The 72089-nt window shown below is 40.6% G+C and overlaps 3 protein-coding genes across 6 annotated transcripts in view; 1 reads left to right on the top strand and 2 right to left on the bottom strand.

Annotated features, from left to right (window-relative positions):
• The window catches only part of LOC308702318 (beta-1,3-galactosyltransferase 2-like), a 3099-nt gene extending 1904 nt beyond the window's left edge, over window positions 1–1195 (top strand). For 3 of the 4 annotated variants that reach the window (XM_081385080.1, XM_081385079.1, XM_081385078.1), the window contains one exon: window positions 1–1134. This exon is cut by the window's left edge and continues 184 nt beyond it. In XM_081385080.1, coding sequence (XP_081241206.1) covers window positions 1–816 — 816 coding nt within the window. In that variant the 3' untranslated portion in view covers window positions 817–1134. The other variant, XM_081385077.1, reaches the window with a different exon arrangement.
• A 14478-nt stretch (window positions 1196–15673) lies between these two features.
• Window positions 15674–16569, bottom strand: LOC308702319 (uncharacterized protein). Its single transcript, XM_081385081.1, has 2 exons — window positions 16369–16569; window positions 15674–16275 (listed from the first exon to the last, which is right to left on the bottom strand). Exons 1-2 carry the CDS (start codon window positions 16487–16489, stop codon window positions 15707–15709), a joined length of 690 nt encoding a protein of 229 aa, XP_081241207.1. The 5' UTR covers window positions 16490–16569; the 3' UTR covers window positions 15674–15706.
• Window positions 16570–40483: 23914 nt separating this feature from the next.
• Window positions 40484–69378, bottom strand: LOC308702205 (uncharacterized protein). The gene is made up of 39 exons (XM_081384870.1): window positions 69111–69378; window positions 67523–67592; window positions 66091–66209; window positions 65771–65904; window positions 65406–65574; window positions 64896–64979; window positions 64733–64818; window positions 64580–64654; window positions 64342–64502; window positions 64079–64248; window positions 63491–63502; window positions 61558–61769; window positions 61322–61358; window positions 61171–61236; window positions 61013–61070; window positions 60083–60205; window positions 59839–59955; window positions 59670–59739; window positions 52321–52600; window positions 50787–50856; window positions 49992–50110; window positions 49726–49859; window positions 48172–48340; window positions 47955–48038; window positions 47787–47872; window positions 46669–46743; window positions 46405–46565; window positions 45280–45449; window positions 44159–44230; window positions 43861–44072; window positions 43735–43771; window positions 43585–43650; window positions 43437–43494; window positions 43048–43112; window positions 42840–42908; window positions 41743–41821; window positions 41540–41656; window positions 41401–41459; window positions 40484–40652 (listed from the first exon to the last, which is right to left on the bottom strand). Exons 1-39 carry the CDS (start codon window positions 69345–69347, stop codon window positions 40629–40631), a joined length of 4206 nt encoding a protein of 1401 aa, XP_081240996.1. The 5' UTR covers window positions 69348–69378; the 3' UTR covers window positions 40484–40628.
• Window positions 69379–72089: the final 2711 nt, after the last annotated feature.

Raw genomic sequence — 72089 nt, 5'->3', positions numbered from 1 at the left:
AGAAAATACGAATTCATCATTGACCAGCCAGATATATGTGAACAACAAAAGCCCTACTTGGTGGCAATTGTCCCCGTGCCCCCTGGGGATGTTGATGCACGCAATGGCATCAGGAAGACGTGGGGTAAACAAAAGGTTTTTGGGGACAAAGTGGTGCTGGTTCTGTTTCTTATAGGCGTACACAGTGGAAACGATGAAGAGATGTTGCAGGAGAAACTCCAGAATGAGAGCCAACAATACACAGACCTTCTGCAGAGCAACTTCCAGGATTCCTACAGGAATCTGACCATTAAAACCATGGTGATGCTTGAATGGCTCAGCGAAAAATGTCAACAGGCGTCCTACGCGGTGAAAGTGGACGCCGACGTGCTCCTCAACGTGAACAACCTAATAACTATGCTTGTGGGTCTGAACGCAGTACAACACAACTACATGACCGGGTTAGTGTGGGATGACAGCATTGTAATACGAGACCCATCCAACAGGTTTTTTCTCCCCTACGACGTGTACTCCAGGGACACATTTCCTCCCTATCCTCTGGGCATGTGTTACATCTTTTCTATGGACCTCCCACAAAAGATTCTACTAGGAGCAAGGGAAGTTAAGCCCATATATATCGAGGATGCATATCTTGGAATGTGTTTGGAGCATTTAGGTATCGTCCCTACCAAACCGCCAAACATCGAACTGTTTGTGGTGAAACTACTGCAGTACAATCGCTGTTACTATTCTAGATTAATAGCAATACTTACAGAAAACACAAATCAGATGACTTCGTATTGGACAGATATTAATTCATCCAGCCAACCATGCTGAGTATCCCGAATATTCCTTATATTATGTTTCTGACCACAAGAAAAAAACTTGTTACATTGGCGTACTGGTTCACTTTACATCAGTTTACAAAATGTGTATAAAAAGTGTGTGTGTGTGTGTGTGTGAGAGAGCATTTTATTTGTTTCTTTCAAGTGAAACCATTTGTATCATGAACATATCCTCAGGAACAATTAAACAAGTGTTACATGTTAAAACATATTTTTTAAAATTATTTATAACTTGCTTATTTACTCTGATGATTTACAGTTTTGTTTGAGAACTGACATGAAAACAATATAAAGATTTTACTCTTAATACATCCATTTTGTCACGGTTTGGGTTTTCTTATCATTGTCATGTTTCTGTGTCTTGTCATGTGATTCCCTGTTTGTCATGTGATCCTGCCATGTGTATTGTCATTGGTTAATTGTCTGATCATTGTTCACATTGGATTGTTGTGGTTTGCTATTGGTGGATCTCATGTGAGTGACAGGTTGTCCCGTCCTTCTGCCAGTAAACACATCATCAGAGAATAGATGACGCTGCAAGAGGGAGGGGAAGCTCTTTTATATCAAGAATATGAAAAATTGCACAGATAAATAATTTATTATAAACTGCAATATTCCATAAAAAAAAATAAAAAAATGTGTCATGGTGACTTTAAATATGAAGTGTTTACTATAATATAATAATTTTCTTTCTGAATAGCCTGCCAATTTAAATATCATTCAAGTCATTGGTCATATAAACCTACATGGACACTCCCACAGCATTTATATAACCATACTTTCATCCACCTCAAACTTGCTGACTCTGAAGGACAACTTTACAGTTCACACATACTAAACATTTTCACAAAATAATTAAACCTTTCAAAATATGATCTTCATGATGTTTTAAACTACCTAAATTACGTTATGGTCGTCATTTAACTGAAGAAGAAAGTAAATATTTGCTTACATGAATTAAACTATCTGGACTATTTGATTCTGGTTTGTATTCTAGTTTATAGTTAGTTCAGTTATTAATGAGAATTGTGGATTTTTAATTAATAAGATTTAATTAACTATTTATATAACTATTCATTATAAAAATCTGATAACTTCTCCTTCGAGTCTATATGACAAACTTTTACCTGACTTCCCCTTCAAGGTCTAACAACATACCAAACTAAATCTTACTAAATCTTAGGTCTTTAGTTTTTTGTTGTTGTTGTTGTTGATGATTTTACTTATGCCAGTAACAGGGTAAAGAAGGCAGGGGCTTGCTTTACCAATTGAACCAATCATATTGATAGAAGGTGACATGTTAGTCACGCTGATCTTATTTTGATGTGTCTGTCTTTATCCTATGAAACCTGATGTATTCTTCTGCTTGGGTGAGATTCTCTGAGAATTGCTCGAGTACTCTCCCGGCCGTGATTAAAGAATCTGAAGGACATTTGCTGAAGTCTGTCTGTTAATTTAGAGTTAGTTTAGAGAGGTATACTATATTAAACGTCGATTGGAGACGTTAGGGAACGTCGATTGGAGACGACCCAGGTAGACTATATATTAAACGTCGATTGGAGACTTTGAGAATTCGAGCTTGGCCTGACAGTGGAAAAGCTGTTCAAATATTTAAAGATCAACAAGAATTACCTCTATGTGAAATCAGCTGCAAAGCAAACATGACTGACCAAGTCTCAGAGCTCAGCTCTCAAGTTTTGAAGACAGACAAGAGTGACATTCCTCTCAAAGGGCGGGCGGGTTGGGCGGGTTGGGCTGGTTGGACGGTTTGGACAGGTTGCGGGAATGGGGGTGTTTCATTAATAATATTATTATTAGTGTTTTTGTTGTTGTTATTAATAATTGCTCAAATACAAAGTATTTATTCAATTTCTGCATGTCCGTGTGTATGTGTGTGTGTGTGTGTGTGAGAGAGAGAGAGAGAGAGAGAGAGAGAGAGAGAGAGAGAGAGAGAGAGATTATGACTGGTGTTGTTTATTGTGTTTGTTGCCTTTTTGGACTTGTTGCCTTCCACCTGCACTGTCTCTTCCTCTGTCTCCTCCTCTAATGGGCCTACCCTTTTCGCCACCTTCTCTGGGACAGCATCCTCTAACCTGGCCTTTTTAGGGGACTTTCCTCTCAGGGCGAATGAGAGGATGCTTAATTGATTTTTACCGGACATCTTTGAAAGACAGATGCAACGATTAATGCATCCATGGCCAGGATATAATTATAAAATATGACATGATTTTAAAAGTGACCTATAACATCGACAATGCAATATCACTTTAATTTATTTAGTGCTAATAAGATTATTAAGCCTATTTGGAGAATTGGACCCTAAACTAAAGTGTTATCAACTTGCATATGTTGCCATTGCATATGTAATCAACTCCTCATTCACACATTAATTATTATTTTAATTATTACTAAGTTTCAGTGAGTTATTTAACCATGCATTAATGTCTTTGGAAGGCTTTTGTCTTTCAAACACATTCAAATTTAGAAATTCATATAATTGAATTGAATTGAATTGGTGCCATTTGTCGTGAACACATGTGGGTACTTTGTATAAAAGTTTGAGAACTCTAGCTACAAAATTCAGTGAGTTATAGTTACTGAAGCAAAAAGTGTTACAACCATACCCGGTCTATGTCACGGTTCATGAATCGGCTGTCTCATTACTGATGTGTGTGTGTGTGTGTCTGTGTCTGTGTGTGGGTGTGGGAATATTCAGGTTACTCATTGTGTTGATTATTGTCGCCAGCTGTGTTCAATCCCCGTTCCCTTTATATGTGCAGTAATTCCCATCTCATGTTGTCAGATCGTTGTGGCTTCCCCAGTGTCGTGTCCTGTTCCCGTGTTTTGCTCTCGTCTCCTCGTGTGGATTCCTGTCTTCGTGGACCCGCTTCGTTGTGTTTCACGCTGTCTGGATTGTTTATTGTTTCCTGGTTCCTGAGCACGCTGATCACCGCACACCATCACCGGGTTGCCCATTGAAGTCCCTGCGTCATCTCGCCATCTGAGTGTTTGTTTCCCCGACCTGTGTTCCTCTGACCATCTTCAATATACATTCTTTTACTTGCAATTGTATCCGTCTCTGTATCACCACAGAACGATCTGACCAATCATGGATACAGCAAGTACGGCCAGTTTGAATGACTTCCTCACGCATAGCGTCACAAGAATGGATCAACAAGGAGAGGAGATCGCTAACACAGGTCGCGCGGTTCAAGCACTCGTGACGCAGGTGTCCGAGCTCACCCAACAGCTACAACTTCTTCGAGTTCCCACTGCGCCGCCCACACTGCCCGTTCAGCCCACCCCACCCCCCCGCCTCTGCAAGAGAATCAGCCGGAGCCTCGTCTGCCCACGCCCGAGAAATATTCAGGTGAGCCTGAGTATTGTAGGGCTTTTCTCACAGCATGTTTCATGCACTTTGCATTGCAGCCACGGACCTTTTGCACTGAACAGTCTAAAGTGGCGTTCGTGTTGACACTACTGTCGGGGAAGGCGGCTCTCTGGGGAACGGCGGTGTGGGAAAACCAAGACATCTGCTGCGCCTTGTTCCAGGCACTCTCCACGGAGATGAGAGGAGTATTCGATTGAGCGGTAGCGGGTAAGGAGGCGGCCAGATTACTCGCTGATCTACGCCAAGGAAATGGCTCGGTGTCGGACTATTCCATCCAGTTCCGCACCCTGGCTGCAGAGTGCCAATGGAACGAGGAGGCGCAGTGGGACATGTTCCTGCATGGGTTGGCTGACCGCGTTCAAAAAGAGATTTACATCCTGGACCTTCCCAAAACCCTGGATGGCCTGGTGGAGCTTGCGCTGAGGGTCGATGCTCGTCTGAATCGTGTGACCTCTCATGTACATCAGAGTCGACTCCAGTACCACACTGAGGATCCACGGGCCAGCGGCGGGAGCGCGGTCAGCCCAGTTTCAGATCATGAACCCATGCAGGTGGGGAGAGCTCAGCTTTCCCGGGAGGAGAGGGAGAGGCGGAGATCCCAAGGACTCTGCCTTTACTGTGGCAAGGCTGGCCACTTTCTCTTTTCCTGTCCGGTAAAAGAGCAAGCCCGGTAGTAAGTATGAGGCTACTATCGGGTGGGATCTCCGCCGAGAAGACCTCATCACCATCATCAACCCTCCTCCCGGTAAGACTGAAATGGGCAACCTCCACGCACCGCACTCAAGCACTGCTGGATTCGGGAGCAGAGGGTAACTTTATGGACTTTGGACTCGCACTCAAACTCCAGATTCCCATCACTTCTCTCACAAGATTTCAGTCAACGCACTCAATGGACAAGAACTTCCAAGAATCTCCCACTCTACTGAACCCCTCACACTCATCACTTCTGGCAATCACACCGAAATCATTTCCTTTTTACTCATGGACTCACCACTAGCACCAGTGGTTTTAGGGCACTCGTGGCTCACTCAACACAACCCCCGTATCGACTGGCACAATAATTCTGTTTCCACATGGAGTAACCGTTGTCATGAGTCATGTTTGGTGTCTGCCTGTTCGTCTGTGTCTGGTTCTGTGTTTCAGAGTGAGGCAGCGGATTTGTCTAACGTGCCCGCGGAGTACCTCGACCTGAAGGAGGTGTTCAGTAAGTCTCGTGCTGCTTCTCTTCCTCCGCATCGTTCCTATGACTGTGCGATAGATCTACTGCCAGGTAAATCTCTGCCTAAGGGCAAACTTTACTCTCTTTCTGTTGCCGAGAGGGAGGCCATGGAGAAATATATTTCTGATTCTCTAGCCTCTGGGTTCATCCAGCCTTCCTCTTCTCCTGCGGGGGCGGGGTTCTATCCTTTGCCGTTGATGTCTTCAGCTTTCGAGAGGTTGCAGGGAGCATCCATTTTCACGAAACTGGACTTACGTAATGCATATCATTTGGTTCGCATCAGGAAGGGGGATGAATGGAAAACCTCTTTTAATACCCCTAGGGGGCACTTTAAATATTTGGTTATGCCTTTCGGGCTTTCCAACTCCCCAGCGGTTTTCCAAGCACTCGTCAATGACGTGTTGAGAGACATGGTAGATCAGTTCATATATGTTTACCTGGATGACATATTGATTTTTTCTTCGTCTCTCCAGGAACATGTTCAACACGTCAGACGAGTGCTCCAGAGACTGTTAGAGAATGGGCTTTTTGTCAAGGCGGAGAAATGCGTGTTTCATGCACAGTCTGTTCCTTTTCTAGGGTACATCATCTCTTCTGAGGGAGTGTGCATGGATCCTGACAAGGTTAAGGCTGTGGTAGATTGGCCAAGTCCAGATTCCCGTAAGGCCCTACAGCGGTTTCTGGGGTTCGCCAATTTTTATCGGCGTTTCATTCCGAATTTCAGCCAACTAGTCGCACCTCTGACTGCCTTGACCTCCCCCCGAACGACGTTCAAAAGTCGCTTCGTTTCGGCTCCCATTCTTGTCACCCCTGATCCCACACGTCAGTTCGTGGTGGAGGTCGACGCGTCAGAGGTGGGAGTAGGAGCAGTGCTTTCACAACGCGCTTCCTCAGACGACAAGATGCACCCCTGCGCGTTTTTTTCTCATCGACTATCGCCTGCTGAACGTAATTATGACATTGGAGAGTTGTTGGCAGTCAAGTTAGCGTTGGAGGAGTGGCGTCATTGGTTAGAGGGTTCAGGGGTTCCCTTTATCGTTTGGACCGATCACAAGAACCTTGAATATATTAGATCTGCTAAAAGACTCAACTCCAGGCAGGCTCGGTGGGCACTTTTTTCGGACGTTTTGACTTTGTTCTCTCGTACCGCCCAGGTTCCAAAAACATCAAACCCGACTCTTTATCTCGTATTTTTGATCCATCCGAACGCCCGGTGACTCCCGAGTGCATTTTACCTGAGAAAGTAGTTATCTCCACACTCGTATGGGAGGTCAAGTCGAAGGTCAAGACGGCCTTAGAAGGGGTAACGCCTACGCCCGGTTGCCCACCGAGTCGTTTGTTTGTTCTGGAGGGGTTACGGTCCGACGTTGTTCGGTGGGGTCATTGCTCCAACGTGGCTTGTCATCCAGGAGTGACTCGCACCAGTTTTCTAGTTAAGCAACGATTCTGGTGGCCATTAATGGCTTGCGACATTCACGATTTTGTTTTGGCTTGTTCTGTCTGTGCCACTGGTAAGACATCCAACCGATCTCCGGATGGGATACTTCGACTGCTGTCTGTCCCTTCGAGACCCTGGTCCCACATCACGCTAGATTTTCTCACCACCCTCCCGCCCTCCAAGGGCATGACGGTTGTTTTAACCGTAGTGGACCGGTTTTCGAAGGCGGCACATTTCATCCCCTTGCCCAAATAACCTTCAGCCAAGGAGACAGCGGTCACGGTCATTGATCATGTCTTTCGGTTACATGGCCTCCCGACGGACGTGGTCTCTGACAGGGGTTCCCAATTTGTGTCCAAATTTTGGAAGGAGTTCTGTAAATTATTGGGGGCTACGGTCAGTCTGTCTTCGGGTTATCATCCCCAGACCAATGGTCAGTCTGAGCGGGCCAACCAGGATCTTGAGAGAATGTTGTGATGTTTGGTAGCCAAGAATCCTTCGTCCTGGAGCCAACAAATTTCTATGGTGGAGTACGCCCATAACTCGTTACCAGTGTCATCTACGGGCCTCTCTCCGTTTAAGTGTAGTTTAGGTTACCAGCCACCAATTTTTCTGAGTCTGGAATCCGAAGTCGCAGTCCCCTCTGCTCACGCTTTCGTCCAGAGGTGTCGCCGCACTTGGACTAGAGCCCGTGAGACTCTACTCCAAGCGGGGGGGCGCATGAAGGCCAAGGCCGATCGCCACCGGTCAAAGCCTCCCGTATACGTCGTGGGTCAAAAAGTGTGGCTTTCTACCAGAAATATTCCGCTCCGTTCCGTTTCTAACAAGTTAGCTCCCAAATTTATTGGCCCGTTTCCTGTCACCAAGATTATTAGTCCGGTTACAGTCCGACTCAAACTTCCTCCAGCGTACAGGAGAATTCACCCCGCCTTTCATGTGTCTAAAGTCAAGCCCGTGTTTTATTCTCACATTAATCCGCCCGCCCCGGTTCCCCCCCCCGCCGCGACTCGTAGATGGGGAACTTACTTATTCGGTACGTCGTATTCTGGACTCGAGACGGAGGGGACGCGGATTTCAGTACTTGGTGGACTGGGAGGGTTACGGTCCGGAGGAGAGAAGTTGGGTACCTGCTAGAGACATCCTGGATCACTCCCTTATTGATGATTACAATCGACAGGTAAGGTTGTCCGGGAACGCCAGGAGGCGTTCCTAGGGGAGGGGGTACTGTCACGGTTCATGAATCGGCTGTCTCATTACTGATGTGTGTGTGTGTGTGTGTCTGTGTGTGGGTGTGGGAATATTCAGGTTACTCATTGTGTTGATTATTGTCGCCAGCTGTGTTCAATCCCCGTTCCCTTTATATGTGCAGTAATTCCCATCTCATGTTGTCAGATCGTTGTGGCTTCCCCGGTGTCGTGTCCTGTTCCCGTGTTTTGCTCTCGTCTCCTCGTGTGGATTCCTGTCTTCGTGGACCCGCTTCGTAGTGTTTCACGCTGTCTGGATTGTTTATTGTTTCCTGGTTCCTGAGCACGCTGATCACCGCACACCATCACCGGGTTGCCCATTGAAGTCCCTGCGTCATCTCGCCATCTGAGTGTTTGTTTCCCCGACATGTTCCTCTGACCATCTTCAATAAACATTCTTTTACTTGCAATTGTATCCGTCTCTGTTTCACAACAGTCTCCCCTATATTTCCTAAAAAAAATGCATGTAATTTGTAGGCTAATCAGTAACCAATTACAATTTGTAAGTAATCTACCCAGCACTGTGTACAGTTTACCTCGACACTTCAGTTTACATTGTCTGATCTATTCAGTATGGTTTCAGCCATAGATTCACCACAGAGACTTTAATGTGCACTTTAATGTGCCTATCATGTTTTTCTTGTGTCAAAATTCAAAAGGGTCAAGTTACTTGCGCTTCAGTAGAGAAGCCGAAAACATCAAGCATGCATGTCAGTGCTGAGCTGGAGAATCCGGTTTAACCAGTGGCGAAACTTTGTTTTAAAAAGTGTGTGGGACAGGTGGGACAGGTGGGACAGGTGGGACAGGTGGGGTGGGGGTTGCTAATACAATACTAAATCAGATATATGTACAATAACATTAAGATGTTCAGCAATCGATTTTAAATAGTAGCCCAGCAAACATTTGGACGTTTAATGACAGCTGAAAAGACGTCCGTCTGACACGCCCCGTCATGGTTGAAAAATAGTTCCAAAATAAAAGTTGAACGGATGTCTTCGACGTCATCTGACCGTGAATTCCACGTCTCTTCTGCGGACGTCTAAATGCGTCGTAATCTGTGTTTGAATGTGTTGCTGCTGTGGCGGGAGTCCCGAGGAACAATCAGCGTCGCCCTGGCAACACACAAGCGGCACCTGGAGCCACTCACCACGGACCAATCGATCACGGCAAAACCTTCAATATAAGCAGATAGCTCACCACAGACGGGGGAGAAGGATCTCCAATGAAGGGTAACACTTACCGACTCTCTGTATCGCTCTTTCCCCAGACTCGCCGTGACCGATTGGTTCAGCACTTCCTGGATTCTCTCACCGGGGTGAACGCGCGTTCCCGCACCCACCCCTCACCGGCCACTGTCACCAGGAAAGCACCAGGGAAGGAAGGATTCACCCAGCACCGAGCACCAACGACGCCGTCACCTCACCCACCAGTATTGTTGTTTATGTTTCTGCACGCTGTTCAATAAATTCACCCTCCGGGGCTCACTAAAGTCTTTTGTTCTGTCGTGTCGTTCCCCGCCCGGCCACAAGGTGGTGGAGAATGCGGGCAAGTGAACGGGCCTGAGAACACCGACGAGCAAGACGATCTTTTGTTTACTTCCGGTTTCTGTTTTTCCTTTCAGGCGCGCTCCTCCCCGGCAGCATGGAGGAGCTGATTAAACAACTAACAGAGGTGAGCGTCCGCCAGCAACAATGTTTTGAGCTCCTGACGGAACAACATGGACAAATTCAAGGTTATTTGGCAGATCTACGCCTGCCGGCCGCTCAAAACGTTCCCCTGCCCGATCCACGTGTCACCGCCGCTCGACTACTACCCAAACTAACCGCAGATGATGACATCGAGGCCTACCTAAAAATGTTTGAGTCGGTCGCCCGCACAGAGGGCTGGGCGAGAGGTAATTGGGCTGCAGCACTGGCGCCGTTGCTCTCGGGTGAGGCCCAACGGGCATATTTTTCATTACCAGCATCCTCTCAAAATAACTATAACGAATTAAAAAGAGAGATTTTAGGTCGCCTTGGACTGTCAGCGACCACCGCAGCCCAGCGTTTCCATGACTGGGAGTTTAAAGCCCGGTTGCCAGTGCGCGCCCAGGCTGCCGATCTGATGCGGTTGGCCGAACACTGGCTCTTAGAAGACGCACCATCACCTTCCCAAGTCGCCGAACGGGTAGTAGTCGACCGTATGTTGAGAGCGCTGCCGCGCTCGATGAGTCAAGCTGCTGGCATGAGGGGTCCCAAGACCATCGGTGAACTTATTGAAGCGGTCGAACTGGCGGACGCCACCTACCACCGGGAGGCCGGGGAGCGAGCGCCACCTTTTCCCCGGAGGGTGATCCAGGAGCGACGGCCGCCGGAGGGCACCCCACGACCAGTGCACAGACCGTCCAGCCCCCGCGACGAGCCGATGCCCACTGATCCACCCTCCCCGCCGACCAAGGCATGGATGGCAGGCTGTGTGGTTCACCGAAAGACCCCCCGAGGAGCACCCACGACCACCGTGAAGGTTCAGGGCCGACGATACCGAGCCCTGCTGGACTCGGGAAGCGCTGTCTCCCTCGCTCGACCCAGCACACTGGAACCCCGGCCAAGCTCCAAGTCAACGATGCCCATTACCTGTGTCCACGGGGACACCCGCCAGGTATTTACTAATATACTTACCTTCCATAAAGGTGGAAAAGCCTGGACTCTCGAAGTCGGAATCCTGAAGGACCTACCAGTACCGCTGCTGTTGGGACGTGACTGGCCGGGGTTGGACGCCGCTTTGGCCATGGCCACACAGCCTGCTCGTCCGCGTCGGCGCCCACGTCGCCAACCGTCGCGGGGGTCTGAGAACCATTCCAGCCTGCTGACGTCCGGCAGTGGAGGAGAGGGTGAGTCCCCCACTCATAACACTAACCTCTTCCATGATGTATTTCAGCAGGTTACTGGAGGGGGAGATTTCGGGAAAGCCCAGAAGGAGGACGACAGACTAAAACACTGCTGGCGACAAGTACGCCTCCTAGAGGGCCAGGAGGTCCTTCCAGCACCTCACCCTCTCCCTTACTTCGTCTTCCAAAACGGTCTGCTATACTGTGTCGCGGAGCGGCGGGGGGAGGTTAAACATCTTCTAGTGGTCCCAAAGAGCAAGACGGAAACTGTCCTTGAGTTGGCACACTCTCACCCCATGGCCGGCCACCTGGGGGCCCAGAACACAACCAAACGTATCCGGGACAGATTCCACTGGCCGGGGCTCGAAGCGGAGGTAAAGAGGTTTTGCCAAGCCTGTCCCATGTGCCAACGGACGTCTCCCCGGAAACCTCCCCCCAGCCCGTTGATTCCCTTACCCATCATTTGGGTGCCCTTTGAGCGGATCGGGATGGACATCGTAGGGCCGTTGCCGAAGTCTGGCCGGGGGCACGAACACATTCTGGTCATCGTTGATTACGCCACCCGGTACCCGGAGGCAGTCCCCCTTCGCCAGGCCACCGCCAAAGCCATCGCTCGTGAGCTGTTCCTGCTTTTCAGACGGGTGGGTCTACCGTCGGAGATACTGACCGACCAGGGAACCCCGTTTATGTCCCGGCTAATGGCTGACCTCTGCCGGCTGCTGAAGGTAAAGCAAGTAAGAACCTCAGTCTACCATCCCCAGACCGACGGGCTCGTCGAGAGATTTAATCAGACATTGAAGCAGATGTTACGAAGGGTCGCTGCAGAAGATAAAAAGGACTGGGACCTGCTTCTTCCCTATGTTCTGTTCGGCATCCGAGAGGTACCACAAGCGTCCACGGGCTTCACCCCATTCGAACTCCTATTCGGACGACAACCCCGTGGTCTCCTCGACGTAGCCCGAGAAGCCTGGGAACAGCAGCCGGCAGTATACCGAACTGTCATCGAACATGTTCAAGACATGAGGAGTAAGATCGACCGCGTCATGCCATTAGTCCGGGAACACTTGGTGAAGTCCCAACAAGCCCAGCAACGTCTCTACAACCGGGCGGCCCAACCGCGAGAGTTTCAACCAGGAGATAGAGTGATGGTCTTGGTCCCCAATGCAGCATGCAAGTTCCTCGCTCAGTGGCAAGGCCCATATACCATAGAAGAGCGAGTCGGCCCAGTCAATTACAGGGTAAGACAACCTGGCCGTAGACGAACCGTCCAGCTATACCATATCAACTTGTTGAAGAAGTGGGTCGGGGATCAAGACCAGGCAGTCGCTCTCACTGTCCAAGAGCCCGTGGTTGTGGACACCAACCCTAACCCCTCCGCCGCCCAAAAGACAGAGCTGCGGCACCTGGTCGGTCAGTTCCAGGACGTCTTCTCCGACACCCCCGGCCAGACTAACGTCCTCTCCCATGACATCCACACTCCTCCTGGCGTCGTCATCCGGCAACGGCCTTATCGAGTCCCAGAGGCCCGCCGCCATCTATAGAGGAGGAGATACAGAAGATGCTCAAACTGGGGGTAATTGAACCGTCCCGGAGCCCATGGTCCAGCCCGATAGTCCTAGTGCCTAAGCCGGACGGCACCCTACGTTTCTGCAATGACTACCGACGCCTAAATGAGGTCTCTGACTTTGACAGCTACCCCATGCCCCGAGTGGACGAACTCCTGGAACGCCTGGGAAGGGCCCGGTACATCACCACGCTCGACCTTACTAAAGGCTATCGGCAAGTCCCCCTCTCCACGGAGGCCAGGCCCAAAACAGCCTTCTCGACACCCTCTGGCCACTGGCATTACCGGACCCTTCCCTTTGGCCTGCACGGGGCCCCAGCGACGTTTCAACGCCTAATGGACGTCGTACTCCGTCCTCACCAATCCTATGCGGCGGCCTACCTCGACGACGTAGTAATCCACTCGGAGGCATGGGAGGACCATTTGGAGCGTCTCCGGAGGGTGCTGTCCGAGCTCCGTCAGGCTGGGCTAACCGCCAACCCCCGAAAATGCCATCTAGCCATGAACGAAGCAAGGTACCTGGGTTCTACAGTAGGAAGAGGACTCGTCAAGCCACAAGAGAACAAAGTCAAGGCAATCCTGGACGCCCCAAAACCCCTCAACAAGACCCAGGTACGTGCGTTCTTGGGGTTGGCGTGGGTATTACCGATGCTTTATCCCCAGTTTCTCCTCTATAGCCGCCCCCCTGACGGACCTGACCAGGAAGGGACAGCCAGAACGGGTCCGCTGGACTAAAGAGGCCGAACAAGCCTTTTTAACACATTAAACAGGCCCTGACAACAGAACCCGTGTTGCGTGCTCCAGACTTCAGCTGTCCCTTCCTGCTCCAAACGGATGCTTCGGACACAGGATTGGGGGCCGTACTCTCCCAAATACAGGAGGGAGAGGAGCATCCGGTGGTATACATCAGCCGTAAGCTGTCCCAGGCCGAGGGAAAGTACGCAGCCGTGGAGAAAGAAGCTCTCGCCATCAAGTGGGCAGTCCTGGAGCTGAGGTATTATTTGTTAGGCCGACATTTCACTCTCTTTACAGACCATGCTCCTCTGCAGTGGATGGCCCGGGCGAAAGACACGAATGCTCGAGTCACAAGGTGGTTCCTCTCGCTGCAGGACTTCCACTTTGATGTGCGCCATCGGGCCGGTTCCAGCAACACCAACGCCGACGGTCTCTCTCGGTCCTGGGCAGCGTATTCAGGTCTGTCAGGGGTCACTCCCCTCCCACCCCCGGTCTCCCCTTTTTGTTTCCACCTCCAGGACAAGGACGTCGCTGGGGGGGGGAGTGTGGCGGGAGTCCCGAGGAACAATCAGCGTCGCCCTGGCAACACACAAGCGGCACCTGGAGCCACTCACCACGGACCAATCGATCACGGCAAAACCTTCAATATAAGCAGATAGCTCACCACAGACGGGGGAGAAGGATCTCCAATGAAGGGTAACACTTACCGACTCTCTGTATCGCTCTTTCCCCAGACTCGCCGTGACCGATTGGTTCAGCACTTCCTGGACTCACTCACCGGGGTGAACGCGCGTTCCCGCACCCACCCCTCACCGGCCACTGTCACCAGGAAAGCACCAGGGAAGGAAGGATTCACCCAGCACCAACGACGCCGTCACCTCACCCACCAGTATTGTTGTTTATGTTTCTGCACGCTGTTCAATAAATTCACCCTCCGGGGCTCACTAAAGTCTTTTGTTCTGTCGTGTCGTTCCCCGCCCGGCCACACTGCATAATAGCAATGTTATTGTGTAACATTGTGAAAGGCAATCAAGTCTTGAGGTTTACACATCTTGACAAAGGTTCTAAAAAGGTCCAAAATTGGTCCAGTCAGACCTGAACGTCAATAAAACGTTTTAATCACGTGTACATCACAAACAAGAACACATTATTTGTGGACATAAGCAAAAAAAGAAGCATGTTCTGATTTAGCACAACATTTTATTGATCTTGAACAGCCAAAATTTCTCTTTTTTTTCCCCAATGTTTAACATTTGTTAATCAAACTAAAATACCAATTGCAAAATACTGAATTATTATATAAATTATTATATATATTATATAAAATTCTGTCATTTACTGACCCTCATGTTCCAAACCTGTATGAGTTTCTTTCTTCTGCTGAACACAAAAGAAGATATTTTGAAGAATGTTTGTAACCAAGCAAATAGAGCAACCATTGACTACCATTGTTGGAGAAAAAATGATAATGGTAGTTAATGGGAAGCGACATCTGCTTGGTTACAAACATTCTTCCAAACATCTTTGTGTTTAGCATAACATAGAAAGGTATACAGGTTTGAAACATGAGGTTGAGTAAATGATGCCAATTTTCATTTTTGGGTGAACTATCCCTTAAACACATTGGGTCTCTTTCATGAAACATTCGTAAATATACGAGTAAATAGGTGAGTGATTTGCGCGTAAATAGACCTTCCCGAAAATTCTTCTCCTGATTCACAAATACTTCGTAAACGTCAGATGTGATATAGCTGGGAAGGAATATGTGAAAAATCATGAAAATTGGGCACTTCTGGAAAAGTTTTTGATTTTTGGCAGGATGTTAGGTATGGGCCTAAGGTTTTTAAAAATCCATGGATACAAGTTGGGGTGACCCCCCTAGTGGCAGTTATCCATAAAATCCAAATTGGCCCCCGCCAAAAAGAGAAAAGGTTATATCTCAGCTTCCTTTAGTCTTAAATTGTTGTATAATGTAATTTTTTCTGCTTTGTTTGATCCAATTCTGATATATTCTTCGTATTTTAAGTCCATTTCCATGCTAAATCTATTATCATAGTCATATTTAGCTCAAATAAACCATCAATATCTCTGAAAAAGTCACATTGAAATATTACTCAGGGCCTTAGACCCATATTTTTACATCCAATGTATGCTTTTCTTTGTTGATTGGACAGGTCACTATCACTATAGTGTCAAAAATCACATGTTGTGACCAAAAGGACCATTGTTGAGGCTTTAAATTAACACAACTTCAGAACTATAGTATGCCACAGTGAAAAGTTATATTAGGCTTTTCACCATGTTAAGGATTAATATTACATTTTAGTCAAATAACACACACACACACACACACACACACACACACACACAAAAAAAAAAACAATACATACTTAAACATCATGTATTTATTAAAAAAAAAAATGTTTCACTTTTCATCATTATTAGTACAGCCTCCCTCACACTTGCACAATGTGGTACTGCGATGTCCAGCTCGTTGGCACTTACAGTTGCCCTTACAGGCAACCACACAGCCACAGTTGAGGAGGAGCGAGCATCCCTTGCTGACATCTTCCAGATCTGTCCAATATGGCACCCAGACTTTGGTTCTGTCATTCCATTCCCAACCCCACTCACTGGGGTCTGGAATCTCTGGAGTTTTGGAGAGGGACTGCTTCCAGACAAAAGCTGCAGTGTGCAGGGCACGCTTCCCATGCTGGAATAAGGCATGCTGGGTCGGGGGGATTGAATCCAGGGACTTGAGGCCATGAGTGAAAAGAAGCTTCCGGGCTTCATTGACTGACTTGACACCGCAGTTCTTACTATACATGAGTACAGTCCAGCGTTCGAGAACTCGCATGTGCACTGATTCCAGTGTGAGGCTGGTTGGGTCTTGGGTGATCACAATGAGGGTGTCGGTGACTTCTGGGTAAGCTGCCCACGCATTCCATGCAGTTTTTTTGCCAATTCCATACATTGCTGATACAACATCACATCCTGTAAACGCGTGGAAGAGGGGCAGTGCTTGGCATTTTTGAGATCCCAACATTTCTGAGATGTGGTGGATTGGAATATCTTTATATGCCTTACCTGATCCAAATCCAATCCACAGCTCTGAGAGGCCTAACTCCTGGAACAGATTGATGGCCAGCACAACCACATCAGTATCTACTGTCCATATAAGCCTTGGTGTGACCCTGTTCGGCAGCATGACGTAAATGTAGCATCATTTGTGTGTCTGCTTCCTCTTGCTGACATGGTGACAATGCTTCTTGATCAGTAGGTTTGTTGCTCAGGACCAAGTTACTTTGGTACTTTGAGCCAGCTGTGGTCTTCAGAAGTTCGTCACTGATGTACTGAAACAGCTCATCTTTATTTTGACTGTCCTTGAGGAACTTCTGCAATTGAGCTCTCTTTGGCAGAGGTATCTTAGCGTAGACTCATGTTCTGTACCCTGCTGTCCCACCACGCATATCATGAGTCTGGGATTTGAGACTTGCCTCTATATACTTGTCCCAGACTGCATCCACTCTTGTCATCTTGTCAATCGTACATCGCTGAATATGCTGGGGAAATCAAGCTTTCATCAATATCAGATGGAACAGCCAGACCAGCTTTCACTGAGAACACTCGAGCAGGAGTGCCTGACAAAGCATGGCTAGACCATCTCCAAACGGTCCTGATAGAAATCAGTACATCAGGTATATCAGTACATCACAGTGACAAACTTCTGAAGACCACAACTGGCTCAAAGTACCTCCTCCTCACAACAAAGGCTAACTTGGTCCTGAGCAACAAACCTACTGATCAAGAAGCATTGTCACAATGTCAGCAAGAGGAAGCAGACACACAAATGATGCTAGATTTACGTCATGCTGCCGAACAGGGTCACACCAAGGCTTACCTATGGACAGTAGATAGTGATGTGGTTGTGCTGGCCATCAATCAGTTTCAGGAGTTAGGCCTCTCAGAGCTGTGGATTGGATTTGGATCAAGGAAGACATATAAAGATATTCCGATCCACCACATCTCAGAAATGTTGGGATCTCAAAAATGCCAAGCACTGCCCCTCTTCCACGCGTTTACAGGATGTGACGTTGTATCAGAAATGTATGAAATTGGCAAAAAAACTGCATGGAATGCGTGGGCAGCTTACCCAGAAGTCACCGACACCATCATTTTGATCAGCCAAGACCCAACCAGCCTCACACTGGAATCAGTGCACATGCGAGTTCTCGAACGCTGGACTGTACTCATGTACAGTAAGAACTGCGGTGTCAAGTCAGTCAATGAAGCCCGGAAGCTTCTTTTCACTCATGGCCTCAAGTCCCTGGATTCAATCCCTCCGACCCGGCATGCCTTATTCCAGCATGGGAAGCGTGCCCTGCACACTGCAGCTTTTGTCTGGAAGCAGTCCCTCTCCAAAACTCCAGAGATTCCAGACCCCAGTGAGTGGGGTTGGGAATAGAATGACAGAACCAAAGTCTGGGTGTCATATTGGACAGATCTGGAAGATGTCAGCAAGGGATGCTCACTCCTCCTCAACTGTGGCTGTGTGGTTGCCTGTAAGGGCAACTGTAAGTGCCAACGAGCTGGACATCGCTGTACCACATTGTACAAGTGTGAGGGAGGCTGTACTAATAATGATGAAGAGTGAAAATTTTTTTTTTGAATAAATACATGATGTTTAAGTATGTATTTTTTTTTTTTGACACTATAGTGATAGTGACCTGTCCAATCAACAAAGAAAAGCATACCTTGGATGTAAAATATGGGTCTAGGGCCCTGAGTAATATTTCAATGTGACTTTTTCAGAGATATTGACAGTTTATTTGAGCTAAATATGACTATGATAATAGATTTAACATGGAAATGGACTTAAAATAAGAAGAATATATCAGAATTGGATTCCTTGTATCAAACAAAGCAGAAAAAATACATTATACAACAATTTAAGACTAAAGGAAGCTGAGATATAACCTTTTCTCTTTTCGGTGGGGGCCAATTTGGATTTTATGGATAACTGCCATTAGGGGGGTCACCCCAACTTGTATCCATGGATTTTTGAAAACCTTAGGCCTATACCTAACACCCTGCCAAAAATCAAAAACTTTTCCAGAAGTGCCCAATTTTCATGAATTGCATCCTCGCTAATAGTGATGGTATAATCATGGTGTAATTTTCATTTCATTTTTGGGTGAACAAACCCTTTAATGCACACAAACTCAGATATTTTACTCTGTCGCGAATGACCTGCAGAGGGCAGCAGAGGAGATCTGATACAAATAGAAAATATATATATTTTTTTTTTTGCAGAAGCTGTATGATCTGTCGAGTTTAAGCTATATCACACTAGCGAGAGCAGCTATTCTGAATATTAGACTATGTAGTGCAGCTAATATGACATCTAAAATATTAGAAGGTAATGTTTAAATGATTCAGAGCTCCAGTGAACACAGCACAGGTGTGACCAGTGGGTTTGAAATAAGTATAAACAAGCACTTATGGTTGTGGTGTTCAGGTGTCCACATACTGGCCATGTAGTGTTGTCGTGACAGGTCTTTCAAGACTTTCTAGACTCTCACAATGAGGAAATTCTCATCTTTCCTGCTGACAATGACATTTAGACACAGGGGCGGATCAACATAACGGCTAGGAGTGGACCCGAAATTGGATATAGAGGGACGGAAAAATAGGCAACTGGGAGAACCTGAACTTTTCCCCAGTGGGCCAATCACCAAAACACCACCAAACTATCTGAGTACTATCAGGATCTGAGTGAGAGAGGAGCCATATGCAGGACGTGCAGTGATTAGATTTTATTAAAAATGCAGCAGACAAGACACAAGTAGGTGTGGCGTGAAACAAACGGCAACAACTGGGAAGCGGAGGATAACTGCTAGAACCAGTTCCAGGGTGCAAAGAAGACCCCCCCCCCCCCGATACATCTAAAAAAGGTAAGGAAAAAAGGCTTCTGGAGGGGTGTTTGGCTCGAGGTCAAATTAGTTATTTGACTAAAATGTAATATTAATCCTTAACATGGTGAAAAGCCTAATATAACTTTTCACTGTGGCATACTTCGTTCTGAAGTTGTGTTAATTTAAAGCCTCAACAATGATCCTTTTGGTCACAACATGCGATTTTTGACACTATAGTGATAGTGACCTGTCCGATCAACAAAGAAAAGCATACATTGGATGTAAAAATATGGGTCTAGGGCCCTGAGTAATATTTCAATGTGACTTTTTCAGAGATATTGACAGTTTATTTGAGCTAAATATGACTATGATAATAGATTTAACATGGAAATGGACTTAAAATAAGAAGAATATATCAGAATTGGATTCCTTATATCAAACAAAGCAGAAACATTATACAACAATTTAAGACTAAAGGAAGCTGAGATATAACCTTTTCTCTTTTTGGCGAGGGCCAATTTGGATTTTATGGATAACTGCCACTAGGGGGGCCACCCCAATTTGTATCCATGGATTTTTGAAAACCTTAGGCCTATACCTAACACCAGAGCCCGTCTACGGAGAGCCTGCCCACTTCCCTATTAAGTCCTATTGTACCGAATTTTGGTTGTAGTACCACCAGAGTTCCACTGGGGGGCGATCGCCATGAGTGCAAAATGAATGGGAGTCTATGGGGCTAGACGGCTAAATTTGTCTCTTTCACCCGATTGCCGTTGAGAAATCTCAAATCTGATTGTAGATTTTGCAAGTTCAACATGGGTTTTAGGTCGAAAGTTGAATGAACGAGTACTTATGTCCTTTCGATTTCTTACAGGTTGAGTTGTTGTTGCCTATAACACGCTAGCATTCTGCTAATGAACGCTGATTGGTCAGTGAAGGACTGATTACGACCAGAGATACCGCTTGATGGCATCGTGTCATCCGCAGCGGGACCAGAAACAAACAAAACAAAAACTCTTCTAGCAAGTGTGTTTGCCTGTGTCAGCTGTGTTGTCGATGCCTCGAGTGAAAAGAAAGTGCAGAGCGCGAACGCACCAGAGTGACTGAAGGACTGCCGTGAAGCAGTATCTCTGGTCGTACATGTATATGACGTCATTGACACTTTAAAAGACTTTTTAAAGCAAATAAGTGACTAAAAAAAATCTAACACCCAGCAATGTGTAATTTATTTGCATCTCCTTTTGAATACAACATTCAAATTACTAGACAAAAAATTATATCCTGAGAAAAGTGGATTTTTATTGGTATAGCGCCATAGACCTCCATTCATTCTGCACTCGTCCTGTGAGTGCCCTCATATGGAATCAGAATGGAACTGCAAACAGTTCAGAAGCCGGAAGTGTACTGAGAGTGAAACTTCTCGCCATATTAGACATTCTCTGCTAACACCCTGCCAAAAATCAAAAACTTTTCCAGAAGTGCCCAATTTTCATGAATTGCATCCTAGCTAATAGTGAAATGTGTGTGTATGTTAATGAATTCCAATCAGTCGTAAATGGGACGCGCGTGCACGCTCATATTATGACATCAAACGAAGGATTTCAACATGTCTTCTCAAAAGCGAATGAAAAAGAGAAAGCAGAAATGCAGAAATTGAAGTTTTATCATCAGAAGTTCATTCAAACCGCCACATTTCATTTTCAAGCGTACATAAAGGGAAGATTGGCAGCATACTACAGATGCAGTTAATGGAGTTCGCCTGCATCTACAGTCCCGCACTCAGAGTCCCGCATTCTCAGACCCCTCGTTTTTCGAGACAGCGCCTCCTATCAAATTGGATCGCATAAACATGAAGAACTTAAGCCGAAACGTGAGTATCGTAAATATTAGCGAATCATACTCATTCGATTCCTTTTTTAATCAAACTACTTTATAGCTCATCGATACACCAACATATAGTCCATTTAATATTTGTAAAGATGGTTTGTAACAAAATTTGAGCCGTTAATGTATGTTTTTTCGCCTATTTTCCCCGAAAATATTAACGTTAGCCTTTAACCTTGGACTTTTTGTAGACAAGCCACCGTTTGACCTTTTTTCAATTACCGGACCTTTTCTCCTAAAACTATAAATTGAATTAATTAATGCCGGAGTAATTATTTTACTTTATATAATTTATGTATTATAAAAATGTTTATATGTTTGTCAATTGGATTGTTCCTATTATTGCCATATAGCCTATGCAATGTTTTATATATTAATTAATTAATTAATTTATTTATTTATATGGACAGGCCATAATTCATGGCCTATGTGAGATTATTAGGCATTATCCAAAGGGACTTATAGTAGGGAGGTTAAGTGACTTTTGACTTCAAGTCATGATGCAAAGGTCCCCTTTGGTATGGAAGTACCTTAGGGCCATAGAAATAAATTTATCCTAAGACACACGTGAGATCACATTTTGTATCTTATATACGCACATTTTTTAAAAATGGCCGCCATCCATACTTGAGAGGCCCATATCTTTGCTTCTGTTATAGCTATAATGACAAATTTGGTATCAACGTGTACATTTTTGGGGTCAAGGAGTCCAATAAATTAGGTTCCAAGACTAAAAAACAATAATGTTGTCCTTACCATGACAATTGGAGGTGAAGTATGCATTTTTTTATTAAAAAACACATGCCAAACACACAGTGTTTCGGCGCCAGAGTTTTTTTCCTAAAATGTTCGATTTTGACATCTTAATTTCAAAAGGCTATATCTTAAAAGTGATAAAAGATAGAGACTTTCTGTAAATTAGAGAAATATTAAGGATGACCCAAAGTGTATGTAGGGATTACATTTTCCCATCTAATTTGCATATTATGACGTCATTATGGTGGCGGCCATCTTGGATTATAGAATTTTCATGAAAAGTCACGTTTAAATGATAAAATGATCAAATGCAGCACTTCTTTCCCCCCAAAATGTCCCTCACCTTCTGTATGCTATATTGCACAATACTGAATGCTCAGGTATATAGTAAGTAGTAAACAAACTGTGTAAATCATTACTAATAAATGGTAGAAACAAACCGAATGCAAGTAGCGGTTGGCCTTTTGCTGTAGAGATTTTCTATTTACTACATATAGTAAATCATCCTCATTGGCCAAGTACTCAAAAGCCGGCATTCCCATCAGCTTGCGATAGACTATGCATAATAGCCCCTCTGCCCCGTGTCACACCGTCTCTGCTCCTGCTGGGAGCAGCGCGGCCAGATCTGCCGCGCGCGCCGAGTGTGCACAGCTCGGACTACTGTCATTGTCATTGCGACTCCCCACCCTGCCTCCACGTTGCCCCCTAACTGTCCTATGAATACTTCGACCTTGTCTAACATACCCAGTGGCATTAGACAAACAAAGTCTCCACCACAATACTTTCGCCGCGATTGTGGAGAGGCACACACGGTAAAAATCTCCTGCCTCGTTCCCCACAACACTAACACGCCTGCTAACATCGCGATGAACACTCCGACCCCGAGAAACATTGTTCCCACCACTGACATTGGGTAAAGGACCATCTAAATTGGGCAAAGGATTCACCGTTTGTGCTTGGTGTAGGGCTATACTTTCACTTTCAGAATCAGGCAGATATTCCCCTTCATAATCAGGGTCCACGAATAGAAGACCCAACACTTCATTGCGGGTAAGCTTTATTGATGCCATTAGATATAATAATAATAATAATAATAATCTGATGCAAATACTCGCTGACGTTGACAATATTGCTCTGATAAAATGGCTCACTCGCACACTAGCTCCGCTTTTGTTCGCACTGATTCAATGCACTCTAGCTTGAAGATTTTGTATAGAGGCATGACGTTTTTTTGAGTCGCGGATGAAGTATGACATGTCTGCCATCTAATGGAGGGTAGGTTGAACGAAATTTGACACCCTATTTGACAAAATCGGCCGTTTTATTCAGTGGACTGCCTGAGGTGGGACCACCACACCAATCTGCTCCTAGTGACTGATCACTGAATTCGCTATATCTATGCTAAATGTTTTCAAGCGGTCATATGACACACATTCCTCTTTTATGCAATGCGCTCGTCATAGAGGGCTGTCAAGTCAGACATTGCCAGTGATTCCCCTGAGCAACGATAGTCCTCGATGTATTCGAGCAACTCATTGAGGAGATGTGCTCTGATGACCTGAGTTGCATTACTTTCAGTTGAGTCACATCCAACAGTTTCTGCTTTTCTATAGAGCCTAGTCAGGCATGCACAATGATAAACAGCATTAATAGCAACCATGTCACCAGCAGCTAGTTCAGCCAATAGATGCCTGTCACCCACCACCTGAGCACATTCTTTCACTTTTCTATCCAAGCCAAGGGTGGCAGCCCTCCTCAGTTCCTTTTTTTTGCCCACTTCACCACAGAAGAGACACAGTTTATCAAATGATTCACATGATGATGTTGAGGGTCTGGGTAAAGCGAGTGTGGTGGACTTGTCACTCATGCGCCATGTTTTTACTGGACTCACAGACTCTTCATGCTTTTTTCTTTTTCTTGCTCTCTCAACTTTTTGTTTATCATTCGCATTTCTGCAGCTTTTGTGCCACACCATAGGATTTTGAATCATCAGCTGAACTACATCCTGACTACCACCACTAATGTCCACTGTAAACTCAGGCAGATCCCCTAATGCCTTCAGCTCCTGGATGTTATCTAAAGCTTCTTTGTAACATGATTGCCTCTTTCAGGATTGTTTCTCAGTTTGAATGATGAAGAGGGATCTATCCATCCATCCATCCATCCATCTTCTTCCGCTTATCCGGGGCCGGGTCGCGGGGGCAGCAGTCTAAGCAGAGATGCCCAGACTTCCCTCTCTCTAGACACTTCCTCCAGCTCTTCCGGGGGGACACCGAGGCGTTCCCAGGCCAGCCGGGAGACATAGTGACTCCATAGTCTGTCCTAGGTCTTCCCGGGGGTCTCCTCCCAGTGGGACGCGCCCGGAACACCTTCCCGGGAAGGCGTCCAGGAGGCATCCGGAACAGATGCCCGAGCCACCTCAGCTGACCCCTCTCGATGTGGAGGAGCAGCGGCTCTACTCTGAGCTCCGCCCGAGTGACCGAGCTTCTCACCCTATCTCTAAGGGATCGCCCAGCCACCCTGCGGAGAAAGCTCATTTCGGCCGCCTGTATCTGGGATCTTGTCCTTTCGGTCATGACCCAAAGCTCATGACCATAGGTGAGAATAGGAACGTAGATTGACCGGTAAATCGAGAGCTTCGCCTTGCGGCTCAGCTCTTTCTTCACCATGACAGACCAGTACATCGACCGCATTACTGCAAAAGCTGCACCGATCCGTCTGTCAATCTCCCGTTCCATCCATCCCTCACTCATGAACAAAACCCCAAGATACTTAAACTCCTCCACTTGAGGCAGGAACTCTCCACCAACCTGAAGTGGGCAAGCCACCCTTTTCTGGCCTCGGATTTGGAGGTGTTGATTCTCATCCCAGCCGCTTCACACTCGGCTGCAAACCGTCCCAGTGCATGCTGAAGGTCCTGGTTTGATGAGGCCAACACGACAACATCATCTGCAAAGAGCAGAGACGAAATCGTGTTGTCACCAAACCTGACACCCTCCGGCCCCTGGCTGCGCCTAGAAATTCTGTCCATAAAAATTATGAACAGAACCGGAGACAAAGGGCAGCCCTGCCGGAGTCCAACATGCACCGGGAGTCCCGCAAGCCAACCAGGCCAGATAGGACTCCTTCTTCAGCTTGACGGCATCCCTTACTTCCAGTGTCCACCACCGGGTTCGGGGATTGCCGCCTCGACAGGCACCGGAGACCTTACGGCCACAGCTCCGAGCGGCCGCTTCGACAATGGAGGTGGAGAACATGGTCCACTCGGACTCAATATCTCCAGCCTCCCTCGGGATCCGGTCGAAGCTCCACCGGAGGTGGGAGTTGAAGATCTCTCTGACAGGAGACTCGGTCAAACGTTCCCAGCAGACCCTCACAGTACGCTTGGGTCTGCCGAGTCTGTCCAGCTTCCTCCCCCGCCATCGGATCCAACTCACCACCAGGTGGTGATCAGTTGACAGCTCCACCCCTCTCTTTACCCGAGTGTCCAAGACATACGGCCACAGGTCAGATGAAACGACCACAAAGTCAATCATCGACCTACGGCCTAGGGTGTCCTGGTGCCACATGCACTGATGGACACCCTTATGCTTGAACATGGTGTTCGTTATGGACAAACTGTAACTAGCACAGAAGTCCAATAACTTAACACCGCTCGGGTTCAGATCAGGGGGGCCGTTCCTCCCAATCACGCCCCTCCAGGTGTCACTGCCACTGCCCACGTGGGCATTGAAGTCCCCCAGTAGAACGACGGAGTCCCCAGTTGGAGCACTTTCCAGCACCCCTCCCAGAGACCCCAAGAAGGCCGGGTACTTTGCACTGCCGTTTGGCCCGTAGGCACACACGACAGTGAGAGACCTATCCCCGACCTGAAGGCGCAGGGAAACGACCCTCTCGTTCACCGGGGTGAACTCCAACACATGGCGGCTGAGCTGGGGGGCTATAAGCAAACCCACACCAGCCCGCCACCTCTCACCATGGGCAACTCCAGAGTGGTGAAGAGTCCATCCTCTCTCGAGGAGTGTGGTTCCAGAGCCCAAGCCGTGCGTAGAGGTGATCCCGACTATCTCTAGTCGGAACCTCTCAACCTCACGCACAATCTCAGGCTCCTTCCCCGCCAGCGAGGTGACGTTCCACGTCCCTAGAGCTAGCTTCCGTGTCCAGGGATCGGGTTGTCGAGGCCCCCGCCTTCGACTGCCGCCCGATCCTCTCAGCACTGACCCCCTTACGGTCCCTCCTGCAGGTGGTGAGCCCACGCCGGGAAGGCGGCCCCACGTCGCTCCTTCGGGTTGAGCCCGGCCGGACCCCGTGGGGGGAGGCCCGGCCACCAGGCGCTCGCATACGAGCCCCAACCCCGGGCCTGGCTCCAGGGTGGGGCCCCGGCTGCGCCATACCGTGCGACGTCACGGTCCTCGGTTTAAGAGGGATCTAATGTTTTTTCAATCTTTAGGGCGGACTGACATAGGAAGCATAAACTCCAGTCACGGCATTCCATTATGGCTAATCTGAAAAAAGAAATGAAGTTGCTTTAACATCATAAGAGAGATAATATGAGCATTAACAAGCATTCGCAAAAGTAAAAAAATATCAAATAATGAAGCTAACTAACTAGCTAGCAACATGTAGGCTATGTGCTTGCTTCAATAAAAATGACACTAACTAGTCACTAGCTAGTTATGATGAAGCTAACTAGTTACTAGCGACCTAGTTATAATGAAGCTAACTAGTTACTAGCTAGCTAGTTACTAGTTATCTAACATTAAAAGCATTTTTCTATTTAATGAGGAAGTCATACGAACCTCAAAGTGTTAACCTGTCACCTCTGACCTTCAACAGCTGTCACAGCTCCTGGTGCATATAGGATGTGTTGTTGCAGGAACTGATTTGCTATAGGCTATTCCTGACTGGTCGAAATCTCATGCTACTTAGGACAAATGTAATGTACAGAAGTAGCTGCACTGCTTAAATACAAAATTAAAGTTTTTGAAGGAAAAGATAAGTAAAGTCACTCTGATGACACAATTTTTATGTGAAATGTGCATATTTACCCCCAATTGTCATGGTATGGGAAAATGTTTTGTTTTCAAACCAATTTTATTGGATTTCTTGACCCCAAAAATGTACACTTTGACACCAAATTTGTCATTATAGTGATAACAGAAGCAAAGATATGGGCTCTAGAGTATTTTCGGCACATTGGCGGCCATTTTTGAAAAAACCTGTTTATTTCTGATACAAAGTGTGATCTCACTTGTGTCTTAGGATAAATTTATTTGTATGACCCTGAGGTACTTCCATACCAAAGACGACCTTTGCATCATGACTTGAAGTCAAAGGCCTATTTTTTGGGCTTAACCTCCCTACTATTATAAATGAGGAGTTTTTTTAATGCAATTGAAGACGAAAAGTAAAGTCACTAACACAATTCTTTCTTCCTTTTTTCTTTGCTTTGTCTTGTTTAGGTGATCGTTAAATAAAGTACAGAATTGTTTATTATTGGTGATTTGTCTATTCTTATTTGAGTTTTGCTTCGCATTCAAAAGATCAAAAAGAGGTTTTGTTAGGTTAGCATGGTATAATGTTAATTAGACCATTTTAGGTTGAACTGAAAGAAATATTGGAATTTGAATAAAAAAAAAACATTGTAGCAATATAATATAATATCACATAATATTTTTCAGAAGATAGTTCAATCTGTAATTGTATCCCTTCCATCAGTAATTTTCTTTCAATTAGCCTACACTCACGCTCAAAAAATAACTACTGGGTAATTTGTTAGTCAGAGAACATGAGTTTTTTTTTTTTTTGGCACTTGCATTAAGCAGGGAACACACATATTTATTTGGATAACTTATAAAACGCAATTAACTCAATAAAACAAGACCGTAATATTGCATCCTATTGTTTTCAATGGCATTTGGATAAGGGTGTTATACGATCTTTCGAACAGCAGGAGGCGCTGTCTCGAAAAACGAGGGGTCTGAGAATGCGGGACTCTGGGTGCGGGACTGTAGATGCAGGCTGAGGCTCCGAGTCTGCAGCTTCATAATGTTGGCAGCATAGACAGTAAAAGAAATGGACACAGCGACCCCATTGGAACTCAATTGAGACAAGTGAAGCCCGTTTTCAGCGATTTCTTAGCACTTCCTTTCCTGACGCGCAGACTCAAACCGAGCAAAGCGTTACACGGACCACGTGAGCAACCCGTCTGTCTTCTAGTAGCTGTGCCAAGAGAAATCTGAATCATTCCCTTCCGAATCTTGCAGAGACGGAGAGTGTGATTAGGAGCTGTCCATGAGCTTGGAGCAGGAGAAACTTTTGCTAAGTATTCTGATTAATTATATTGTCATTTTGCCTCCACGTCTCCCCGATTGCCCGCGAGCTTCTCCTCCCGTCCATACGGTAATCTCTCTAGTGTGCGACAGAGAGTCGCGTGGTTATGACGCAATCGTTAGCCTACTTTTACAAAAACTGCTTCTACGGGGCCATAACATAAGCTACAAGGTAATGGAGCATTTTATACATTGTCGTGTTTCTTTAGAAATAAAAAATGGACAAATGGAGTCTTCAAACGCCTCAGATGTAAAGTTATTCGCTGTCAAAGTGACGCCAAAATGAATGGAAGTCAATGGGATTGCTAACGCAAGTGAAGTTCTGCTACAAGATGGCGGCACCCGGTCGACTTCAACTTCCGGTCGACTTCCTTCCCGCTTGGTTGGCAGTCCCAGAAGTGAAAAGAAAATGGTTCGACATGAAGCTTGACTGCAACACTTGTGACTTGCGGATTTGTGTTCCGTTTGGAGATGCTATTACTGGCTCTCATAATAAAAGTAGGCTAAAAAGAAAAACCGTATGTAATTACTATATAGAATATTTTTTTTCAAAATGCTGTGTAAATATGTACCCGATTAAGGTGAATTAAAATGCAGCCTTATTAATGAGCAAAACGTTCGGATGTTAATGCACTATTTACGCGTGGCTGGGAGCAGGTGTAGATTTCTTTCGTACCAACTAACATTTGGAAAATACGAACATTTTAATGAATCCGAAAATTTACGCCAGAACCATTTTACACACGATTTAGACAAAAATTCGTTCTGCTCGTGTTTCATGAAGAGACCCATTTGGCTCATTTTTTGTATCCACCACACCCAGCTCTTCCTGGAGCGTGTTTCAGGAGTTCTGCCATTGCTGTATCAATTTCAGAGTCTGTAGCATTTGGGCTCCACCTCTTCACAGCATCTAAGGGAAGAGAATATATTTCTTTTTAAATGAGGTAAATGACATGCACTTATTTTCAAAATATTTTTATGGTCTACAGCTAAATTTATAAAACCATGGAACAAGATGAATGAATCATGAATGAAAGGTAATCAACATGCATTAAATTTTATTTTATTGTATAAAATATGTTCTGCTTTAAATTGGTGTTAGATCATTTAGGGGTGGGGGGAACAGCATTTGTCCCCTGCCTCTTCAATACCACTGTGGTGCCCTTGAGAAAGACCCTTAACTAGGTGTGTAACTGGGAGAAAGTGAACATTTCTGATAAAGACAGATGGGCTGTGATGTCCCCTGAATAGATAAGGGTACAATAAAAATGACATCAGTATACAAGGAACAAGAGATTTTTTAGATTGGCAGTAAAACCAGCTAGGTAAAGTAAGTACAAACTCAAGCACGTTAATCTCGTTTGCCTCATATGCCTTGTGTGCTTTCCTCACAATTTATTGTGCTCTTCACCCTTTTCCCTCTTGTCTTTGCCACGTGTAGTCAGTTTTTAAACTGTTTTAAAGTGTCTTAGGCATTCGAATCCAATGTTTGCTTCACTTCCTTTCTCCTTCATCTGATGGATTTCTGAAGGCAGCATAGATGTATCCTTCTCTGCCTTTGATATCCCACAATTCTGTGCTTTCCATTCCTTGACAGTTGAGCTATATGGGATCGGAAAGTTGCGGTTGGTGTGGTCAGTTAAATGTAAATGTACTTTTTTTAAAAGTAAATACTTTTTTGACCAACATTTTACACTTCTGATGTAGTTTCTAGTGAGAAATTACTATTGTAGTAATTAAATATAAGCTTCATTTTCACCAAAGCTCGCTCTATTTTGCTGTTGATCGTTAAACAGTAACACTGCCTCAAAAGTCTGAAATCAGTTTCGTGAGTAAACTTTGTGCACAAACGCTGCATTTAGTACGGTGGTCGAGAAGGGTCACGACACAAACAAACGCCACAACAACTACATATTCAGAAAACATATACAAACGCCACAACAACTAAATATTCAGAAAACATATACAAACGCCACAACAACTACATATTCAGAAAACAACTTCGTCGATTTCACATCACGTACGCTGCAAATATTCACAGCACGAGCAAATAGGGAAACGAACTAGTACAAACTGCAAAGACACAACGGAAATGTTTCCAGGGGGGCCATAATCAGTGACGGCTACAAGAGGTAAGTGTTTCCAGAGCCCGTCTACGGCCTTATTAGACATTCTCTGGTGTTTCTCTTTTATTATGACAGACTTGTCGATGTGCTCTGATACCAAAGTGGTTTGCAGCACAAAACAGAACATTTCAATCTGAAAAATAAATAAATAGTTCAGATATCAGGACAACAGTTTCTTGTGTATCCTTGTCAAAGATTTCCTCGTTTCTTTTTTGATTAAGTTGCTTATTCAAGACCTCTACTTCTAAAAAATACTTTTTTAGTATTTTCGTTATTTTCTTTCTTTAGCAATCTCTATCAGCCTTGTATATTTCCCTTTTTTTGTTGTATAATGTATTTGCTTTTAGTTTTGTTCATTTCTCTTTTGTTCTTATCTATTTTTTTTATTACTTGAGTCATTATCTTTTATCAGTTCTTTATTATTATTATTATGTGCATTCTCTTGCTGCCTCTTCCCATTGTGTTGTCCTTGTGATCTTGAGTCTTGCAGGTATAGACACGGAGGCTTTTGTTTGCTGGGGAACAGCATCTTTTATTATCTCCAGAAGACCCCCAACACTCAACCAGTATGAACTTGTTTATCTCCAGGGAAACCCTCCAAGAGACTGGAATGACCATATCCTCCTGGGACCCAAGAATAGACTTTTGTCCACTGTAGTGGACATTATATTTTAGTGAATTTCTCTGACATCATACATGTCACATGACACAACCTGGGTGTCCTGTAAAGAGCACATTCAGGACTTTTCAGAGACACCAAATGTTTGGAGGTTTCACCATGAAAACAACTTCTCCTTGGTCTTTAAAAATGTCTGACATTAATTTAGTGATCAAATGTAGCATTCTTATGGAAATATGATAATATATTGTAATTATAATTTAAATTGGACTACTTTTCAAATTGTATTTCATAAAACAACATCTCAGGAAAATGTTGGGGGGTTTCAAATAAAAAAATGACTTTCTGTTACAGAACAGGGCGTTGATTTCAAACATGTCCACTGTAGAGGACATCAGGACTGTTTATCAGGCATTTTGGGAGGCACAACATAAATAAATAAATGGAAATAAATTATACATCAATATTCCTATGAAATATTAGATATTATTATTAAAATGTTGCCAATTATTACTCCAATTATTACACTTCTTTTTTCATTAAATGTTGCTCCAAGAACACATTAATGTGCAAATTAGATACAGTGTATAGATACATTGCATTGAATGGGAATATTAATTTATGGCCATTTTACCCACATATTGCATAAAGTAAAATGGTGTATCAATTAATTCCGTTATTTCTTTCATAACATAGTTGAGAATAATCTTTATACAAATTTTGGTTAAAAAATCCTGAAACCCCACAATTAATTGGTGATTGAAAAAAAAAATCCCATTGGTTTTGCCTATACATATAATTTCATGTCATTTTATTTTTTAAACAACTTAGTCCTGGCGTCCACTACAGAGGACATAGCATAACGTATGAATAAAATATTATTTAAAAAAAAAGTTTTTTTACCATTTGTTTATTGTGCTCTAAACAGTGTGATGACATGGAAAAAAACTACATTCACAAAACTTGGGTCTCATGAGGATTTATGTCCTTAACTTCTGTTGACACACACATCACATACCATAACTAACTGCATAACAAGTCATCACTTATCTTCAAGTCTTGTCTTGAAATTTATCCTGAGACTTCCCACTGGTTTCCTTTACCTAGCTCCTTTACACAGATACTATACAGGTATAGTATCTGTGATCAAGTATCAGTTCACATTCTGGATCATTGTGTTCTTGTCTGGGCTTCTCCACAACTATCTGTCTTGGGGGGGGTTCTTTGCACCCTGGGACTGGTTCTAGCGGTTATCCTCCGCTTCCCAGTTGTTGCCGTTTGTTTCACGCCACACCTACTTGTGTCTTGTCTGCTGCATTTTTAATCAAATCTAATCACTGCACGTCCTGCATGTGGCTCTTCTCTCACTCAGATCCTGATAGTACTCAGATAGTTTGGTGGTGTTTTGGTGATTGGCCCACTGGGGAAAAGTTCAGGTTCTCCCAGTTGCCTATTTTTCCGTCCCTCTATATCCAATTTCGGGTCCACTCCTAGCCCTTATGTTGATCCGCCCCTGTGTCTAAATGTCATTGTCAGCAGGAAAGATGAGAATTTCCTCATTGTGAGAGTCTAGAAAGTCTTGAAAGACCTGTCACGACAACACTACATGGCCAGTATGTGGACACCTGAACACCACAACCATAAGTGCTTGTTTATATTTATTTCAAACCCACTGGTCACACCTGTGCTGTGTTTACTGGAGCTCTGAATCATTTAACCCTCTGATGGTCCTCAGTCATTCCTGACCGAATAATTTTCTGTTTTGAATTTCTAAAAATCACAGCTTCATCGGAAGGTTATGATACTTGGTGACTTTTATGGCATTAGGTATGTGAATACAAAAAAAAATTGAGGTCATGATCCGAGCATGCTAAGTGGTCTTAAAAAAATAGTCACACTCGTGGTCTTCGGTCAAAAATGATCCCCATAGGAAATGAATGGGAAATTGACAAAAACACAAAAATTCTCTACAAATCGGCCACAATGCAGAAAAAAAGTGCTCAGCAATGAAGGGGTGAAACTCTAAAACATCAAGAGTGAAAAACATAACATAATTATAATTAATATATATATATATATATATATATATATATATATATATATATATATATATATATATATATAATTAATATAATAATTATTAAAATTATTAAAATAATAATTAATAAAATGTTATAAACCTTGGCAAAAAGTACTATTTGAGAATTTCTAAAAAAAATACATTCAATCCACATCTTAAAAGTAAGTAATTTGGTCCAAAAACAACTAGAATTCACAAGCATTGCCATTTAGAGCTATACAGGCATCTAGTGGTAAACCCATGCAATAACATGATTTATATAATTTTATGTTTAATAAATTGATTTTTTTTTTTTTTTCTGAAAGCCTAGTCTCTATTTTAACCGAAAATACTGCGTAGAAGAAAAAAAAATTAAAGAAAAAAAAATTATTTTTTTTTTCATTATTTTCATTGGCAAAAATATGGACTATAAATATTGCATAAATATTAATAAGTTCAATCAAATTGTCTCAAAATACTAAATTAAAAAGAATAAATATTATAGAACAAAAATAAATTGCATTGGTTTTTACTGGGATGGAGTTTCATTTTTAGGTGTCCGGTCACTTCTGACCGGGAAGGCCAAGAACGTGACTCCTAAACGAAGACCATCAGAGGGTTAAACATTACCTTTTAATATTTTAGATGTCATATTAGCTGCACTACATAGTTTAATATTCAGAATAGCTGCTCTCGCTAGTGTGATATAGCTTAAAGGGACACTTCACCCATTTGCATTAAGCTTTGCATTGTTAAAAACCCAGTCATACTATTGAATGGTCATGCAACATTTTTTCATTTTCCCCCGAGACGAGAGAAATCTGTATTTACCTCTTTACACTTCCTCCTACAATGACGCAAAAATCGTCATTTTGCGTCATTGTAGGAGGAAGTGTAAGAGGGGGGTATTTCTGTTAAGACTACAAGTACTAGATCCACCCTTTCAAACCCGCCCATAGGGGGTTGGACCTAATGCGCTAACAGACCTATCACAGATCAGTGCGAGTGCGTTTGATTTCAACGGCAGAAACCTGCAGAAAACAGGGACGTAGAAAGCTGAGTAGTAGGGGTTACCATACTCTATTTCCCGGACATGTCCGGCCGTCGAGATCGACAAAAATGTCCGGGATTCAGCTTTTGATTTCTGCGGTCGCCATCCATTGTTTACATGCTCACCTTTTGTTTCAATCTAACTGAATTCACCCCGATTGGTGAATCTGAATGTAATGTTTCAGGGCTTGAATTTCGGTGCGGGATTGCGGGTATTGCGCATATTTTTTATCATTCCCGCAGGTCTCCCATTTATAATGCGGGAAATTCCCGCAAACATTGATTCACTTTAGCATGTAGGTTCAGGTTGTATTAGTAAATTAATCCACGCAGATGGAAAATCAAATCAGTCATTTTAAAACTGTCTGCGAGACGCAATTTCACAAACAGCGTGAGTGATTCAGCGGCGCTGCGTCTTCTATCTCGCGTCTCTCAATTTCAAAATGGGTTGCACAATGCAATCGTTAAGCGCGCAGCAGGCAGCGGAAATGGGATTCATAAATTTTGGGGCATCTCGCCCGGGGGGCGGGGTTACGTTCTGCGTCACTTCTCTCATGCGGGTTCTCGTCGACCAGGGTCAGCGCGCACACAGGCAGGCACAGAACTAGCTAGCGAACCTAAGTCATAAATCTAATAAGTTATGTTTTTTACAACACGTTTTTTGATGGAAAAGTGATGTTTAATTTCCATAGTCTTTGTTTAGTGAACGAAAGCGAAATCAGGAATTGCGGTCTTTCAGTTTGTTTATCGTTACCTAGCTACCAAGGGTTTAAGTTGTACAAGATGTGCTGTAGCCTTAATTATTTACAATGGCCAAGTCGCGTTTCATATTAACAGATGAATAGGCTTCGCTCAGTTTATTAAATACATCCAACCTGAAAATCACGGTAGGACTGTGCAAACAAAGTAGACTATCTGTCTAGCATTGCCATGTCAGTGTATTGATTCATTGTCCCATCATAGTTTGTAAGAGACATTTCAGGTTGGATGTATTTAAACTGAGCGAAGCCTATTCATCTGTTAATATGAAACGCGACTTGGCCACTGTAATTAAGGCTACAGCACATCTTGTACAACCGAAATGGTTAGCGCTTTTACCAAATATCACTTTTCATAAGGTATGGACAGTGCCAAACAAATTTTTGTTTCATAATAAAATAGAAGAAATCCATTTTAAAAATATTCACCGTTATTACCCTTGTAATAAATATCTAAGTAAATTTTACAGTAATATTTCCCCACTATGCTCTTTTTGCCAAGAGGAGGAAGAATCTATTTTACACTTATTTTACTTATGTTCTTATACTAAACAATTTTGGCTTCAAATTTCAGCTTCCATATTTCTTGCATTTCATCAGTTATGTAATATTTCTGTCAGTACGGTTATTTTTCACTCTGATGGCTCTGAAAATAAAAAGCTAGATGATATATTAAACTTGTTCTGTATGATGGGAAAATACCACATCCACAAAGCAAGATACCTTAAATTCAAACCTAGTTGCAAAATTTTTGCTTATGATTTAGTTATTATTGTCTTCACTTCAAAAAATCCCCTCCAATAAAAAAGCTTTGAAAACATCCTGTATTATAGAACAAGTTTTATGTAAATTGTAATTGTATTTTATTTACTGTTATTATTTACTTTCATTTTCTCTGTATCCCCACATGTTCATGTTCATTGTTTTGTGTTATTTCCATTGCATTGATTTATATTGTAATGCAATAAAAAAAAACATCTTGTACAACCCTTGGTAGCTAGGCAACGATAAACAAACTGAAAGACCGCGATTCCTGATTTCGCTTTCGTTCAAAACAAAGACTATGGAAATTAAACATCACTTTTCCATCAAAAACGTGTTGTAAAAAACATAACTTATTAGATTTAAGACCTAGGTTCGCTAGCTAGTTCTGTGCCTGCCTGTGTGCGCGCTGACCCTGGTCGACGAGAACCCGCATTAGAGATGTGACGCAGGACGTAACCCCGCCCCCCGGGCGAGATGCCCCAAAATTTATGAGTCCCCAGCGGGAAATACACTCTCGCGTTTCGGGAGTCGATCGGGCCAGCATTGCATCACGAGTAACTAAAGTTTACCATTTGCACGTCTTTTCAAGTCTCACCAGTTTAAACAGTCACGCGATTTTAAACTCTTCGGTACTTGCGCGCTGTCTGAGAGATGCTTTTTTCTCTGCACACATACATAGAGTAAAGCAGCCTCACAAACAGCTCGCGGGTAACAAAAGTTATTTTTCGTGGATTATAAATCGCTTTAACAGTCAAAAACAACATGTCAATTTCGGTCTTGGAGAGTATCCTCTAATCTAAACACAGTCGGTTATGACTTAAATAAGCATAAATCGCACGTGACCGTATAATGAAAACAGGATCCGTGCACTAGCTCTTAAAGGGACAGCAGCCATATGTGTCTGTCATTAATTTGTTTGTCAAAACAACAAAACATAGCTTTCATTTTAAGGAATCAGGATTAATAGCCTATGAATTTAATTTAGTCAGGACTAAAATACTACCCAGTGTTATTTTACATTTGATTAGGCTACTTTATTCAGTCTCTGTAGTATTTCTGAATAGCCTACTAGTTTTAGACCTAAGCAAAAACTTTTCTCTTTATTTCTCTTTATTGATATCTTTATTCTATTGTATTTATTTGTGCTACTTTTTTCAATTTAATTCAAAGATTAAAATCAAGCTTCCTTGAGTTGTGTAAATTCTTAAGAACAAAATGACCCCATTGTAAAAATGCAATGAGTAGGCTAAGCATACATTTAGGCGAGATAAATGTAATTAAAAAAAAAGTCTAAACTCCCCCCTCAAATTAAAAATTCCCCCCCATAAGAATCACCTAAAGGGGGATTTCCCCCCCATTTTCCAAAATGAAATTCAGGCCCTGTGTTTACATGAATGCTAAACAAGTGATCGGTTGATTTGCGTTTTAACATTGCTAAGAAAATACCCGCACCTCCGTGAGAGATAGCCCATGAGACCGGTGCATCTCACAGGCGCGCTCATCAGTAATCACAGTAATACAGGGAGCAGGACGAGGCTAGCGCCGCGGGAGAAAGACGCGAGGACGGTGGCGTGATCGGTTGAAAGACGCGAGGCCGGTGGCGTGATCGTTTGAAAGACGCGAGGCCGGTGGCGTGATCGGTTGATGTGTGTTTTTACCATTGCTAAGAAAATACCTGCTCCTCCGTACGAGATACGAGAACAGTGCCTCACAGGTGTCAGTCGTCAGTAATCACGCCACCGGCCTCGCGCCGTTCTCCCGCGCCCCTCAGCCTCGTCCTGCTCGCCACAGTAAACATGATGAATGGCGACTGTAGAACGCAAAAGCCGAATCCCGGACATTTTGGCCAAACTCGTCACGGAGACTCACTCGTAGCCTAGCCTTGCCTTGATGTTTTTGTTTTCAACTGCGCTGTCTTACCGGTAGGCGTGGCTTGGGAGTGGCCTTGTAGGGCAGCGAAGCAAGTGCATTCTGGGAGTTGTTGTCTTTCATCCACATAAGCCAAAAATACATTTTCTGGCTTTTCTCAGTCTAGAAAGCTCCAAATTCCAAAATAATTTCACATTTCTTCTACATAAATGACCCACTTTCAATACACATTCATGTCTCCACGGGTGAAATGACCCTTTAAACTCGACAGATCATACAGCTTCTGCAAACCCCCCCCCCCCCCCCAAAAAAAAAAAGTATTTTCTATTTGTATCAGATCTCCTCTGCTGCCCTCTGCAGGTCATTCGCGACAGAGGAAAATATCTGAGTTTGTGTGCATTAAAGGGTTTGTTCACCCAAAAATTAAAATTACACCATGATTTACTCTCAAGCCATCCAAGGTGTATATGACATCCTTCTTTCAGACGAATACAATCTGAGTTATAATAAAAAAAATATCCTGGCTCTTAATTTTGGGCCGGCACGGTGGTGTCGCTTCACCTCTCAGCAAGAAGGTCCCCGAATCAAGTTCTGGCTGGGACGGGAGGCCTTTCTGTGTATGTTCTCCTAGTGTTAGCATGGGTTTCCTCCGGGTACTCCAGCTTCCCCCACAGTCCAAAGACATGGATAGGTGAATTGGAGAACCCTGCTATGGACTGGCCCCTGTCCAGGGTGTTTTCCCCACCTGCGGCCTGAGATGCTGGGATGTTCTTTGTGAGAGGATTGGATGGATGGATGGCTTTTGATTTGTGAATGTAAGTACAATTGATTGAAATTGTTACAATCAGTTGAAATTGTAACTGGCATTCAAGTATTATAAAGAAGAATAGATGAGAGACAAAAAGGGAATGCACATTTATGCACATTATCATATTTTACATTTTCGAAAAACATAATTTAGTATGATTTATAAGCTGTTTTGATTCTTGTTAAGCAAGAAATTAATGGTATAATTATCCTTGTGGGGACATTTTGACCCAATAACGTAGGGTTTACCTGGACCACACATGCATGTGTGTGTGTGTGTGTGTGTATTTTAATGGAAGGTGAACCCCCCCCCCAGCAGGTTCTATATGTTTTGTTCACTAAGGAGATTCTTCATCTGGCTAGATCTTTTTTTTTGTTGTTGTTGTTGTTGTTGTAGAAAGAAGTGCCGCAGTCATTAACAGTGTCCTTAACCCTTTCACGCATAGTGGTCACTACAGTGGACAGCTATTAAAAAAGCATTTTCTTGAATTTGCACAGGTTTTTATGGCAAAGTTGCACATCAGCCTCTTCATTGGACCCTGGTGCATCATCCTATAAATTGTAACCAAGTGGCAAGCCTTTGTGTTTCGATTTTTTCCCCCTCCAAACCAAGATGGCCAAGGGTCAGTCAGACATGCCAAGTTGCTCCGGAATATCCACCCATACCTTCTATCCTAGGAGACTCTTGTAGGTAAAAAAAATATTGCAGCATCAAGCAATATCTAATGAGTCCTATCACAGTAAAATTTTCCAAGTTTTGATTTTAGATTGAGAGAAAACTCTGATTAATCACATGTCCACTGTAGTGGACGTCATGCATCAACTGCTATATTTCAGCTACAATTCATAATTATAATTGTCTTTGAAACTTAAAACTTAATCTGCAGTGACTTTTTTACTGTAAATAAATGTATTTGTATTATTAGAATGTAATTTTCATTGACATCGAAAAAAGTAATGCATTACTTTACATTTGTAATGCATTACTTTACTTGTTAGATCAAAAAGTAATCTGATTTTATAATGCATGTTATTGTAATGCGTTTTTTTACTCATAACATCAAAAAGTAATCTGATTACATAATGCATGTTACTTGTAATGCGTTTCCTTACTCATAACATCAAAAAGTAATCTGATTACATAATGCATGTCACTTGTAATACGTTTCCTTACTCATAACATCACAAAGTAATCTGATTACGTAATGCATGTTACTTGTAATGCGTTTCTTTACTCGTTACATCAAAAAGTAATCTGATTAGGTAATGCACATTACTTGTAGTTAATTACTTGTTAGATCAAAAAGTAATCTGATTAGGTAATGCATGTTACTTGTAACACATTACTTTACTTGTAACATCAAAAAAGTAATCTGAATGCGTTATGCATGTTACTTGTAATGCATTACCCCCAACACTGATCATTTCAGATGAGATTGAAAAAAACGTATCGCTAGGTTTTCTCAGAGGAGGGCTATGATAGAAATGTGCATGTCCATCTTGAACATAATCAGAATTATCAGCTAATAAGGGTAAATCTCCATACTCTGGTGCACTGGAGGGAGCATCTGAGTGGTTTCCACAGTTGTACCTTGACAGGCTGTAGAAAATTTGGATGGAATCACGTCCTCATGTTCTGATATCAAAGATACGCGATGTGCAACTTGTATGAAGTTGTATGAAGCCTTTGCAATATTTCTGATTTATATTTTTTGTATATATTTTATAGTTTTCACATGATTTGATATAATTGTATTGATTATTTTGTAAAATTCACATACCTTATCTATTTGATTATTGTCTTATATTTAATACAGTATATCTTCTGTTTAAACCATAACCACATGCTGTCCACTCGAGTGGACATCTGAAGATCTCTTTGAAAAATTTGTAAAAAAATAAAATAAAAATTAATTCTTGTTTTTCATGCCCTAAGAGCAATAAAAACACATAGGAAAAAAATCCTGACTGAGGTTATCATAATTCATGCATGAAAGGGTTAAAGTCAGACAATTTATTTGCGTTCATGATTACATTTATAGAAATAGAAACATAAAATAGTCGTTTGTATCTAACATATTTTTGTCATCTATCATCATAGTATTATTCTTTTATCATAGTATTCTTTATAGTATAACCTACCAATAACTACCAAGCTGAACCACCATAATATGATTTCTATTAACTGCACAGAAACCCATTTTTACTATATAAGATGGTGATGATCAGTTTGAGTCTGGAGAACATGTAGCATTACATTGCGTTTCACATTATGACGCAAATAGCGACATCAGTTTTTCTTTTTTTCCTTCTCTCTGTTAGTAATTCCAGTAGATGTCAATGTTAGTGCGATGCATAAGAAACTGATCAGATCTCCTCCCAGCGGCCCAGAATCTGCTCATTTTCCTCAAAGCATGGAAAAATTCAGCCACTAGAGGGAGACAAAAGACATTTCAGAGTCAATCGACTGGGAAAGAGCATAACATAATTTTATAACTGTTGCTGCAGTATATGATATTGTTCTGTTTATTATAAGCGTGTGCTTCATATTTGTCGTCTTTCGCTTTAAATGCTCGAGCTCTTAAAGCAGGATGGATTCTGATTGGCTGTCAATGTTTTTTTCAATCATTCTCTGTACCATTATCGTTATAATAGTGGTGTGAACTCTGCTATTTTTTTATATTTAGAATGATTTGAAGAACTACATCTTAATTGTTATAGTTATCGTCCTTGGTGTGAACGGACCTTTGGAAGAAGGTTCTACAAAGAGTTCTGTCAGACGCTTCATATATAGAACATTTCAAGGTCCCCATCATGGGGTCATTTTATGGATTTAGTTTTAATTACTTAATTTAGTTTTAGTTCATTTTTAATTTCAATGAAATTTAATTAATTAAACAGCTCATAAACATACATTAAAACTTAAAAAAAATTAAATAACCCATTAAACAAAACTGAGTCAAGAACCCTAGAACCTTCCTTTCTAAGAGTGTAGAGATGTGAATTAGAATTACAGTCATAAAGTAATAAAACAATAGTCTTTTTTGACTCGTCATTTGGGGAAAATGGAAATTCACCAAGATGATAACTGAACAAAAATGTTTTTCTTTATAAACATGTCACGATTCTAGATCATCCTAGAAGTTTCACTGCATGTCGCATGACTAAAAGACACCAACCTCCATCATGTTCAGCTCTACTGTGCCATTCTTGTCCTTGTCCAGCATTTTAAATGTTTCTGCAAATGAGAATTTAGATATAAATGCACAATTTACATATCAGTCTTCATTCAAATGGCGCTCTTTATCAGACACTCACTGAACATGCATTCGAGACGCATAATGCAGCCCACGAAGTTGTCAAAGTCGATGGTGAGATCGGAGTCGCTGTAGCGCGCCACCAGGATCTGGTGTAGAGGGTTGCTCAGAGAGAAGCCTGTTAAAAAAAAAAAAAAAAAAAATTAAATGATAACAGAATTGCCATTTTTGGCTGAACTGTACCTTTAAGACACAAGATCTGACCTGCTTTCTCCACGGCTCCTCTCATCTCCATAGAGCTCATTGTGCCCGACTTGTCCATGTCAATTTTACAGTAAATGTCCTACAAAACACAAACACAGGCAGATCGCAATGTTACGACATTACGACGCAATGTTACGACATTTTTTTTTATTTAATTTTTTTATATATACAATACTGTGCAAAAGTCTTAGGCATGTTAATATACCCCCCCACCCCCCACCCACACACACACAAAAAATGGTTTTAAGTCAGTTATTTATATCTTTTGCTGTAGTGTGTCAGTTGGAAATATCAGTTTACATTTCCAAACATTCTTTTTGCCATTAATTGTTATAATCCAGTGAGATTTGTGTATGCACAAGGAGTCTGACAACAGCCGGTATGATCTGATCTCACCATCATCGAGTCCGTCTGTGATTACATGAAGAAACTGAAAGAGACAGACTAAATCCAGAAGAACTGCGGGAAAGTCTCCAAGACTCCTGAAGAAACCTTCCTGCAAAGCTATCTGAAAAACTATGCGCAAGTGTACCTGGACAAAAGCCGTTTTAAACGCAAAGGGTCGTTACACCATATATTGATTTGAATTACTTAATAAAAGTTAAATCATAAATAAATTCAATTTGTGATTTTATTTTTGAAAGCATTCTCACTTTACAGCATTTTAACACAAGTGCCAGTACTTTTCACAGTACTGTAGCTTTGCAGGAAGGTTTCTTCAAGAGTCTTGGAGACGTTCCCGCAGTTCTTCTGGATTTAGTTTGTCTCTTTCAGTTTCTTCATGTAATCAAAGACGGACTTGATGATGGTGAGATCAGATCATACCAGCTGTTGTCAGACTCCTTGTGCATACACAAATCTCACTGGATTATTACAATTAATGGCAAAAAGAATGTTTGGAAATGTAAACTGATATTTCCTACTGACACACTTCAGAAAAAGATATAAATAACTGACTTAAAACCATTTGTGTGTGTGGGTGTGTGTGTGTGGGGGGGGGGGGGCCTAGACTTTTGCACAGTACTGTATATAACTATCTGCCGCTTTCGAAGTTGGATTGTACAAAAAATGAAAATGATAGAAGCATGAGAACATACCAGGTACATCTCAATTTTAGTCCAGAGAATTTTAAATTCAGTCAAGCCCAGTTTTCCACTGCCGTCTTTCTGTGACATCAATAAAGGAAAGAATAGACTACAACAACTAGTAGAAATACATCAGCAAAACGTTCTTTGCGTCATTTCTAATTATTTTAGAAAAACTGGTCCGGTCCATCAAATCTTCTGCATTTATTCAAAAGGATACATCCAGTAAGTTGACCATGTTGCGGCAAGTGTCCAAACTAAATCCATCAGTTTTAATGTCTTTGCCTTAAAAAAAAAAAGATAAAAATTGGTCAGTAATGTATATATACATTCTAACACACTGCGTCTCTCTCTCTTTATTTATATATATATATATATATATATATATATATATATATATATATATATATATATATATACACAGTATATATATATATATATATAAAATGTATCTTTTTACATTTATTGATTGTTGTAAATTGTTTATTTTAAAACAATGTTTTTAATAAATCACAAATTATATTATTAATTATATTACTATATAAATAAATGATTTACTATATATTTTACAAAAGTAATCTGGCCTGTAAAAAGTTTCAAAAAGCTTACGTCTAGATATCACTTTGTTCAGGATATTTTGCAGCTCAAATGGTGAGATTTCAGCGTCCTTGTGGAAGGAAAAATGATTGGATATGGTTTAGAGAAATTAATATGAACCAAAATAGCATAAATTAAATAATTATCCTGTAATACTCACGGTCCCAGCAAGCTGTCCAAACAGACTCTTGAACCGGCTGTCAATATCCCCCTCTTTCACATCAATCTGCACGATAAAAATGTAAAGAATGCATGTTTGTGTCATAATACAATATTATATTCATATTGAACATGGTGCAAAAAAATGTACCTCTGGAACCTTGCACTCGACAGGGTCATCAAGCTCTCTAAAAAACAAACACATTTCAATGAGGAGACAGAAACTTTCGTTAGGACTAATCTAAATATTGTGAGCCAGAATAATCCAGGAACTCACTGGAACTCTGCCTGTTTTTCGGAGAAGACGCGCACGCAGAAGTCTCCATCTTTGTTGGGCTCAAAGGTGGACGGGACGATGAGATACTCGCCGGGGGGCAGACAGAAACGAGAGCACACCTCCCGCAAGTTGATGAAGGTCTCAGAACGGGCCGCCGAGGCATGTCGCACGAAGAAGTTACGATCCAGGTGGGCGTTCCTCTGCCCGACAAACTACAACAGAATGTTTCAATAAGAAATTTGATAATTGGTGTTCATTTTTGGGTGAACTGTCTCTTTAAGAGGAACTGAAGAAAGACACTAGTGGAATTTGTGCTGTATTTCTGGTCATTTTGTGCTTCAGTATGTGCAGTCCATACCTCTTGAGGAACCTGTGGACAACAATAAGAGAGATTTATGTTCGTGAAATAATCAGTTCTTATCACTGTTCTTGGCCAGAATAAGCTGGAAAGTGAATTAGACTTCCAGTGTGTAGACAGTATGAAATGCCAAAGCTGACTAAATAAATAAATACATACATAAATAAATAAATATACGAAGAAATGTAAAAAAAGCAAAAATTCATAAATAAATATACAAAAAAAAAAGTACAAATAAATGAGTATTTATACTTTTATTTCCTTATTTATGTATTTTTTCACACATGTGCGCTGGTTTCTCTCCGCGTTCTGCGCTGGTGTGCGAGTCTCATCGACAATAAACGCAAGCCAAACGCAAGCTCTTATCAGCCCTATCCACCGCATTTACATTGTTATTAATAGTGGATACTTTCATGCGTTTCCATGTCCAAGTGTCTGCTATCAGACCCGTTGAAGTGCAGTTTCTGTTCATGTGTGCTATGTGTGTTAACCCTATATAGCCTACCCTACATACAATGATATTACATGACTTAAAATGTGATATTGTCCGCACACCTCTTGCGTTTCGTTTGGTCACACCACAAGGTGTCACTGTGGCCTCAAAGCTTCAGCACTGCCACTCTGAGCTCCATTGCTGATGTCTGAGGTAAAACACGCCCCCCTCATTAGCATACTGACAAAGAAATGTAGAAATAACTAAATGTAGAAATTAATAAATGTGGAAATAAATAAATGTAGAAATAAATAAATGTGAAAATAAATAAATGTAGACATAAAAACATATATACATAAATAAATGTGGAAATAAATAAAAGTGGAAATAAATGAATGTATAAATAAAAAAATTAAAACAATGTGTGAAAAAATACAATTATACATAAGGAAATAAAAGTATAAATACTCATTTATTTGTACTTTTTTTTACATTTCTTTGTATATTTATTTATGTATTTATTTATGTTTTTTTGCTTTTTTACATTTCTTCGTATATTTATTAATGTATTTATTTATTTATAATTAAGTCAGCTTTGGCATTCCATGGACAGTGTTAGGCTGCTCACCTCGTAGATGGCGAAGCCAATGGTGTGCATGTCCTCTCCCGCCTTTCTCATTTTGCGACGGTTCTTCTGGATCAGTCCCACAACGATGCTGCATCCCACTTCATTATCGGCCGGGTCGTCATCCTCCTCCTCCAGCTTGATCACGAACTGAGGGTTCATATAGAAAGAGTCTGCCAGGAACAAAACGAGGTCAAACACATGGCTTCTGTTGTAATAAATGGTACTTTAAAATATTAAACACAAAAATGCTTTTTGTTTAGTATTATTTTGTTTTACTTTTTACTGTTGTTTTTGTTTAGTATTCTTATTTATTTACTTTTTGCTGTTTTTGTTGAATATCCTTTTTGTTTATTTATTTTTTGCTGTTGTTTTTGTTTTGTATTCTTTTGTTTTTGTTATTGTTTTGTGTTGTTTTTATTTTTAGTATTTTTTTTTTGCTGCTGTTTTTGTTTGTAATTCTTGTTTTATTTTTGGTTGTTTTTGTTTAGTTTCTTATTTAGTTTTTTTATGCTGTTGTTTTAGTTGAAAATCCTTTTGTTTCTGTTTTTGCTGTTGTTTTTGTTTAATATTCTTTTATTTTATTTTAATTTCTTTTTGTTTATTTTTTTGCTGTTGTTTTTGTTTTGTATCTTTTTGTTTTTTTGCAGTTGTTTTTGTGTCATATACTTTTGTTTTCCTATTATTATTTTTTGTAATTTTTTTTAATTTTTTGAATTGTTTTATTTGAATATCTTTTTGTTTTATCTGTTTTTGTTTAGTATCTTCTTTTTTTTTTGCTGTTGTTGTTTTAGTTGAGTATACTTTTGTTTTGTTTTTTGCTTTTTTTGTTTAGTATCTTTTTGTTTTTTGCTGTTGTTTTGGTTTCTTGTTTGTTTTTCTTTTTAGTTGTTTTTGTTTAGTTTAAAAAAAATTGCTGTTGTTTTTGTTTGATATTTTGTTTCCTTTTTGTTTTTTTTTTTTGCTGTTGTTTTTTATATTCTTTTTTGTTGATTTTGTTTAGTATTATTTTGTTTTGCTTTTTTTGTTTTTAATATTCTTTTTTGTATTCTTGGTAAAAGATTCACTTCAATACATAATATAAAATGATATAATGTAATATATCAGGCAGTAGATTCAGTTAATTACTTGGGAAGTTCCTGCAGCCTCCAGCAGTAGATCCTCTCCTCCAGTTGCCATCAAACTTAGACAGCGCCCACTTATTGACGCTGTCATCTGACAGAGCATCAGGGGTCAGATTACAGATCTCCACCCGCGAGTAATGACGCAGGAAATCAGAGTATGACATCCTGGAATGCAGAGATATATCTTGTCAATGATCTAAGACATCAGAATAGGAAAAATGCTAAATAAAATGTTGAAAAATGAATAAATAAAACATTCGCAGATTACCAGAACTCTCCATCTTCTGCTTTGGAGCTCAGTTTCTCACGGTCACTGTCACTGACCTGACGCCATTCTGTCGACCTATAGACCAATCACATGATCTTCAGTGAATTTGCAGGTCATTATAGAGCTAAATTGTTAAATCCAGCATGAAAAAAAAGCTATTTTCTATGTATGTACTGTATACACACACTACTGATCAAAAGTTTGGGGTCTGTAAGATTTTTATATGTTCTTAAAAGAAGTCTCTTTTTCTCACCAAGACTGCATTTATTTAATAAACAATACAGTAAAAACAGTAATATTGTGAAATATGAATACAATTTAAAATGACTGTTTTCTATTATAATATTTTTTTAAGATGTAATTTATTCTTATGATCAAAGCTGAATTTTCAGCATCAAAATTAACAGCAAATTTTCTTTTTTGGGCGAACTACCCCTTTAATATTTTTGTGGAAACCATGATACGTTTTTTTCAGGATTCTTTGATGAATAGAAAGATCAAAAGAGCAGCATTTATATTAATATCACTGTCAGTTGTGATCAATTTAATGCATCCTTGCTTATTTCATTTTTTATTTTAATTTATATTATTTCTTTTTTTTGTATTATAAAACATACTGTATAATACAACATTATATATTGTATAATACATAATATATATATATATATATATATATATATATATATATATATATATATATATATATATATATATATATATATATATATATATATATATATATATATATATAAGATTATATATAGAGTGAAGAGTGAAGTGTAATAGGTTAAGGATGTTATAGTCTGTTGATTTAGTTGTGAAACGAGAAAGAGCTTTATTGAGTTGTTAGGTGTTCACTGCGTGACAAGGAGGATGGGCGGCACTGAACCTGTTCTTCCAACACCTGAGGGCACAAGGGCTCAAACAGAGTTCCCATAGCAACTCAGGTCTCTCCTATAGTAAACATGTCCGAAAGAAGCCACAGGTGGGTGTGGTTACTTTCCGCAACACCAACCTGCATAACCTCTTTTCCTCAAACGGATTCCAGAATTATAGCTTTATGTGCTCATCAATTTGCAGACATGTCACATTGTGTGTTTTGAAGCCGGTTTACACACCCATCACTCCAGGGTCCGGTCCACTCCACCTGCCCCCAGGGGTTCCTGATCCGGACCAGTTTGGTTAACTCGCCCCTGTACTCCACCTGTGCAGACACCGGGCAACATTTAAATGATCTATGCAAACCTATGACATAGAAATGCTTAATAATACTCCTCAACACCGACCTCTTCGGCTCCTGTAAGAGAGTAGGCGTGTCCTTTGACCAGTTTCTGACTAGTAATCGCCTCTGAATCTGCAGTGCTTGTAATCTACAGCAAACGGAAACAAAACAGAACCGGTTACGCATGACTTTTAATCACAGTTCACTGACAGTTAAAATAACAGATCCGGTTACAAACTGTTAATAATTACAAGGTTACACATAAATATGAAGTTTCTCACATCAATTGAGCAGCCCAGCAGTGAGCCCCAGCTCAAAGCCTTCTGGATGGTTTTGAAGAGATTTGGACTTGCTTTCGCCAATTCGTGGACCTCAGCGATGCCTCCGGTGAAATCCTCAAATCCCTCTGTGGTGGTGCCACCAGAGAGAGCTTCATAGCTGCCGTTCAGCCTGAGGACAAGGAAGTCGTTTTTGGCTTTTATTTATGAGGTCTACTCCAATTAGTCAAGCTATACTCTTTAAAATACCATTACCATTTCTGGTTTCCAAAATAACCATTCAGTGATAAGTTCTTAAAATAACCATTTTTCTTAGGCCCTGTTTGCACCTGGTATTAAGATGCATTTTGGTCGATCGGATCACTAGTAGACGAGAGAGACACATTCCCGTTTACACCTGGTGTTTTAATCTGTCTATTTGTCCACTTATGACCACTTCTGTCCTGATTTCTTCGAGGGGAGGGAATAACGGCGGGTAATTGTATGGGCTTTTTCAGATCTTTCGGACGAATCTAATGGACGAAATAAGCTAGAGCAATTTACATATGAACACGACCGGGGACGAAGGATAAACATAAGCAAGACATAAATCAGGAATGGTGAGAGAACATTGTGCTTGGTACATTTTTATCTTCAAACTAAACTTGGGTCTTCAGCCGACAAAGTTTAAATCCCGTCTGGCTAGTGCGCTTCCCATAATGTGAACGCGTTAGGTCAGTAGGCGTACAGTAGGTGTCTTGTGTGGCTGTGTGAACACATTCAATCTCATGAGCGTTTACACTACAAAAGCTATTGTGTTTTCAACTACCTCTGGAAGTGGTTGAAAGAGGACAAACTAAAAACGTTTTAGACTCCGTTTACACCTGTGTTTAGCGTCGTCCACTTGTGATTCGATCAACCTAACTGCATCTTAATACCAGGTGTAAACAGTCTAAATGCCCTTTCACACTGGATGCGTAACGAAAAAGCGAATAGTTCGTGTGCGAATAGTTCGCATCAAAACCCATCACATGAGTCGCGTAAACACGGTCTCTATCTCTATTTTTGACGATTAGCTTTCTATCCCAAATGTAGTTTAGCCTGCTAGCCTACACTGCACAGGACTATACAACATCTAAAACATACTCACAGTCGTGATAACCGAGTTGGTTGGCAATGCTACGCCACACAATCATTGTCCTTGTAGTATATGATTGGCTGAAGTCTTTTCTGTCGCCGCAAAAGGAAAAAAAATCGACATCGAAACGAATAAAAAAAAAGTAGTTTTTTCGCCGCAGCACATTCGCGTTCGGTGTGAAAGCACTCATTACACAAACAGCTGATCAAAAAATAAAACCATCGCGCGAATTATTCGTGCGTAAAAAATGCGTCCAGTGTGAAAGGGCCTTTAGTAGTATAAAGAACATTTTAATAATCTAAAGAACCTTTTGTGGAATGGAAAGTTTCTATGGATATTAAAGGTTCTTCATTTCTTTATTCTTTATTAGTGTAAATGAGTTTGAGGCTACAACTTTTAATCTACTGAGCTACAAATACTTTTAATCAACAAATACTGACTTTGCATAGGCCTTTTCCAGCAGAGCGCTCCAAAACTCAGAGCCCTCGGCGGAGTGGACGAACAGCAACTCTCCTTTTCTTGCAGGTAGACGGTCATCAATGACCACGTCCACCCACTCACCGTACTGCCAGAACTGAAGAGACAATGGACATATGTGGGCAATGGAACATTTGGCAAACGTCTTCATGGAAAATGCCCATAAAAAAGCAAAATCAGTCGTAATGTTTTTGGTTTGTTGGCTTTTATGTGACGAGAGGCTATTAACCTGGAAATGAAATATTCCAGCGTAGCCTCCGTCAAAAGTCTGATCAGATGGGACGACGCGGCTGAAGACGTCCTGGTTCAGGGTGAGAGAAGCGATGGCAGCTAGAAGCCAACAGTCACCTGGAAAACCAATAGGGAGATGTGATATAATTTGCCTATTATTCCTGCTCCTCCTACACACCTTGCAAACTCATTTGCATCACAGACATTTTCTTTATAGCCAGTATGTGGAATCGATTCACCAAATGCAACATGAATGTGATTCTTATCAGTCCCAAATAATTTCAGATAGAGTGGACAACTGACATGTTTGTTTGTGGAAAAAACCCGTGGCGTTTGATCCAAGATAGGAAAAAAAGCACAAAAGTGTTTGGGTTGTATGGAATAAAGCAGGTTTGGACAGGTTGTTTATGTGTTTGTTTGGGATTTAGAGTTGCAACCTAGACAAAAAGGTTTAGCTTTTTCCATATTCTTAAATTGGAATTCTGTTCCATTCCACAGATTCTACTGAGCCTGGTAGTTATTTTCATTTCAGAATAGTTCTGAATCGTAGATATGTAATTAATATAATTCCAAGATATGAGAAAAATGGATCATATTGAATTAGTGTGTTAAAACAGGGTGTTTCCCTGTGCAAATCTGATGATTTTCAAACTCCCTCAACCAGAAAAAATGCTTTTGTGTCTTCTGATGGCCCCTCTATATGGGGCGGTTCTATACATGATCTTTTGTTATCAACATTTCTAAAGTTTCAGCAGCTCAACAATAGGCTAATATTACAGGTTAATGGACTCACCCAAAGCACCCTGGCAGATGTCAGTTCTGGTCGCTCCTGCACTAATGAACGTTGGGTTGGACGTCAGTTGCTGGATGACAAAACATGCATTTCAGAAACATGAATCACAGGTTTACCTTAACAAGAGATGAGTTAATTGCTGAATCAACATGATCAAACACATGGCTCCATACAAGAGGAAACAAAATAGGGCCAAGTAATGGGGTAGAAAACTTTGCTTAAATAACATAGAACTCAGAAGGAGCTAGATATTTTGTGGTTATTTTAATATTTGCTTTGTCATTTTTATTACAATAACATGAGTCACAGGGTTGGATGGTTAAGCAGTCAACTCTAAAATTTGTGTAAAAAATTGACAGTGAAAATTAAATTATTTTGTCCTCCTACCAAATGTAAGTGTTATGAATGTTCTATAAGGGGGCAAGTCATAACAGGGTTGAAAAATGTTGGATATAGGCAAATATTAGCTTTTTCGTTTGTTATTAATTAAATTGTTTTAATTTTAATTATTACAAATTTGTTAAAAAAATTATATAACACTGAATTTCAGTCCAACAGTTTGTCAAAATTATTATATTTTTGTATGATTTTAAATGTTGAATACTATCAAGGTCAGAGCACTGGGCAGCCATTTTGCTGTGGCGCCCGGGGAGCGATTGGGGGTTAGGTGACTTGCTCAAGGGCACCTCAGTCATTTCCAACCAGTATTGAGAATCGAACCCGCGGACTGACTCTCTAACCATTAGGCCATGATATTTATTCTAAAAATTGTTTGAATACATTTATACGTCCTCTGGGGGAAAAAAGCTGTGAGTCTAACTGACACCATTCTTGAATACAACAATAACCATCCATCATCCCAGCTGTAAGGATCATATTTACTCTAATTGACTCTAAAAGGTCTTCTGGCAACCAGTAATGCATAACGCGGCTCACAAAGCAGTGCATGCACAATTTAAAATGATCTTGGGTGAACATATCTTCCTATAATTTGCTGGTCTGTCTGGCTCTGAAGCAGGTTTGTCAGGTTCAGACTAACAGTGGCTGGCTTTACATGGTCATTAGTGTAGACATTTTGTTCTTTCATGGCTGTCTGGATGGTTTTTGAAAATACATTGATGTGTATTTGTTTTTCTGAAATCACATTCATCTTTCAGTACAATGATCTGACTGACCTATAATAATGGACAAGTGAAGCTTCCTGTTCATAGTGCCTCAAAAAAACTAATGATGGTGAACACACCCAGATATTTACCAAACACAGAACAACTCATCTAAAACAAGATGAGCAAGGTGTGATGGCCTTGAGCAAAACAGTAAGAAAAGTAGTCTAAGTTGAGATTTGAACTTGGTTTGAGAAGAATGTCCATTATGTGATACTATGGGTATGAATAGCCCACTTCAAACATGCAAATAAGGGAAATGTCCATGCCAAAGATATCAAAACATGGAATAGCTATAGGTTTAACCAATGCAATTTCAGTATTATTATTATTATTAAACATTTTAAATATAAAAGGATTGTATTACCCACCTTTGGTCTCAGCCACTCAACCCCGCGCACTTTAGAAGAGTTTGGTCCCAGTTCGTTGAACCCGAGAGCAGATGGAATGGCTTCAAACATGTCATCCTGAAATAAGCGTCCGCACTCCAGACACTCGCGCTTGAGCGCCTCGTAGTCCTGGTTGAGGAATTTGACCGCTTGAGCGTTGGTACCGATGCCCGCTGCTCGAGCCCTGTTTTGCTGGAGCTTCGCCGCAATTCCTGACATCTCTGCTCGTCCGTCAAAACAAACAGTGAAAACACACGCACACCTCAGCTCACAACGCGTTTGGAGAGGGCGTAGCCAGGGACGTCCCTACTGCCTTTCGTCAGTATAGGGAACAAGTGCAATAAAAGGACACATGTTCTATTGGGCTATTATAAAAAAAAAAAAAAAAAAAAAAAAAAACTTTGGTAGCAATTTATTTTACAGTCCTGTTCCCCATGTACATATTATATTACAGTAACTGGGTAACTATTATGGAAGCTTTTCAGAATAAAACATTTTAAAAGATAATTGCGACTTTATATCTCACAATTGCGAGTTTACATCTCGCAATTCTGACTTTATTTCTCAGAATTGCGAGATATAAAGTCAGAATTGCGTGAAATAAAGTCGCAATTGCGAGATATAAAGTTAGAAATGCGTGTTATAAAGTCAGAATTCTGACTTTTTTTCTCGCAATTTCGACTTTATTTCACGCAATTCTGACTTTATAACACGCAATTGCGAGTTTATATCTCGCAATTCTGACATCTTTTCTCAGTGAGTTATAAACTCAAAATTGTGAGATATAGGCCTAAAGTCAAATTCAAAATAAAGTCAAAGGGGAAAAAAAGACGGACTTTTTTTTTTTTTACCACAGAATAGAATAGTTTATATCTCACAATTCTGACTTTATAACACGCAATTGCGACTTTATATCATGCAACTCTGACTTTAAATCTCACAATTGCGACTTTATTTCTCACAATTCTGACTTTATATAGCCTATCGCAATTCTGAGAAAAAAAGTCACAATTCTGACTTGATATATCGCAATTGTGAGAAAAAAAGTCAGAATTGTGAGATAAAAAGTCGCAATTATTATTATTTATTTATTATTCAGTGGCGGAAACAAGCTTCCATAAACTAACAACCCTAAACTTATAACCTTTACCAAGTTACCTTATGTTAACCAGTAGTAGCCTTACTGTAAGTGCACATACTGTAAACTAAAGTGCAACCAAAACATTTATATTGTTTACTAGCATGGGCTGTATATGATTTCAGTAGATACTGTAGTCTACATTTATTTAGCCTATTATCGGCTTAACTATTAGGTTACCTAAACATAATTTACAACCTTCCCCTTTTCATTGATGAACGCATATCAAACATGTGATACTTTTAACACATGGGTCAAAGGAAAATGCAAAACAAATGTTGTATTAATAACAGAATTAAAAAAGTATCATATTATACAATTCTAGCCATATGATTTATCCAGTTATGATTTAAAAAAACATAAACATTTCATATAGCCTACTTGGGAATTTTGCGGACTGCAAGACAATTCTGCATGTTTTAAATGTTTTCAAGATTATTTTGGAAATATTTAGAAACCTGGGGCCCGTTCTTCGTACGTCGCTAACTCACTATAGCTGGATTTGATTGTTGGTGATTTGGCATGATCTTGGATTGTTTGGTTCTTCAACGCTCATCCTGGACTTGCTGTCATAGCAACATGTGCGCAAACTTAAACCTGCTCGGGAGCAGGCTTATTTCATGTAAACAGGATTAGATCCCAGCTTTATAAGAGGAGGTGATACAGGAAGTCCAGCGCAGCGCGATAGTGCACTTTCTTTCTGAGATAGCCTATATATTTTTTTCTCGTGATTCGTGAAATTGTCGTTTTTTGTCGCTTTTATGTTTAAAAAAGTTTTTTTTAGTTTTTTGTGGCATTTCCAAGCCACTTAAGACCCAATCTTGTAAAGCAGTTTTTTTTTTTAGGCTCTCATAATTTTTTATGAAGATCATACAATCATGACTATGCCGATTGCTTGTGTCACTCAGGCTTCACTAACGTTATTGGTACCATATAGACTGCCATCAAGGCCTCAATGAAGGGGATTATGTGACCAGAAAGGGGATTCACAATGTGCAGCCCAGTTACTATTGTGATTCTTAATATTCCAGATTAGTAATATTATATCAAATTAAAAAAGGCAGTTGACTAAAATCTTCCATATCACAAATGTGAAAGCAAAATGGTCAGGATCTGTGCATGACTTTTCAGAGATTCACATTTATCCACATTATTTGAAAGTGGTAAGGAAAGTTCCACAATTAAATATCAAGCTCACTGTATTACATACACTTATGCTGATCCTAACAGAACTGCATTTTTTCATAGGTGAGTATGACATGTTCCTGCCTGCAGACAGGTGTTTTATGACCCCATTCCCTGACCCAAACCAGTTACAATGCAGCTAGCCAGGACAAGGGCACACAATGAAATTAACTGGCTAACTAAAGGGAAGATTTCAGTGTCTGAAAAGTCTGAGGGTTGCACACCTGACAGGGCCTGTGACATTGTTGCATGTGCCGTATTACACAACATTGGCAAAAAAAAAAAAAAAAAAAAAAAAAACACTTTTCATTAAATGTTTAATAAAAGACAAATATGCTTAGTTCCTTGAGTTTTATTTCAATTGTTCTTTGTAAAGAAAAGCCAGTGGTCAAGTGCCTGCAACAAGAGATAGACACATGCCTCATGCAACAAATAAAAAGGAAAAGTTGGATACATTGCCCACCTGTTGGCCTATGTCTCCTCTGTGTGTGCAGACTCTTCTGTAGGCCTTTCTGTAGATGTAGAATCCTGCAACTTATATTGCAGCCATGAAGCATACAAGTATAAATGAAGTAAAGTTATTTATGCACTTGCAGGTAGGCTAGTTCCTCCATATGATAGTTATCTGAGAGGGTTTATTCACTGTCCAGTGCAATGGAAACAAATGGACATTACAAAGTCTTATACTTTCTTTCCTTTGGAAAGTTAGAAAATGTCCACTTACTGCACATATTTCAGCCACCACTTTCTTAGGAACAGATACAAGTGTTGGTGTATTATGTAAAAGTGCAAAAGAGGAAAACACATTGTCATTACAATGAACTACACTGGGGAAAAATGTGATCAATAACTCATGGCAAAATATTTTTACATTTATATAAGTTTATCAGTTTTCACTTTCACAAGTCAAAGCAATTCATCATTACTCAAGATTTAGGCTTGTTTTTAAGATTTAAGATTTAAGATTTAACAGTTGAAATGACTAGGCTATACGGCCTTAATTTAGCAAAAATGCTTTTACAGTGTAGGCTACTAAGATCTTTTCTATTTTTTTTCTCAGCCTTTTTCTTGGTTGCTTTTATAATCAGACAACCATTTATTTAACAGTGCCTTTTATAAAAGTGTGTTTTGTACTTCACTTTCATTTGTTCCCATGTTCTAGTATGGTGACTGACATTACAATGCACAAAGTAATTATGCAATTATTAAAATACAGAAATATAGGCTATTAAGTGATAAAAACATCTAACATGGCCACTTCTAACGGATTTAAATTGTCTGCTACTTTTTGCCAGCCCTCTCTCCTGGCTTTTGCAGACTTTGAGGTGTTCCCTGGCGTTTAAATTAAACATTAACATTCCGAATAAACCTCGACTATTAGTTCTTGCTCTGCTGAGGAGAAAAACTGAGCGCGCTCTTTGGCCACTCTGAACAGCCAATAGCAGCGTTGCTGATCAATGTTTTTACTATCGATACATATCCCATTTTAACCAGCGCATGAACGCGCAATTATCTCAGATAACTCAATCCAGCGATACTAATCATATCCGGCAAGTGTGTTCGAAGAACCGAGTTAGCCAGATCATGATTCGCACGATGATATCATCTTGGATGTGTCATTTGATCTCGGATGTAATAAGCAACGTACGAAGAACGGGCCCCTGAGGGTTGTTCCAAAAGACGCTTAGAAAAGCGGGGATTAAACTCAAAAACCGGACTTGAATGAGCCTAACAAATAAATTGGGGCTAAAGTGGTTCCATAAAAGGTAATTGAAGTTCACGCAATCTCACTAATTTGATCCAGGTTTATCAAGTCTAGATAATTGCGTGTGCGCGCGTTTCTGAAGCAGCCCTAGAGGTCGATCGTGGATCAAATCGATCCACCATCAAACAGCGTATATTTTGTGCTTTTTTATGCGTTTGTGACATGTTTTTTTCCCCCTCAGTGCAAAACTTACATTTTACAGTTATACTCTCCATCTGTAAATGTTAGAAAGTCATGCAAATGTATCCATTTTGCTGTTAATCTTCATATTAAACGAGCGCTGCTGCGCGCATGCGTGCCATATAGGAGCGCAATAATTCTGACTAAAATCTACATTTTGCTTGGAAAATTAATATGCGATATTTTATAACACTAGAAATATCTTCTAATTATAATAATTTATCTCTAGGATGTTGGATAAGTTGCAGTGAACTTCTAGCGAACAGAAGTACTTCAGTGAACAGAAGTAGCCTATAATTCAGGGAAGTTTATTTTAAGAAACTAAATATATAAAGATACAAAATGTAGTTTTGGGTATAGGACCTATGCTACTTAACAAAGATGACGTATACTTATTTAGAATGCTGAGAATTACAGCTTTTAATGCAATAATTTTTAGCGCAATTTTCCACCGGACGAATTGCGATTGTTAACTCATGATTTCTGTTCTGTGCGTCTGTGCGCACCAATCTTGCACTTCTATCTACTCCTCAACCAGACCACCTAGAGACTTCGGGTTTTCGGCATTATGTTAAGGAAGGTCTAATCTCGGGAACGCACAAAAAAAATCCAGGAAAAGATTTACTATCTCTTAGTGTTGTGATCCCATGACGTCAGCAAATTGCGCTAAAACACTCACTGAGTTTTTACTTGTTTTGGAGAAAGCAAGAATCTCCAGTTTTAAATGAGTAGATTTAGTTTCTAAAGTACATTATGGAGAGGATAACATGAAATTAAGAGCAAATGTATACATTTTGAAAAGATTTGTGCAACTCTAAAATCAAAGAATATTCCATAAAATAAAGGAATATATATTAGCCTACATTAACTACATTTTTATATAACCCTCCCTCCCTTTTATTTCTAGTTATTTGTTATTTTATTTATTGACTTATTTAATATTGAATATTTGATATTCAAATAATATTACTTGAATAACTATTAGGAATTATGTGCCATTATAAGAGTTTGATATAAATATGTGAATGTTAAATTTTTACTAATGTTTATTTATTGTTTTTTGTCTTTTCCCCCTTAAATCATATGTAAAAGTGTCTAACTATGTACTTTTTGGTTATTGTTCTAATCATGTGTTTTTTATGCTATGTATTATCACAAAAGAAAAAAGTAGAAGGAAAAATAATGAATATTTATAGGGGGAAAATGTGATGTCTTTAAAGGAACTGTCCATTTATGATTGTGTTAATGTGTTTGCATTGAAAGACACAATAAAGTACATAATATATATATATATATATATATATATATATATATATATATGCTAAAATATTTGTTATTTGGACATTAGATGTGCCTTATTTAGAATTTTAAACCTACAAGTGTATTTTTATGATAGCAATAACTGTAAAGGGACTATTTGGGTAAATCAAATGTAGGCTAATATACTGTCAATTACTAAGCTCAGATTCATCTTAACAGTTAAAATTTATCTATCTATCTATCTATCTATCTATCTATCTATCTATCTATCTATCTATCTATCTATCTATCTATCTATCTATCTATCTATCTATCTATCTATCTATCTATCTATCTATCTATCTATCTATCTAGTGTCTAATTTATAATTGTAGCCTTATTTAAGTTGATTTTCTGTATACTGTGTATTTATTTTTGGACTAATAGTGGTTAATAAAGTCCAATAATGGTATGAGAGAGTGTCAGTGGTAATATCATTGTGTTCTTGTCGGTCAGTGTTAGAGGATCTGTGTAACAGTTGAGGCTTAGCCTGCCAGTTAGCCTGCCCTGGACCAGGCTAGTTTCCCAGCATAAGTTGCCAGGGTAACTGAGTTTGAACTATTTTAAGTTTGCTTTATGAAACAGAATCCACCGACAATAAGTCTGACTAACCAAAATAAACCTGGCTTGTATTCTATTCTTGTTCTATGGAACAACCCTCAGCACACAAAAACAGTTGCTTTCACTACCACTTAAAACCAAAATAAATAGTGTTCCAACCAATCACAGACAGGGGTGGGTGTTGTGAGGTTTTCGTTTGCAGCCGTCATAGGCAGCCGTGCACGAGCGCAAAACCTCACAACACCCACCCACATATTTTGGTTTTGAGTGGTTGGTGTACCATTCAAAACCAGATTGTTTTTGTGTGCAGATCTCGGAGCCTAGGCTGCCTAGAGAGACGCGTTTTTTTTTACGGCATGCTTATGGGGCGGGCAGCTAGCGGATCGTTAGGAAAGATTAGATGAATATGATCATTTATTTTTGGGCCTGAAATCACTGATACAACCTTCAAATGTGCACCATCCTGTTTTTATTGAGAAACTGCTTCAAACGAGTCAAAAACGATTTTCAAACACCTCTGAAAAGAACCGACTCTCGAACCGACTCCCTTATGATTCGTAACAGCCGAGAGAGAAAATACAGGAGCACTCGAGCAACATAATTGCTGAAATAATGTGATGGCAGAGAAAGTGATTTCATGTCTGTACGGTAATCTCCATCGTCAAATTGATTTATAATTAAAATGTGTATAGCTTACGCGGGCATTTTCAGCTTGAATGTGAATGTCAGCAGCAATCAGTTATCAGCTAGTAGCCCACAAAAACAGTTATGCTTGATGCTGGATTTTGTCTTATAGGCTACCACCATGTAAATACCATGCATGGTATAATTCAATGCTATACCTATTAGTTTATGATTTTTACAGTAGAAACAATGTAGCCTACTATGTTATTTTGGTGGAAACTATGGTATATATTTGTAAACAGGACATAAATTCATCAAAATGAGTTACTTTGTAAACATGAAAAATTAAACAAATTGCCCATAAACCATTAACCATAAACAAATTGCATTTTGAAAGCAGTTCAGTTCTTTATTTGCTGTGTCCTCGAGTTTAATTGCAGGAAATTGACATCTTGTGAATTATGATATGTGGATTTTCAACTGAGGGCCAAGCAGAGCCACTGCAACACACAAAACAACACATCTGTAAATGATAACGCTACATTGAGAAGATAGAGAAATCAACATCCATGGTCACACTTGTGCATCACCTGCAAGATATCCAGCTCGATTTTCCCGGTCTCCTTCTTATCGAACGTTTTAAACATTTCTGTGTAGAGCACAGGTGAAAATGTTACAGTAAACCACTAATAAACAAACTTTCATAATTCCATATTGAACATTCTGGATAACCTTTAGCAAAACTTACTGAAGAGCATCTCCAGGCGAATCAGGCAGCCGACGAAGCAATCGAAGTCAATGGCGTACTGCTGATTGGCGTAACGTGAGATAATCACCTGAAGTACTTCGTTGTTCAGCTGGAACCCTGTAGAGAAAAATGCATGCATGCATTACTTCACACTATATTACGATCTATATATTATTATACTCTTTTAGAAGAAATGGATTCTTAATTCATTATCTTCAATGGTCTGTCTAACATAGACTATTACCTGCTTCCTTCACAGCATCTCTCATCTCATGCGAACTCATAGTGCCTGAGTTGTCTGTATCGCGGTTCTTAAAAATTTCCTTGTGCGGTGTAACAGAAAATCCACATTCAATTATAAACATCACTAAAAAATTAAGAATTGATCAGAACAAAAATGTTGCTCTGTGGTTGGAATGCACAATATATCTTGTCGGTTATTAGTGAAATATTATACCAAAATAAATATTATACCAAATATCTCTGAATCTTTGTCCACAGTGTGTGAAACTCCACAAGGCCAAGTTTGCCGCTGCCATCTCTCTGGACTGAGGTCAAAGGTTATAGCTGGGTTATGATGATTACATGAGTACAATGAAAGGATGCTAGTGTTGCGCACACTTAAAACATTTAGATCATCCGTGTTTAAATTCCTTAATGAGGTTCGCAAATCGCAGGTAGTTTGTGAGTTGATGAAAAGCTAACTAAATGTAAAATCAAAATGAATAAATATTTTTTAAAATAAAAACAATCAAAATAACCCTTACCAAAACTATATATTATATAAGATATAGGAAAAAGTCACCAGAGAACCGTGAACATGCGAATGTGTTGTCGAATTATTGAAATCTCAGTGGGTAGAAAATATTTAGAGTCAAAGAGGCTTGGCTGACAAAAAATATTATTAATCCCTACATTAATCCATGTAGTATCTATACATTCATATTATCTAGTGAGGTAAGGATACATCTAGCAGGCTGATAATGTGGCGACAGGTTTCCATACTGAATCCATCTGTCTTCAGATTGGTTCCTATGTGAAATACCACAAAACGTTGAAAAAAATGACCAGCACAGACTGTTGAACAAGGGGCTTTCAAATGCAAATTCAAATATATTTATATATTATATATTTATATAAATGCAAATAAAAATAGAAAAGTGTGTTTTCCTACGTTTCGAGATAACACTGTCCAGGGTCTGCTGTAGTTCAAACACAGACACCTCTGAGTCCTGCAGAGTAAATATAAGATCATGCAACTGGGAAAAATAAAATGATAATTACCCCAAACTAAAAAAAAAAAAAAATATATATATATATATAGTGCCTTACATTTCCAGCAATCTGTTTGAAAAGGTGTTTGAAATGTGGGTCCACATCACTCTCGGATATGTATTGCTGGGAAAGAAGAAAAAAATGTAAGTAAAAAATAATAATATATATGTATATAATATAATATTATGTTTGTAAATGATAAATTCACCCTTTTTATATCTGCACTGATCTCTGCATCCATCGGGCTGCAGGGACGAGAGTCAGAAATACATCCGTCATGTATTTGGGTGCAAATACACGAATGTTTAAGGAACAATTATGATTTATTGGTCAGACAAACACATATCAAGCAGATGTGTGAGTGTTACTATCCACTCTAGACAGAACAGAACCCGTGCAACATCACCACCATGTGGTCTAAAACTAGAACAGTTAGGAACTCACTTGGCACCAGCCTCTTTCTCTGTGAACACTCGCAGTATGAAGCTTCCCTTGCGGTGCGGCTCGAAAGTGGAGGGGATGATGACGTATTCACCAGGAGGCAGTTTGAAGCGCTCGCTCATCTCTCGCAGGTTGATGAAGGTGCTGCTCATTGCAATGGACCGCTGACGCAGCAGTACGTCAGGACCGAGATGAATATTGTTGCGACCCTTGAACTGCAACACAAACACGGATGAAATTATATCTGAAAACTTGTTCCATATAGGTGTATAGTGATGGAAAAAAATATAAGAAATAGTATGTTACAAAATCATATTTTAATGCTTTTGCATTCGATCACAAAGAATTGCGTTCCCCCAAGAAACTTTGCGTTCTCTCCCAAAGGATAGCGTTCCTCTGAGAAACTTTGTGTTCTTTCCTAATGGATTGCGTTCCTCTGAGAAATTTTGCGTCCTCTCCCAAAGTATAGCGTTCCTCTGAGAAACTTTGCGTTCTTTCCTAATGGATTGCGTTCCTCTGAGAAATTTTGCGTCCTCTACCAAAGGATTGTGTTCCTCTGAGAAATTTTGCGTTCTCTCCCAAAGGATAGCGTTCCTCTGAGAAATTTTGCGTTCTCTCCCAAAGGATTGTGTTCCCCGAGAAATTTTGCGTTCTCTCCCAAAGGATAGCGTTCCTCTGAGAAACTTTGCATTCTTTCCTAATGGATTGCGTTCCTCTGAGAAATTTTGCATTCTTTCCTAATGGATAGCGTTCCTCTGAGAAATTTTGCGTTCTCTCCCAAAGGATTGTGTTCCCCGAGAAATTTTGCGTTCTCTCCCAAAGGATAGCGTTCCTCTGAGAAACTTTGCGTTCTTTCCTAATGGATTGCGTTCCCCCAAGAAACTCTGCGTTCTCTCCCAAAGGATTGTGTTCCCCGAGAAATTTTGCGCTCTCTCCCAAAGGATAGCGTTCCTCTGAGAAACTTTGCGTTCTTTCCTAATGGATTGCGTTCCCCCAAGAAACTTTGCATTCTTTCCTAATGGATTGCGTTCCTCTGAGAAACTTTGCGTTCTCTCCCAAAGGATTGCGTTCCTCTGAGAAACTTTGTGTTCCCTCTCAAAGGATAGCGTTCCCCCAAGAAACTTTGCATTCTTTCCTAATGGATTGCGTTCCTCTGAGAAACTTTGCGTTCTTTCCTAATGGATTGCGTTCCCCCAAGAAACTTTGCATTCTTTCCTAATGGATTGCGTTCCTCTGAGAAACTTTGCGTTCTCTCCCAAAGGATTGCGTTCCTCTGAGAAACTTTGAGTTCCCTCTCAAAGGATAGCGTTCCCCCAAGAAACTTTGCATTCTTTCCTAATGGATTGCGTTCCTCTGAGAAACTTTGCGTTCTTTCCTAATGGATAGCGTTCCCCCAAGAAACTTTGTGTTCTTTCCTAATGGATTGCATTCCTCTGAGTAACTTTGCATTCTATCCCAAAGGATTGTGTTCCCAGAGAAACTTTGCATTCTCTCCCAATGGATTTCCCCCGAGAAACTTTGCATTCTCTCCCAATGGATTTCCCCCGAGAAACTTTGCGTTCCTTCCTAATGGATTGCGTTCCTCTGAAAAACTTGGCATCTCTCCCAAATAATTGCGTTCCCCCAAGAAACTTTGCGTTCTCTCCCAAAGAACTGCATTCCCCCAAGAAACTTTGCGTTCTCTCGCAAATAATTGCGTTCCCCCAAACTTTGCGTTCTCTCCCAAAGGATTGCTTTCCCTCAAAAAACTTTGTGTTCTCTCCCAAAAGGAGAGAGTTTTGCAAAGAACGCAAAAGCATTGAAATATTTTTTTTTCTCCCATTTAATTTTTTATCATCACCATGCCCCTTCAGGGGCTCCGTAGTATCGTATAAATGAAAGAATGACTGGTTACATTTGTGGTGTCCAGTTACTCTTATGTACAAAACATACACACCTCATCTGGAACCTGAAAAACACCAAAGAATATTATATTATTCAATGTTCAAATGCATACATTTTCACGATAAAAAAAATATTCTGTGGTAATGTTGATGGTTATGTTCATGGAAAAAAATGTGTTGTATAATGTGTTGTACAACAGTCGGGTTCTGGAAATAAAATCACATTCTCCATAGAGATTTTTTTATATATATATATATATATTTCCAGACATATGTACTATGAGCTCAGAGGTTAGTAATCAATATTTCAGAAAAAAAACCTTTAGAATTCAAACACCAGGTGAAGATCTGCACTACACATGAAGTTAAAGAGAAAGATTTTTTATTTTCAAATAGGCCTCCTTTACTGCTTCAAATAAAATTTAGTAATTTTGCGATTAATCTCGGAGCAGGTCGGTTTGGTTCATACATTTTTTAAATCTGTATGGAGAAAATGAATAGGAAAGACACTTCTAGAACCAAGACTGCTGAACATGTGGTTACAAGTTTGGTGGTACTGTTGGTTGTGAAGTTGTCTTTGGTGTTGATGGTAATGTTGTTTCCAGTTGCAATGTTATTACTGATTGTATTTAACCAGTTACCTTATAGATGGCAAAGCCAATGGTGTTCAGGTCTCGTCCAAACCGCTTGTCTTTACGACCATCTTTCTGCATTAGACCCACAAGGAAAGTGCATCCATCTTCTCCATCATAGGGATCATCATCTGCATCCTCCAGCTTGATCACAAACTGAGGGTTTGAGCAGAATGTAGCTAGAGAGGAGAAACCAAATGGTTGGACAGAGGAACAAAAACAACTTTAAAACCAAATTTGGTTTCAAGCACATGCATGTTGATTTGATATACCTGGGTTGTTCCTGCAGCCTCCTGCGGTGGAGCCCACCCTCCAGGTGCCTTCAAACTGGCTGTAGCTCCAGCGACTCACATCCTCACTTGAAAGAGTGTCTGGAGTCAGATTACAGATCTCCAACTTGGAGAACTGCTGTATGAAGTCAGAATACGCCATCCTGACAGGACGGGGAAGATTCGTCAACCAAGGTATTTGTTACGTTGTTGAGGGTTAAAAAATCTCAAGTTCTCTTACCAGAACTCTCCATCTTCAGCTGAATAATCCAGTTTAGCTTTCTCATCTGGTAGGATGCTATCCCATTCTTTTGAACTGAGGAAGAGATGGTAAACATTTTACAGGACTCTAAAGACTGATGTTGAACTAGTACGATCTGTTTAGGGAACTAACTCATCACTCCAAGGGCCTGTCCACTCCACCTGACCCCACGGGTTCCTGATACGCACCAGTTCAACCGGATTACCTTTGAAGTGAACCTGAGGTTGAGGTGACAATCATTAGATCTACTTCAAATTATTCCTATCGAATCCATATTTCAGCATCAGTGTCTGACCTCCTCTGCGGCCGTGACGGAGTAGGCATGACCCTTCACCAGCTTCAGACTCGTCACCGCCTCCGTCTCATAGGAACTGGAAATCTGCTCAATAATTAACAAATTATTTCTATTCGCTTTTCCCACATTAGAGCATTGGCACGACCATTTAAAGTGTTTGGGTTAGTAAGATTTTAAATATTTAGCCACAAGTGAGCTAACATTTGATATTTCCACTGACAAAATCCTTTTATATGAGTGAAACTAACCTATTTGCATATGTGGCAAGTATTCTTAGTAAGTCGCCTGCAGAACATCCTTGAAGCACATGCAAATTGTTCGGTCTCAAAAGAAAATTAGTCTCCAGCTTTAATCTGGATCTTCATAAATAAGGGCTTTGGGTATCTAAAGTGTGTTTAAGTATACCACAGCTCCAACAAAACATTTATCTGAATGTATTATGTATTAATCATTATTTCTTCATGCCATAGAGAAGTTATTGCAGCTCAAAATGTGTGGAATACGACTCACATCAATGGAGCAGCCAAGTAATGAGCCCAGCGTCAGGGCTTTCTGCATGATCTTAAACAGGTACGGAGAAGGTTTGCTCAGCTCATAGTTCTCAGCGATGCCTCCGGTGAAATCCTCAAAACCCTCAGTGGTCGTACCTCCCGACAGAGCTTCATATGACCCGGTTACCCTTCAAAACAAGGTAGAAATCAGAGTCACCGGTTGGAATGTCACGGATATGTGATGTTGGATGAACATTGTGTATTTTGTAGGCTGTGGTTGTAGGCAGAGTGTTTACCAAGAGTTTAAGATGACTCGTATCATGTTCAACATTGCAGTTCAGGTAAGTAGCAGGTAATTTTTGATGAATAAACACACACACTCACTTTGCATAGGCCTTCTCCAGTAGAGCGCTCCAAAACTCAGAGCCCTCGGCGGAGTGAAGAAACAGCAGCTTCCCATCTCTGGTGGGCAGCCGGTCATCAATGACCACATCCACCCATACACCGTACTGCCAGAACTGAAGAGACGAGAACAACACGTCAGTCTGACAGTGTCCCTTTAATCTGTCATTGAAATTATAATATGATCATATGGTGCATCGTAAGAAATACTTGAATGAAGTGTTGACCATTCCCCCCAGGTTTAAATTAGACTTTAAATCCCAGATCTTCAATGTGGACTCAGTCTGTTTGTATGTTCTGACCTGAAAGTGAAAGATGCCGCTATAGTCCTCCGTAAAACTCTGTCCAGGTGGAACTACACGTTCCAGAATCTCATTATCCAGAGTCAGAGATGCAATGGCTGCCAGCAACCAACAGTCACCTGCCAATGTATCATCATTAGATATTTGTTGTGCCTTGAGCAAATGATTTTATGCTAAATAACTTTCAGTGCATTAATTACAGCGATAGTCTTACAGGATCAAGCTGGTCTTCAGTGTTTTGCTCAATGAGTATCCTGGGCGTATTTGTATAGCTCAGTCCTGATGGTTCATGGATCAACCATTGTGGGATTTGAACCTACAACCTTCAAGCTTAAGTCTTTAACCACGCCCATGTTTTTTCACAACAGAAGTTGTGCAATTGTAGTGTGAGGTAACGTTAATTAGCGGTTGTTGAAGCTAGCATCATTATTAATATTGCTCCATACTTTGTTCTTATCTATACTTACCACTAACACTTGAGCATGTATTTCATCCCACATCACATCCTCCATATTTCAGTGCTTTTGCATTCGCTTGCAAAACGTTTGTGTTCTGTTGCGGATTTTACGCTCCCCCAAGAAACTTTTAATTTGCTTACACGTCTTTTGCGTTCTCTTGCAAAAATATTGCGTTCTCCAGAGAAACTTTTCATTAGCTTGTACAACTTTTGTACGGCGCCCCTTAAAGTGACATGATGATGGAAAAAAACATGTGACGGGAGGATATATGTCAAATATATGTCAATCCTTTTGCGTTCTCTAGCAAAAGTTTGCGTTCCCGTGAGAAACTGGATTTGCTAGCAAACCTTTTGAGCTCTTTGAACGTGAACTTTCTTGGGGGGGAACGCAAAAGCATTGACATACTTTTTTTCTTCCCGGCACATATTTTTTTCTACCACCATGTCCCTTTAGGTACTTTTGTGTTCTCTTGCAAAACTATCACATTCCCTGTATAACCTTGCATTCGCTGTGAATTTCTTGGGGGAACGAAAAATGCATTGAAATATAATTTTTCTTCCCATCTCTTTTTGTTTGAACAAACAAAATGGCTCTATGGTGTTAATTTATCATATTAAGAGTTTTGAATATTTGTGAAGCCGCATGTAAAGGGTTTATATTCGTTGTGTCATTGTGGTTAGCACCACACAATATGAGTCTGTGTGAGTTTGGGGTGGAGGACAGTGTACTCAAGTCAACATAAAGCAGACACACCAGAATATATCATTCAGGTAACTAAACACCTCATTTGAAATCATAATAAAAAATTAAACCGATCTTGAAATCCATATTCATTATGGTTGTTGATGCTGCACTTCAGTAATAATGTCTTCACCTGTATTGAGCACCATGTTAGTGAGAATCCTAAATGATTCATTGTATTCCTCTACAGGCCACACCCGAACACTATTGTGACCAAAAGGATCTTTTCTTACCTAAAGCTCCCTGGCAGATGTCCGTCCGCTTGGCGCCGTCCACAATGAACTCAGGGTTTGAGCACAGCTCCTTTAAAAAAGGAAAATTTGAGCATAATTACATCTGATATTGTTACGTTTTGCAATGGTACAAATGAGTTAAAATATGTTTTATTTGCTCTTAGCAAACAGCGCATTTAAAAGGTTCAGTTGATCAATTGTGTGGTTGCTGTACTCATAAAAGGAAAAAAATACAGATAAAATTGTTTGTTTATATAACAATGCAAACCAATGAGCAGGGAGTATAGTTGTTGTATCAACACACACACACACACACACACACACACGCACACACACACACACACACACACACACAAAGATCCTTCTAACACCTGAGCTGCCGTCGGTTACCATAGTGAGCGTACAGAACAATAGGCCTACATGTTTTGCATATCAGATAGCCTCTAAGCTGTAAAAATGTTTCATGTCCTATCAACATTTTTCTTTGTATTCTACTTAATATATATATATATATATATATTTTTTTTTTTTTTTTTATACACTGTAAAAAATTTCTAACCCTCCCAAATCAAAAATTTCAAGTGACCGATAACATCTAAATTTTTAAATTGGCCCAAGTGAAAATCTGTAAATTTAATTTTATAATTTACAGAATTTCACTTGGGCCAATTGAAAAATTTAGATGTTATCGGTCACTTGAAATTTTTGATTTGGGAGGGTTAGAAATTTTTTACAGTGTATTTTTTTAATTAAAATATATAGACCTATTATTGTTTTAAAATGTTTGTCATTTCTACTCTTTGAATTTCAGCTTGATTTATTAATTCAATTCAAAGTGGTTAAAAAAGTGCAACGTTTCACTTGAAGTTATTGGAATTTTTGTTTCACTTTGGTTTTATTAAAATTCAAAGGCAGCAATTAAACATACATTTTCAATTTGACCATTTTAAAAATGATTTTATTTAATAGTACCTATATTATAAATTACTAAAACTCCTCCCATTGTTCCCTGTGAATGGAAATATCACCTTAAAGACTTGAAAAAATACTCTAAATTATAACACACAAGGATGACAAAAACAATATAAAAAAATATGATTAATATATAATATTATTTAATATTGATATATTTTCAATTTACCTTACTACTCTTGAATTAACCTCACTGCTTTTTTATTTTACTCTTCTTTTTTTCTTTTAATGAAGTACCTGAGTAAAAAGTATTTTTTAAGATTCTATATAAAAGATTCTATAAAACAAATAAAGATCACAAAAACACGCCTTTATACAGTATTTGCCTAAACTCCACCTGTGCAAATAAAGCACACACACATAACTAAGCATAGACATAATGATTTTTTAACTGTATATTCTATCCCCTAAGCCTATACCCATCACAGAAAACTTTCTGCATTTCTACATTTTCGAAAAACATCATTCTGTATGATTTATGAGCTGTTTTCTTCATGGGGAACAAAAAAATTCCCCACAAGGTCAAGGATTTCAGATATTGCCATTTGTGTGGGGACATTTTCTCCCCATAATGTAGGGTTTACCTGAAACACACACACAGAGGACCTTACAGTACCTTTGGTCTCTTCCACTCCACTCCTTTGGTCTTGAAGGAGTACCGCCCGAGTTCATTGTATCCCAGAGAGTCGGATTCAGCAGGGAAGGTCGGGTCACAGAACAGGGTTCTTTTCGCCAGACATTCCCGCTTCAGGCTCTCATAGTCCTGCTTATTGAAGGGAACCGCATTCTCATTTGTTCCCACTCCTTCTCCTCTGTCCTGCCTCCTAGAAAGAACCTTTGCAATATTAGACATGCTGCCCTGTAGTCGTCCTCTAGTGCCTCTGAAGCTTGCCGAGTGTGAGTGTTTGTGTGAGACAGATGCTGGTTTTAATGTGAGAGAGGCTATATGGTGAACATGGGCGGAGTCACACTCACCTGTCAGCGGATCGGGGCAGGTGTTGCTTTCACACTGGTTTAGCGTCATGTTACCCTGTGAAGAAAACTGTTGAGCAAGTATATGCTTTTTGTTACTTTATCACTTCAGACACTTTTCAAAGTATATTCATTTCACTACTTTAGTACTTACCAATGTAATTGCACTGTAACACGAGTCTTTTATAAATTGTGACCCAATACAATGAACTCAGACCTCTTTTGTTTCTATTGTTCTTTTTTTTTTTTTTTGTTCTTTAGGAGACCTGGGCTGGTTTTCACAATTTTAGTCCAGTGAACATTTCTCAGGGTGGGTTTCGTTATGAAATGCAGTTTCTATTCATACCTTAATGTCTTGGCTACAAAAAAAAAGCTTTTACAGTGTTGTTGCCCCCTCAAAACATACACATTGACCCTTTGTGATGGCATCCCCCATATTGTCACATTGGGAAATTGCTGCTTGTTGACACTAATTATAAATATTTTTGAGATAAAAAAGTCTGTCGTACATTAATGGCGCAGACGAAAAGGTCCTTAACTCAGTCTGCTTGCAATCACATCATTCTCTACAGGGCACAGCTGATTGGTTCCTGCTGTATCAGTAGCCAATGAGCTCGCTACTCATCCTTCAAACACTTGGTCACAATGGTCAGCATTTGCTGTAGCAGTTGCAGCGTGCTTTCAGAAACCCTCCACCTTCCCCAGTTCCACCTGTATAGATCTGCTACAGGTAATTCAAGTATGCTATATACAGTCAAGTCAAGTCATCTTCATTTATATAGCGCTTTTAACAATGTAGATTGTTTCAAAGCAGCTTTACAGAGATAAACGTATCATTTAAGGTAACAGAGATTGTTTTGGCTTTATAGCGGTTCTTTAATAAAGTTATTTTCCAGCTAAAGTTAGTTTTGATTGATTCGCTTCCATCGCAACGATCATTTGTTATTAAATTAGGGGCAACTAAGACGACACCATTCTCTCTACACATACTTTAAACGCGAACCTGTGAGAAACGCTGATGGCGTTCACATGCGCATTTAGAATTGGTTCTATAGTTATGTGCGTTTGAATATATGTGCGCAGGTTTGGAATTCCCTACAAGCCAAGCCTAAACAAAGTACTGGTCTTTCATTATAAATTTTGATACAGAATTTTATTTTATTTTGTCACTTCGGGGTAGATACGAATTTTCCCGACAACGCTTTATCTGTAGAGTGGTAAAGGGATCCTCCATAGGGAGAGACTAGTTGGCACTTTAGCACTGCGTTGTCATCGGGTCCAGGCGAAGGTCCTTCATCAGATCTGGATACGGCCTGGATCCGGCAGGCTGCGGGAAAACCTCGGGATAAACAAAGACACTAAAATTAGCATAGATGCCATTCTTCTCATGATGTAACGAGTACATCAGGATTTATGGGAAGTGTTCCCGGTTCCGGCTGACCTAATCTATGCAGCCTAACATTGAATTATAGAAGTCTATAATGTGTTACGTGAACGCTAGGTCAAAGAGATGTGTTTTTAATCTGGCTTTGAAGTGACAGAGTGTGTCTGCTTCCCGGACAATGGTAGGAAGGCTGTTCCAAAGTTTTGGTGCTAAATACGAGAAGGATCTACCGCCAGCAGTCGATTTTGATATTCTAGGTATAATCAACTGGCCGGAATTTTGAGATCGCAATAGACGTGAAGGACTATAATGCGTTAAGAGCTTGCTCAAGTACTGCGGAGCTAAACCATTTAGTGCTTTGTACGTGATCAGCAATATTCAAAAATTTATGCGATGTTTAATAGGGAGCCAATGCAGTTTTGACAGAACTGGGCTAATATGGTCATGCTTCCTGGTTCTGGTAAGAACTCCAGCTGCTGCGTTTTGAACTAGCTGTAGTTTGTTTACTAAGCGTGCAGGGCAACCACCCAGTAGGGCATTACAATAATCTAGCCTTAAGGTCATAAACGCATGAACTAATTGTTCCGCATTTGTCAATGAAAGCATATGGCGTAATTTCGATATATTTTTAAGATAGAGAAATGCGGTTTTACAGATACTAGACACGTGACTTTCAAATGAAAGATTGGTATCAAAGACCACACACAGGTTCCTATCCGACGACGAAGACTTGACAGCAGCCATCAAGTGTTAGACAGTATTCTAGGTTACTACGTGTGGGAGTTTTTTGTCCAATAATTAGAATCTCTGTTTTTCAGAATTTAGAAGTAGGAAATTAGGAAATTACAGCAGCAGCAGGTCTTACTTGCTCACAGCAGCATGTCGTTAATGTATTGGCAGTGACAAGTCCTGTACTTGCTCTGCAGCAGCAACAGAAATTACCACCAGCAGCAGCAATAACAGCAACAGCCATAACAGCAGCAGCAGAAGCAACAACCAACAGCAGCAATAATAGCAGCAGCAGGAATAATGCCAGTGTTGCTTCACATTTCCACAACAACTAGCAAAAATATTATGGAACTATGTTTGGATCTACACTATGGCCAGACACCCAAACATCACACCCATATTTGATTTGATTGATTTTATTTTATTTTATTTATTTTTCTGGTAAATTTAACAATAAAATAATAAAATAACAATGAAATGACAATGATATAACCAAAAAAAAAGGAGTAG

Source organism: Scardinius erythrophthalmus (genome assembly GCF_964197995.2).
Source record: "Scardinius erythrophthalmus genome assembly, chromosome: 14".
Classification (NCBI taxonomy): Eukaryota; Metazoa; Chordata; class Actinopteri; order Cypriniformes; family Leuciscidae; genus Scardinius; species Scardinius erythrophthalmus.
This window is presented reverse-complemented; position numbering and strand designations above follow the sequence as displayed.

What these genes read in the sequence shown, in the direction of transcription:
- LOC308702319 (XM_081385081.1), bottom strand. Translation starts at nt 16,489, where the DNA reads ATGCTGCCGAACAGGGTCACACCAAGGCTTATATGGACAGTAGATACT. An exon ending in GTGGATTGGATTTGGATCAG is followed by an intron (nt 16,276 to 16,368) that starts GTAAGGCATATA and finishes ACGCGTTTACAG; the next exon opens with GATGTGATGTTGTATCAGCA.
- LOC308702205 (XM_081384870.1), bottom strand. Translation starts at nt 69,347, where the DNA reads ATGTCTAATATTGCAAAGGTTCTTTCTAGGAGGCAGGACAGAGGAGAA. An exon ending in TCGCCTGGAGATGCTCTTCA is followed by an intron (nt 59,740 to 59,838) that starts GTAAGTTTTGCT and finishes TGCTCTACACAG; the next exon opens with AAATGTTTAAAACGTTCGAT. An exon ending in ACCGGACCCTGGAGTGATGG is followed by an intron (nt 46,744 to 47,786) that starts GTGTGTAAACCG and finishes ATTGGTCTATAG; the next exon opens with GTCGACAGAATGGCGTCAGG.